Source organism: Haemaphysalis longicornis, unplaced genomic scaffold (genome assembly GCF_048455015.1).
Source record: "Haemaphysalis longicornis isolate Haplotype H1 unplaced genomic scaffold, Haemaphysalis longicornis Haplotype H1 scaffold_8, whole genome shotgun sequence".
Lineage (NCBI taxonomy): Eukaryota > Metazoa > Arthropoda > Arachnida > Ixodida > Ixodidae > Haemaphysalis > Haemaphysalis longicornis.
In genome coordinates, this window is record NW_027526445.1 from 118,157,530 (window position 1) to 118,229,618 (window position 72,089).

General features: G+C 50.3%; 8 non-coding genes across 8 annotated transcripts; all 8 read right to left on the minus strand.

The window, feature by feature from the left end:
• Window positions 1-29,130: 29,130 nt before the first annotated feature.
• On the minus strand, window positions 29,131-29,202 carry Trnat-ugu (transfer RNA threonine (anticodon UGU)). The gene has a single exon. It is a non-coding gene; the product is annotated as a tRNA-Thr (tRNA).
• Window positions 29,203-29,611: 409 nt separating this feature from the next.
• Window positions 29,612-29,683, minus strand: Trnat-ugu (transfer RNA threonine (anticodon UGU)). Its single transcript has one exon. It is a non-coding gene; the product is annotated as a tRNA-Thr (tRNA).
• A 409-nt stretch (window positions 29,684-30,092) lies between these two features.
• Window positions 30,093-30,164, minus strand: Trnat-ugu (transfer RNA threonine (anticodon UGU)). The gene has a single exon. It is a non-coding gene; the product is annotated as a tRNA-Thr (tRNA).
• Window positions 30,165-30,573: 409 nt separating this feature from the next.
• Trnat-ugu (transfer RNA threonine (anticodon UGU)) lies at window positions 30,574-30,645 on the minus strand. Its single transcript has one exon. It is a non-coding gene; the product is annotated as a tRNA-Thr (tRNA).
• Window positions 30,646-31,054: 409 nt separating this feature from the next.
• Trnat-ugu (transfer RNA threonine (anticodon UGU)) lies at window positions 31,055-31,126 on the minus strand. Its single transcript has one exon. It is a non-coding gene; the product is annotated as a tRNA-Thr (tRNA).
• Window positions 31,127-31,535: 409 nt separating this feature from the next.
• Trnat-ugu (transfer RNA threonine (anticodon UGU)) lies at window positions 31,536-31,607 on the minus strand. Its single transcript has one exon. It is a non-coding gene; the product is annotated as a tRNA-Thr (tRNA).
• A 714-nt stretch (window positions 31,608-32,321) lies between these two features.
• On the minus strand, window positions 32,322-32,394 carry Trnat-ggu (transfer RNA threonine (anticodon GGU)). The gene has a single exon. It is a non-coding gene; the product is annotated as a tRNA-Thr (tRNA).
• Window positions 32,395-32,786: 392 nt separating this feature from the next.
• On the minus strand, window positions 32,787-32,859 carry Trnat-ggu (transfer RNA threonine (anticodon GGU)). Its single transcript has one exon. It is a non-coding gene; the product is annotated as a tRNA-Thr (tRNA).
• Between the last annotated feature and the right edge of the window lie 39,230 nt (window positions 32,860-72,089).

Here is a 72,089-nt window from a genome sequence, read left to right on the forward strand (position 1 = left end):
ATATAAGGGCTTCAAGAAGTAGCGCACAGCATGGGTGGGTACTTGCTATATCAATACTACGAACCGCAAGTGTGTGGAAGCTACCTGTACATGGAGACCCCCCATTGCATCGCACCTATGTTTTCTGCCTGATTTCAAGGATTCCTGCCTTGTTAACTGAATATTTCTTGAACAACAAATACGCAGTAAGATTCCCCCAACAGCTGATGTCCAGCAACAGCACTGTTTACGCTGTGACTCTGATGCCGCCCTGCGATTCTCACCGTGCTTCTTTTACGCTTTACGATCAAATCTTTGGTCGATATTGATTTCGTATTACATCCCGCAACACCTCTTCTCTCTTCTTCCCTTTTAATGAGCTTATATTGTCTGGAAGAGTTGCTGCTTGCACACGAATATGCGGTTTTCATCCCCTGGAAACGAAATGTCGCTTCTGGCGTGTATTACCACGAATGTATTAGAACGGATAGACTTTCGTGTTCTTTTCGTTGCAATCGATGCACTAAAAGTGAAGACCTAATGATAACGGAGAAGGAAATGTGTGCTTCAGCTGAAGTACATAATGCAGCAGCAAATATTTATTCAACAAACGTCTCTGTTCTGTTCAGGGCCAAAAATACTATATGCATGGTCCAGTTCTCGGCACAGGCTCCTTCGTCACCATAAACTGCATTGTGACCGACACCACCAAGCCGTAAGCAATTTCTGTTCAATCATTCAGCACCATAAGTAATGTAACGAAGTATAGGAGAATTCCCGGACATAGTTTTGTTAAAGTGAGTTCATACTTGCTACAAAATATACAGCGTTATACAAAACGCCACAAAAGACGTAAATCGTGCTCTCAAAGAGAGAGCGGGAGAGAGAAAAATAACTTTTTTTACATAAAGTAACAAGGCGCGTTACCCGCAGCCTTGATGGCTGCGATCAGTTCAGTTGATCCAGTAACGAGCTGTTTCTGGAGCTTGTGGTCCGGGCGGCCCTATGCCTCCCTGCTCTTGTCAGGAGAATTAAAGGTAGAGAATATATCCTCTGCAAAACCCCACATTTGTTGTTGGTCCGAGGGCCTTTTGCGGGGAAAATTCGGATACGTAGAGGGAGCTATGGATATTAATTTATTAGAGCTTCGTCAAGCTGCTGTACTTGCAGTATGACGGAGCTCCCACCCCCTCGACACGATGAGCAGAGACGAGGCAGGGAAAGAAAATACAAACTACAAAATGCAAGCAAACCAGAAACAAGCAAGCAATAACAACAAAAAATTAAAGCGAAATAAAATATTTGTTTAGACCGATTACTAAAATCGGTGTAATCATGCTGTATTGTAAAAAGCATAAAAACATATTACAGAGCGCACCGTAAGACGTAGCGCGAATGGATAGATTGTCGAATTCACATTTGTTTAGTGCTATAGGCAAAGTGTACGATAGAGTCTGGAGACCGTAACTTGTGCGAGCAGGTATTATGTGCCACTGTTCATGGCGTCGTGCCTAATGGGCAATTAAGTTCTCGTGTAAGCTAGCCTGTGAGACAGAAAAGTACCACTGTTTTGCATTTGAGTTTTCTGTGGTTGCCGAAGGTGAAATTCGTAAAGGTGATTGATATTAATAACGCGGTATTTAGAAAACACGGGACTGGAAATGCCCACCAGCAGCACAAAGCCTCCATGGTGGTGCATAATAAAAGTGCAAAAATACAACCAAAATAAGTAATGAAGTAATTTGAGTACTTGAGCAGTTCAGTGTATTAACAATTGCTTGCCGTTTTGTTGCGTGTCTCAGTGACAAAATGCCGCGACCGTGAGAAGCGTGAAATCTGTTTTGCGATTCCGAAATTAGTCGCCGTAAAACAAAGTGGTCGGGCGAACTAAGAGGCCGCTCGCTTTCCTTGTTTGCTCTCACTTTACTTAATTACGCTCTTGCAGCATAAATTCCCAGTTCGCACTTAATAGCCTAGAACGAGGGTCAGCAACGGCCGAGTTCCATGCAGCCGACACGGCGGAAGACTGGACAGCAAATCGGGTGGGAGGAGGAAGCGGGCTTTGAATGCAAGGAGAAAAAATTCAGCGAATTTCTAATAATATTTGACAATAATCTGGCGAAGTGTGAAGATGGGGGGGGGGGGGGGGGCAATTCAACTGGAGGACGCCAGTTCTCTGTTCTTGTCTCGCTGTCTAACTCCATTTGAAGTAAAAAATAACTGGCGTGTCGGCGTTCAGATTCGACGACCCCTGCACTAGAAAACCAACACAGTTAGTTATGATCGTATGTAAATATTCGGGGCCCCGCGCCGTGTATGCCGCTGTGTTATGTGATGTTATAGAAGTACACATCTCTGCAGGCAGCGGGCGTGTGATTTGGTGCATGTTTTGCGTCTTTTAATAGCGCTTAATTTGTTTATTTGGCGCTATATCCCACCTACTCGCTAGTATACATGTACCCTGCCGTTCGTAAATCGTGTGGCGTAAAACGTTACGCAAGAATCATTTAGTTTGCGAAAATACGAAACAAAATTTCCACTCGTTTCCAAGACGGTGCCAGGCCAGCAGTGTCAGCTGAGTCGGCTGCGCAATTCTTGCGTTCACTTGCATGCTCCCGCTGAAGCAACCTTTTGCAGTACCTCAGGATATAGGATGAGCAGTGTTCCGTGTTTATGCTACTCGTGAACTTTCCTTTGTCGACCGCATGCAAGAAGAAAAAACTGTAACTGTCGTCAAACAGTTAAACCACCCGACCTTGCGATACTGTCCCACGCCGCGACCACCGCGACAGCTCGCTCAAAATAAAGCCGACAAATCGGCTTCTTTTAGCGGATATGATTTTGTTTAGCCTCTGCAACTACTTTAAGGGCTATTTCATACAGTATGCAGTCATTTAAACACGCCACAAAGCGCCACAACGAACTTTCACTCTGGCTTGTAATTGAAAACACATGGATGGCGGCGAGGGTCGTCTGCTTTTGTTCTACCCAGAGGCGCAGCCGCTAGGGGCGCTGCATGTCGCCAAAACTCCAGCGCAGGAGGCCTATTGGCGGTGAGCGCGAACACAGGCGGCGCTGCGAAGCGCGCCTCCGTGACGTCAGCTTAGGGATTCTCGCATTTGTCGTCTGCTTCACTCAGGATCACTTTCCCTGCTGTTTCTTTGCGCTCGGTCAACGTCTGATGCTTGTGCGCACCAGAATTGGCGTGTGGGTAACTTTTTATCATAATAATAGGCTTCAAATCGCATACACTAGCTCATGGTGTCAATTAAAGTATAGTTTTGGATACCGCTACGGGCGAAACATTGCCGGCGCCACCCCATTCCTGGCGAAGCCGGTCCTGTGCGGAGCGCGAAGAGTCGGAGCTAGGCGTCAGCTTCTCATGTAAGCATTCGAACAAAAGGAACAGTCATCTGCTAATAACCAACAACAGCGAAAATGGAAGACCAAAACAAATTCTAGGCCTTCAGGCCTGTCGGCTTTGGCAGAAGGCATCAGGATTCCCGGTAATCAAATGTAAGGTAAAACAGTTTTTGCAACCTTGCCGAACGCTCGAACGCGTTTTGTCACATAACTTTACGTTGTCAAGGCATGAAAGTTTGCCGACATGCACTATAGACTGCAAAAACTGTAGATTGAGTTCCAAATAACCCAGTGTGTATATACGCGCGTGCTGATTCTATACCAGGCATCTAACCAGTATGGAGGTTTATTGAGCAAAACAAGTCACGTCTTCGTTAAATTTATAGTAACACATATATGTTTGTTAAGACCTGGAGGGATGTTCCGGAACATTTTGCACAGCCATATCTTCCCGATATTCGGATATGCGTTATAGGAAAACTGCACTTAAGAGGAGGAGGAGGAGTAAGGGGAGGAGGGGAAAACTTGGTTTAACAATTCAATCGATCTGGTTAGTGGGCCGGGTCCTCAGTCCAGGACAAGACAGTAAAAGTAATTTTCTTTCAATCATAGAACGCCATCCCGAGCAGAATAGGATTTGTTCTTCGCGCCTGGAAGGGTTGAAAAGCAACGTCTCTCGCGCCGCGGGAAACAAAAGCTTCAGGCGCTGCGGGTAGCCGGCGTGCGCAGCAACCTCCGGGCTCGGTTGCTGCTGCTGCCGCGGCTGATTTCTTCTGCGCCGCGCGCCTTCCACCCCGATGTCAGGGCGAGGAATTGAGCGCGCTCCTAGCAAGTGCTAGCGAGCTGACAGCAGCGCAGCGTGACCGCGTCTTGTCGTTGTTAGGTGAATTCGGCGAGATATTCACTGGGCAACCAGGTTGCAGAAGGCTGGTGCAGCACTGCTTAGACACTGGCGATGCTCAACCATGGAAATGCAATCCCCGGCCCGTCAGTTAAGAGGCAGGCAACTGATGAGGCGCTGGAGGAACTGCTGAAAGCAGGCATTATCCGCCGCTCGACGAGCCCTTGGGGATTCCCAGTGGTGCCCGTTCGAAAGAAGGACGGTAGCCGGCGTTTATGCGTCGACTATCGGCGGCTGAATGCGGTCACGATAAAGGGTGCGTACCCCTTCCCGAGCGTTGAAGAAATCGTCACGAATCTCGGTGGCGCAAAATACTTGTCGATTTTGGACGCCAGCAAGGGGCACCTTCAGGTCGAGGTGCGTCCCAGCGATGAATGCAAGACACCTTTCACTTGACATCGGGGGCTGTACGAGTTCGTACGTATGCCCTTCGGTTTGTGCGGAAGTCCGAGCACATTCCAACGCTTGATCGACCGGGTGCTTGGTGAGGCAATGTGGCAGCATGCCCTCGCCTATTTGGACGACATTGTCGTCTACTCCCGCACCTTCGAGGAGCATTTCTGCCCTCTGAGAAACGTCCTGGGAAGGCTCAGGGCGGCTGGCATAACCATCAATCCTGCCAAGGCACAAATATGCAGCGCTCAAGTGAGCCTGCTCGGCTATCGGATCGAACGCGGACAGGTGTCCCCCGATCCCGAGAAACTCCGGGCGATCTTGGAGTTTCCCACGCCGAATGATGTCTCCGGAGTTCGGCGCTTCCTAGGGATGATCGGCTACTACCACCAGTTTATCCCCGCTTGCGTGCGCCTGCAAGCACCCTTAACATAGTTGTTGAGGAAATCCGCCCCTTTGGAGTGGGGAGAGGAGCAGTAGAGCAGCCTACGCCAACTGGCAAAAGCTGATGCAGACACTGCATCGCTGAAACTGCCGGATCTGAACAGGCCATTCGTGATCCAAACGGACGCGAGTGACATCGGCGTAGGGGCAGTGCTCCTCCAGGTGGATGAAGAACAACTGCGACCCGTGGCTTTTGCGAGCCGTGCGCTGACACCGGCAGAGCGAAACTACTCGGTCACCGAGAAGGAGTGTCTGGCCATTATCTACGCACTTCGAAAGTTCGAGATGTACGTAGAGGGGGTCACATTCACGATCGAGACTGATCACATGGCCCTCACATGGCTTTCCCACCTCCGTGAGCCCTGCGGGAGGCTCGCGCAATGGTCCTTGACATTGCAACGCTTCGAGTTCGAAGCTCGCTACCGCAAAGGCGCCATGAATGTGGTATCGGACGCGCTGTCACGGGCGCCGGTGGACGACACCCAACAGGCCGGAGAGGCCGAGGAGGACGCTGAAGGTCAGCGACCCTTCTCGGCGCCGGAAGAGCGCGGAACACGGGAGGACCCAAGTTTCGAAAGCTCAGCGCACGTGCATCTCGTCGGGGGAGGACTTCCGCTCGAGGTTGGGTTCAGTCGGGAAGCGCTAGTCGAGGCTCAGCAGGAGGACTTGTTTTGTCGGGAGGTGATCGCCAGTCGTAGTGAAGAGACGGACCCTTAGGCAAATCGAACACCGGAGAATGACGGGCGCCGGGAAGCTGCTGGTATTGCGGCTGGCGCGGGCTCTAATGCAGCTGGTATTGCTGCGAGCTAGCTGGAAAGTCACCTGCTTGACACCGACGGAGCTCTGATGAAAGACGTGCCCGGCAAAAATGACTCAAGTGAGTGTTTTAAAGCCGTTATCGTGAGCAAGCTCAGGTGTGCTGCATTGCAGCACTACCACGACGCAGACGGCCACGGTAGCGCGCCAAAGACATGGCGGAAGCTTTTTCGGTATGCTACCTGGCTCGGCATGAAGGCACAAGTATGTAGGTACGTACGCACATGCCACGTCTGCCAACAGCGCAAACCGCGAGGCGGTAAGGCGCCGGGCTTCCTTCAGCCTGTCGTGAGCACAAAGCGATGGGAGGTCCTGGCGCGCGATCTGATGGGCCCGCTGCCGCGCAACAAGAGAGGGTACAAGTTTGTAGTCGTGGTGACATGCCACTTCAGTGGGATCGCTGAACTCTATCCGCTGCGCAACGCGTCAGCACAGGATGTCCTGCAAAAGCTGTCCGAGGTGTTCTGTCTCTACGGATTTCCGGAGCGGCTGATTACCGACAATGCCACGTATTTCACATCAAGGTTGTTTCGTGAAGCGTGAGTGGCCATGGGTGTCAGGCAGCAAACAACATCGTGCTATCACCCCCTGTCTAACGTGACGGACCGCTGAAATCGATACGTAAAGCCACTGCTTGTGGCATATGCTTGGCGGCAACAAGACTGGGACGAGCACTTGAGCTCGATCTCCTTCGCTCTGCGCACAAGCATGAATCGGTGCACGGGCTTCACGCCTGCATTCCTGATGTTCGGCAGGGAGGTGAACACACCGATGGACACGGTTCTGGCAAGGAGGTCGACCGCAGGCCCCGCAAAAAGAGCAGATGCGGCTTACGCGCGGCGCTTGCGTGAGCGTTTGGCAGAAGCCATCACGGAGGCGGACCGCAGCCGCGGTAAGACCAGGGTCGACCAAAAGGCGGCCTACGACCGAGCTCATCGAGACGTGGCGTACCAAGTGGGCGACATTGTCTTGAAACGTACGCGCTGAGCGATGCCAGCGTGGGGTTCGCGGCCGGTCTCGCACCCAAGTGGGTAGGACTACTCGTAGTCGCCGAGAAGATCTCGCGGCAGAATTACAAGCTGAAAGACCCCAGGTCTGGTCGAATCAGCGGCCCCATTCACGTGAGCGAGCTGAAGGAGTAATTTCCAAGGAGAGAAACTGCCGACGCTCCCACTTCAGAGTTGCGAGGTATCGAGCTCGAGGGAGGTGCGGAAGGAAGGTTCCCGACGCACCGCTACAACACCCGCAACCGGCGAGTTCGCTGACCGGGTCACCGCCCTCCAGCCAGAGGAGGCTCCTCGAGGCGCGCCAAGGGAACGCACACCCTACGCCGTGAGGTCCGGCAATGGGTAGCGCGGGGTGACTCCAGAGGGCGCCAGCTGGCAGGAAGCCACTGCCGACGCTCCCACTTCGGGCTCGCGAAGTCGCGAGATGAAGGGGGTTGCGGAAGGAAGGTTCCCGACGCACCGCCACAACACCCGCGATCGGCGAGGTCGCTGACCGGGGGGGCCACCGTCTATGGAGGGTTCAAGCCCGCACGCCCAGGGTACGCGTGGCCCCCAACCACGACGCTAGCACCCCAGGCCTGCTGCGAGCCAGCCGCCACCCCGGGGAGAACGAGAGCCCAGCTGTATGCCAAAACAACACCCCGCCGCCCGTGAGCTGCGCGGCGGGCCGGCTCCCGCGGTCAGCTGATCGCGCCCCCTCCTCCACGTTGGCAGAGGCGGTCGTCCGAGGGGCGCCGAGCGAAAGCCATCGTTGGTGCTTGGCTAACTAGCCACCTGGGAGGCAGCACTACAAACGCGGCCTCCAGCCCGGGTCCGGTCATCACAGGTCGTCACTGCTGAACCCGTGAGCAGCGAAAGCCGCCGGCGGTGCGGCAGGCAAGCGCACCGTCGGCGCGGGGCGAACCACTGCGGGATGTGCCCGCCCGGGAGCAGCTTGCTACCCGGGCTCTGTCCTCAACCGGCCCCCCGGCGGGGCCTGCGGACCTTGGGCCGGCCGACAGTGCACGCGGCCAGCCTTGTGTGCGGACTGACGAAATGAGGTCAAACGTCAACCGGTGGATTGTGGTGAACTATGTGGTGATTGTGGCGAACTATCGGTGGCAGTGCGGTGCAACGAGGACGTTGGCGCAGTTGCGCATGTTCTGGATTGTACTTTCTTGGACTTGCTCGAGAGGTGTGCCAGTCAGTGAAACAAACGGGGAGGTCATCGTTCGCCGGAGCCCTCGAGGTCGAGCGGCTTTGGTCAAAGGGGGGAGGCATGTGGGGATTGCGGTGCTCCGCCATCTTTCCTATCTCTCTCGGCCCGCCGTGGAGGCGAGAGGGGTAGTACCTTTCTCTTCGCGGCTGCGCGCTTCCCCCTCCGGGAGGACGCCCGTGTGAGCGGGGGGGGCGCGGCCGAACCCCTCACGTGACAGGTTTTGCCCCGAAGTTCCGGCGGCCTGGTCCGGGGCGGACGACGGAGGGAGAGTTTTTGTATACGAACCATCAACGGGAGCGGCCGTAAGTGCGACTTGCTCCTTTTGGCCTTCCTTTGTCCGCCCTCGCGCCTGTTTCTCCCGTCCTGTCTAAGGTGGTCTTGAGGGGTAGAGCGACGCGCCCGACCTCCCCTTATTGCAGTGCAATAAATTTCGGAGTGGGCGAATTCTGTGTCCTGTGTTTCTTTCTGTTCGCTGCCGCAACGCCAAGTTGGCGGTGCGTGGCGGTGTTCAGCGGAGCTAGCCTTGCGGCCGAATCTCAAGAATCGAGTTAGGCCGCCGTAAGAACCCTGGTCCCCACAATATATATATATATATATATATATATATATATATATATATATATACACATATATATATAGTTGGCCCTCCGGTAGTAGACCGAACGTTGTTTATTGGCAGGAGCGGAAGCAAGGAGAGCGCAGGTACAGGCGTACAGACGATGGCCGAACACACGCGCCAAGCACCTTCTGCCGTACTTCTTCTTCCACTGTTACCAGCGTGCGCGCATACCTTCGTGCGTAGATTGGCCACGATCGCATGGCACTCTTTCTTGATGTGGCGCACACCCGGATAAGCTGATGGCGTTACAAGAGCTGTTCGTTATCCTTGCTACAATCGCCCCCGGTAAAAAGGAGCCATCCTGGTGACTTAGGGTGAGGACGACACCAGGGGGTCGTAGTAGGGCTTCAGTCGTTGAACGTGGACTGTTTCACGCCCCCGGCGGCGAAGATCAGAGGAGGGGGTGACTGGTTCCGCAATGTAGTTGACGGGCGAAGTGCGGGCGATGACTTTGTAAGGGCCATGATATTTGGCGACAAGTTTAGAGGAGAGACCTGGTGTTGGGCAGGGCACCCAAAGCCAGACATGTGAGCCGGGTTCAAATGTCGGAGGGGTGGTGAAATCGTCACGGCGATGCTTCTGGCGCTGTTGGTCTGCAGTTGTAAAGGAACGGGCGAGTTGGCGACACTCTTCGGCTTGCTGCGCTAGTTGCGAAACCGGTTTAAATTCTGTGGCGTCGGGGTTGTAAGGCAGAATGGTGTCCAGTGTACAGGTCGGCTCGCGTCCATAAAGTAAAAAAAACGTAGAAAATCCTGTCGTTGTCTGCGTAGCCGTGTTGTATGCATACGTTATGAACGGAAGTACGAGGTCCCAATTGGAGTGATCCGACGACACGTACATTGATAGCATATCTCCCAGGGTGCGGTTGAAGCGCTCTGTGAGCCCATTGGTTTGCGGGTGGTACGAGGAGCTCGTGCGGTGAACAACGTGGCATTCGGGGAGTAGAGCTTTCACAACGTCCGATAGGAAAACGCGGCCACGATCACTCAGAAGTTCCCGAGGCGCTCCGTGACGAAGTACAAAGTTACGCAAAAGAAAACTGGCGACTTCACGAGCCGTGGATGCCGGCAAGGCAGCTGTTTCGGCGTACCTTGTGAGGTGGTCGACCGCTAAAATTATCCACCGGTTACCGGCAGCCGTTAAAGGCAGGGGCCCGTACAGATCGATTCCAACGCGATCAAAGGGTTTCGAGGGGGACGGTAGTGGTTGCAACGGGGCTGTAGAGCGAATAGGCGGTGATTTGCGACGCTGACACTCCGGACATGAGCGCACGTACTTGCGCACGTAGGTATACAAGCCCCTCCAATAGTAACGTAGGCGTAGTCGCTCGTACGTTTTGAGGACGCCAGCGTGCGCGCAACTCGGGTCGGCATGAAAGGCGGAGCAGATGTCGGCACGCAGATGGCGTGGGATAACCAAAAGCCACTTGCGACCGTCCGAGTTGTAATTCCGACGATAAAGGAGCTCTTCACGCAGTTGGTAGTGAGAGGCTTGTCGCCGCAGTGCTCTGGGTGCGCTGGTAGCTGAAGGACCAGACAGGACGCCGATGATGGAAGCTATCCATGGGTCCTTACGCTGCTCGGCAGTCATGTTGGTGACACTGAGCGACGACAAGCTACAGTCCGCTGTGGCAAGGTGAGACACGTAAGCCGGGATTAGAGAGCGGGAGAGTGCGTCAGCATCCGAATGCTTACGGCCGGAATGGTAAACCACGCGGATATCATATTCTTGCAGGCGAAGAGCCCACCGCCCAAGACAACCTGAAGGATCCTTCAGGGAGGCGAGCCAACAAAGCGTGTGGTGATCGGTCACCACGTCAAATGGGCGGCCATACAAGTACGGGCGGAACTTCCCAAGCGCCCATATTATGGCCAAACATTCCTTCTCTGTGAAGGAGTAATTTGTTTCTGCTTTTGTCAGTGCCCGACTTGCGTACGCAACAACATACTCCTCACAGCCGGATTTCCGCTGAGCGAGCACGGCACCGAGGGCAATCCCACTCGCATCAGTGTGCACTTCCGTGGGGACCGACGGGTCGAAATGCCGTAATATAGGCGGGGATGTCAACAAACGACGCAGTGTCGCAAACGCCTCGTCGCAGGATGGTGACCAAGCAGAAATGCCGCTGTCGTTACCGAGGAGCTTGGTAAGAGGCGAAATGATGGTCGCGAAGTTGCGAACAAACCGTCGAAAATAACAACAGAGGCCAATGAAGCTCCGAAGCGCCTTCAGTGTGGTCGGCTTCGGGAACTCTGCAACGGCTCGAAGCTTTGTTGCGTCGGGGCTGATGCCGTCTTTAGAAACGACATGACCCAGGATGGTAAGCTTGCGTGCGGCGAAGCGGCATTTTTTGAGGTTTAGCTGCAGCCCAGCGTTCGCAAGGCAAGTCAGGACTTGTTCTAGGCGAATCAGATGTGTCTCAAAATCGGGGGAGAAAACGACTACATCGTCCAGGTAACAGAGGCACGTCTTCCACTTGAGGCCACGGAGGAGACTGTCCATCATTCTTTCGAACGTGGCGGGGTCGTTGCAAAGCCCAAACGGCATAACGTTAAATTCGTAAAGGCCTTCTGGGGTTACAAATGCCGTCTTTGCGCGATCAGCCTCGGCCATGGGAACTTGCCAGTACCCGGAGCGTAAGTCGAGTGACGAGAAACATTCTGCTCCCTGCAGACAGTCCAGCGCATCGTCGATACGCGGAAGAGGGTACACATCTTTTCTTGTGGTGGTATTCAAGCGGCGATAATCAACGCAAAACCGAATAGAGCCGTCTTTCTTCTTAACCAGAACCACTGGTGAAGCCCACGGACTCTTCGAGGGGCGAATAACACCTCGTTGAAGCATATCTGTGACGTGGTCTTCAATGGTTCGCCGCTCTGTCGGAGACGCACGATATGGGCGCTGTCGAAGTGGAGCATGTGATCCTGTGTCGACTGAGTGCGTAACAGTAGACGTGCGGCCCAGCGAGGTTTGCGTGCAATCAAAGGAAGAACGAAACTTCGAAAGCAATGAAGTAATACGTTCTCGCTGGGTTGCATACAGATTGGCGTCGATGCAGTGGGCAAAGGCATCGGATGGCAATAGCCCGGGCGAACATGGAGAAGCACTCAGTTCACTGATCTCAACATGAGAGAGATCACCTGGTACGTCAACAACTAGACGAGAATCTACAAGCTCTGCGAAGCCAAGTGTTTCTCCCTGTAGAAGAGCGCACGGGGTCGCTGACGGATTGGTCACCAACATAGTGGTGGCGCCATCACGCACAGCCAAAACGGCAGAAGGTAGTGGAAGGCATTTGCGGCGAAAGAAAATGACAGAAGGCGTAAACAAAACAGTGGCGTCGGGGACAGAGGTACAGCACAGGGGCGCGATGACGGAGGAGCTGGGCGGAACGTCGGTGTCTTCAGCGACGAGTAATTTTGTAGCGGCATTACAGGAACCGTCGAAAAGAACAGAAGAAAGCTCGACTTCAGCACGGGAACAAATAATGATAGCGTTATTGTGGGAAAGAAAGTCCCAACCGAGGATGATGTCGTGAGAGCAAGCTGGCAGCACGATGAATTCAATGGTGTAGGAATTGTTCTGGATGACGACACGAACTGTGCAAGCGGCTAGCGGCTTAATGGGCTGTGAACTGGCGGTGCGTAACGAGAGTCCAGAAAGGGGCGTCATTACTTTTCGAATAGAACGGCAGAGGTCGGCGTGGATTACCGAAACATAAGGTCCCTGAAAGAACTAAGGTAGCGCCAACTGCTCCCTCCTTCTCCGCTGCCCTCCTCTTTTTTCTCTCCCCTCACCCGCGGCGCCGCCGTCCCTTTAACTCCGCGGCGGGGCCGCCATATTTGTTGGCCACTTGAGAGCAGACGCCCTCGCTACGCTTCAGGGCGCTCGCTGCAGTTTGCTCTTGTTTTCGCGCCGAAATCGCTCTTTGGTAGCATTTATAGGATTTCTAGAGCCCCGTTTTACCAACAGGCACTGAGTGATAGTGTTTTGTTTTATATTTTTGCCTACAAGGGGATATTTGCGGGGCGGATGCCGCTGGCGCATACGCACAGCGCGGTTTTTGTTTACGTGTGCGGCATTCTGTAACACCTCAGGATAGCTCGTGAATGCGAAAGGATCGAGCGTGGACATTTCAAACTGCTCTGTTACGGTAGTTCCGTTCTTGCATTCGCGTGACTGTGGTCGTGCAATCACTGCACAGAGGTCTTGCGCACGGTTCGCGGCAGTATACAGTGCGCTTCATTCGCAAATGCCGTAGTTCGAGCGCTGCGCTGGCGTCCTTGCACTCGCCTTTCTTGCGATAATTGTGTATCCTCAGCGGCGTTCACTCTGCGCCCGCTTTTACTAACGACCTACAGCCTACCTTAATTACGCGCAGTTTAGAGTGCTTTGCCGTTTTTGTAGAAATGTTTCCTTCACCTTCATGTCGTTATAGGCTGCTGTGAGTAGACTAAAAACATACACATGCTGTTGTGCGTGTGTGCACGTACAGCAACGTGAAAAGCCCCTGCTTCCCCGACTTCGCAGCCGGATACACTAAACTACACTCGCGGCCGTACGTTCATGTGCGAACCTAGTGAAAAACGCAGACTTGTAATTCTGGGAATACGCGCCAGAGAAGACTGCGATCAATCGATCGGGTAAACTGAAATTACAGTCCCTCTAGGTACAAATTATGTAACTAGTTACTGCAGTTAATCATTCTATACGTTTTTCCACCGGGCGCGGTCGTTTACAGCCGTTATTAATGGAGGCGCCTGGACAGAATTGTTTTGTGCTGGGATATATTCTGGCAGATTTGTACATTGCACTAACACAGGGATACACCCGAAAGCAATTCGAAAGAGGACCAATGTCACGATGATTATCAAGAGAAAACAATAAATCACAAAAATGAATTGGTGTCAGCAAATAGATATTTTATTGGAACAAACGTCCGTAATGACGTCGTGCAGGTGGCTCGTGCTGCTGACGTGGCTTCCCGTGAGAAAAAAATGTTGGGAGTGGCATTTGGGTTTAGTTTTTTTAACGCCAAGCTTCTCCAATATCCATTGCTCAAATTGATCCGTGAAATAATCCTATTGAGAAGGGAAAAGAAATGTCGCCACCGAGTTTGAGATGCGCCACAAACACTCCGCAAATATAGGCAATAATGCATTGCAGAAGGGAGTTAGTGACTGTTCTACCGTAGCATGGTCAAATTCGTGTTCGCGCATCTGCTCAGTGCCGCGTCCGCTCAACTCGCTACACTAAACCCGTTTAGCAAGCGCTTTGCTGGACAAAAATACGTCTGCTGAAAATAATATAGTCGCCCAGTGTGTTTTGGTTCAAATCGCAATGACTGGATACGCTGCGCCATTGACTACTAAGATGAAGTAAGCGCGCACACTGCAAATGTACGGCATCACGTGTAATGCAAACGTAAGTCGTAATTAACGTTCCTCTGTGCATACACGGAAGAAAGGGCGTACAGCCGTTACGGTGCGAATATGCATTTGAAGTGCTCATTCAAACGTGCGCGAATTTAATAAAGCGATAACAGAAATTGCGCATCAAACGTACGTCAACGGCGCGGTCACTATATTAGCTGACCTTAAATTGTTTTACCTAGCCGCAATTTTTTTTTTCTCGCAACAGCCTCAATTTGCGCCGCACCGACCAAGCCCATATTACGCAGCAAATCACTTCGATGTCATAACAACGGGATTATAATACCACCCGGGTAGCTAACACACAAAACATGACTTCACGCCAAAAAGAGCGTACACGCACTCGGAACGCACACGATACATGGTCAGACGCAAGCTGCCGTCGGCCAAAACAAGCATGAATTCAGGTGAACAATTCTCGCGTCACGAAACCCTTACGACAACTGACTGAACATGCTACGCCGCTGATATTGATGCTGGAAGTTAAGCGCGCACATGACAAATACACGGCCTCTTATCCAAACCAAAGCTTACGACGGGACGAACTCGGCGCTGCGCGCAATGCCTACTCAGAACAAAGCGTGGACGACGGTCGCGAAGGGAATACGCATTTCTTCGTAAGTGACCGCTCAAGCTCGCGCAGAATTTAACAGAGCAAGAACAAGCATTCAGAAACTTACCTCGCAAAAGAGTGATGGTAGCGTCGGCCTGAAGTATGCCCGTTCAAATCTATGCAACCAAACTTTTCTCCTTTCTGCGTCGCGTTTCCCGGACGGAATAACGAAGTCTTGTGCCCTGCCTGACGATATTCGCGCTGCCTAAGGCACAACACATCGACACCGAGAAGCAACCTAAAACGACACCGGTGCGACATTTTTTCGAAGCGAGCAGCTAATTCCGGTACTGAAGCACGGTGGCGACGGTGGCTCGGAAGCCAGCAATGGCGTCGCAGCGGCGGCGTTGCGCAATGTCCCAGCCGGCGAGCATCGGCGAGGCGACCCGGCGGCGGAGCAAAAAAAACAAAACCACGTGACTTTTCCCTTGGCCAATGGCGCGCGGCGTTCGCCGGCGAAAAAGAAAATGGCAAAAAACGAAGTAAGAGAGGAGCGCGGGCGAGGGCGAAAGGCGGCGAGATCTAAAGATGGCGCTACCTTAGTAATTTTAGGGACCTTACCGAAACAGCGGCTCCAGTTCGATGAGAGCAATGGTAGGTACACCTTCCACAATTACGTCGATAACATTTTTAGGCGAGAAATGAGGACTTCTAGGATTCGATGGCGACGCAGTTCTTGCCTCCGGAACTGCGGCTTTTAGTTTTCCTCTTCGGAATCAGTAGGGCGGCGACGCATGGGGGACACCGAACGGTGACGTGGAGAAGCTGAACGGCGGCCAGCGAAAGTTGGACGGTCAGTCGGCTCAGGGGGCAAATTGTACGGCGCTGGTTGAGCGGCATACGGCGAAAAGTAAGGGGCGGCGTAAAAAGGCGCCTGGGGATAGCTGGCGACGGGCGGCAATATGCGGCGGCGACAGTAGCGAGCGACATGCCCTGGCGTGCCACATGCAAAACAAATCGGACGATTGTCCTGCGTGCGCCACGCACCCGTTAGCTGGGGACTGCTCACCGGGCTTATCGGCGGTCGTGCTGGTAATGAAGCTGGAGCACACGGGCGCTGATGGAAAGGAGGCGGCAGGAAAGGAAGCGGCAGGTGGGCATACGACAGGTCGGCGAGAGAACGAAGCAGGCTGGTGCGATAGCCGTCCTGCTACCGAGGCGTAAGTCAGGGGCGCAGCTACGGGCAGGTTATCCTGAGCCGATGGTAGTGCCTCAGCGACCTCTTCCTTGATGACATTCTGAAGCGAAGGCGCCAGGGTGGAAGGCGGGTCTGAGATGTAGGGCAGGAGGGAGACTTGGCGGGCCACCTCTTCCCGAATGAAATGTTTGATTCGCGCAAACAGCGCAGGGTCTCCTTCATATACTGCCTCCACACTTGATACGGGCTGCTCCCGAACACAAGCCTGCCGTGTGAGGGCTCGCTGCTTGCGCAGCTCGTCGAAACTCTGGCAAAGGCGGACGACGTCAACGACAGTTCGGGGGTCCTTGGATAGTAACATCTGGAAGGCGTCGTCATCGACTCCCTTCAAGATGTGTCGGACCTTCTCTGTTTCTGCCATGGAGGGGTCGACGCGTTTGCACAGGTCGATGACATCCTCTATATAGCTAGTGAACGTCTCCCCAGCCTGCTGTCCTCGCACACGTAAGCGCTGCTCGGCTTGAAGCTTCCTCACCGAAGGGCGCCCGAAGACGTCCATGAAGTTACAGCGGAAGGAGGACCACGTCTTGTTGCGGGATTCGTTATTATTCCACCACGTTTCCGCGAGGCCGGTGAGAGAGAAGGGGAGACATTGATCAATTTGTTCTTGTCAACCCGTCGGTTGTGGTTACTCACACGTTCGAACATGGAAAGCCAGTCCTCAGCATCATTTCCGTCGGTGCTGTTGAACTTGGGTGAATCCCGCTCGCGCAGTGCGCCCGAGCAGATGACGGTTGGTGCCGCCGACGAAGGCTGCTGGACGGATTCGTGGTTCATCGTGGACAGCGTTCGGTCGCGTAGCTCCAGGATGGGACCGAAACACCTGACCTCCACCACTTGTAAGGGATATAGTTGGCCCTCCGGTAGTAGACCGAACGTTGTTTATTGGCAGGAGCAGAAGCAAGGGATGCGCAGGTACAAGCGTACAGACGATGGCCGAACACACGCGCCAAGCACCTTCTGCCGTACATCTTCTTCCACTGCTACCAGCGTGCGCGCATACCGTCGTGCGTAGATTGGCCACGATCGCATGGCACTCTTTCTCGATGTGGCGCACACCCGGATAAGCTGATGGCGTTATAAGCTGCTCGTTATCCTTGCTACATATATATATATATATATATATATATATATATATATATATATATATATATATATATATATATATATATATATATATATATATATGTATATATATATACACACAAAAATGGTTTCGACCACGGTAAAAAAAAGAGAACAGATTTAATAATGTTTCGGCCGAGGGACCGGCCTTCGTCAGATCATCTGACGAAGGCCGGTCCCTCGGCCGAAACATTATTAAATCTGTTCTCTTTTTTTTTTTACCGTGGTCGAAACCATTTTTGTGTATATTCTACCGGCGTCCAGGAAAACTTTGTTGCTATATATATATATATATATATATCGCGGGAGTCGAACCCACATCTCCGCATAACGCGTGCGGTGCACTGACCAATTATGCTACCTCGCAGCGGCTCCTCTCTCGACCCAACCGCGGGGGTTTATATCTACAAGTGCTCTGAGGACGGTCAACTAGCGCCGCCCCTCGACCACCGCGGGAGACGTAGAACGTCTTTTTTCCCAGCGGCCGCCACGTAAGACGTGGTCGGAGGTCGGGGTTAGCAATTGGCATATCCTAACTGCTGGAGCCAGATCCCTCGTAATGCATGTAGCCGAACAGAAAGATACGGGACGAGGGACTCGGTAAGGACACATATCAAGGTTGCAGTCGTCATTGTCAGGGGAAAAACGGCGGATTTTTTCTCGACCTATATTTTCGCTTATTTATCACTGTATCAAAGAAACATGACAAACACGCGTCATTCGGCACTATTAAATATTTCGGTAACAGCCGAATAGCACAGGCAATGACGACTGCAGCCTTGATATGTTACCTTACCGAGTCCCTCGTCCCGTATCTTTCGGTTCTGCTACATCTATATATATATATTGCCACAGTCAAGTCATTAGAAGGCAACTCTGAGGCACTCAAGAAGCGCAGGGCGGTGCCGTCAATCCCTCGTTCGCGCGAGATTGGGTGTGCACGGGAACACCCCGGCTAAAGGAGGACGAGGACTTTTCTCTCTCGTGCGGGCTTCCCTCAGCAAGCAGAGACGCCATTAGTCTGCTCTAGGGTTTTTGGTCTCTTTCTTATTAGACTATACCCCTTACTGTTGACCAGTTGCTACGTTTACGCTACATTTTTGGTGGAGGAAGCGGGTACCAGCCGCGAATCTCGCATGCACAGCGAGGACACCGCCTCTGAAGACCGGGCGCGTGAAACAGAGCTGACGCCCGTTCATCAACGCACCAGTCGTCGGATTCGAGGTGCATCGCCTGAGTACTGACTTCTGCCCGCGACATCCAGGGCAGCAGCGGCACACTCTACGGTCCCAACAATGGCAAGCGACAACCTTACGCCATGTCAGTGCGTGTTCCAACAGCCGCGAAAGGCTCCAAGTTTTCATGGAGACGCCTTCGAAGACGCGGAGGATTGGCTTGAGCTGTATGAGCGGGTCGCGAGATTTAATGGATGGGATCAAGCCTGGAAGCTGCATGACGTGCACTTCACCTTGGAAGACGGTGCGAGGACGTGGTGCGAAAATCACGAAGCAGATTTTACAAGCTGGGAAGAATTCCGGCGCAGATTTCTGAAGACCTTTGCCCGGGGTGACCGCAAAGAAAAGGCTGAAGCCGCTTTGCGCTCCAAAAACCAGGGCCCCAATGAAAGCGTTTCGATGTACTACGAGGAGATGTCCCGTCTTTTCCGACGTGCAGACCCGAGCATGGCTGAGGATAAAAAGCTTCGTCACCTTATGCGAGGTGTGAAACAGGAGCTTTTCGCTGGGCTTGTGCGCAATCCCCCACGTACCGTGACTGAGTTCCTTACGGAAGCGGCGACGATGGAAAGGACGCTAGAACAGCGTGCCAGACAATAAGACCGCCACCCTGCTTGCGCGTCGGTGGACGTGTTTGCTTCGGCCTCGGGGACCAGTCGTGACACGTTGCGGGAGCTCATCCGCTCAGTGATTAGGGAGGAGCTTCACCTCCTACAACTGCCTCAGGCCTCACCGACGTACGCATCTCTGACCCAACTCGTGAAAGAGGAGGTTAAACAAGCGGTTCAACCACCGGTGAACCTCGACATGCCGCCGCCCTCACGCATCTCGGAGAGCGCGATGACATACTCCACGGTTCTGCAAGAAGGCCCTACGTACGCTGCTTCGAACGTCGCCGTTGCTACTACCGACGCGTACGCCCCGTCGTCTGCTGGTGTCTTTATTCGTCGCCAGCCTGGAAACTGCCCAGCCCCTCCTGCTGGACGGAGCGCCGTACGCAAGACGGACGTGTGGCGTGCGCCGGGCGGGCTACCACTGTGTTTCCATTGCGGGGAGGCTGGTCATCTGTACAGGTCGTGCCCCTACCACCGTGCTGGCCTTCGAGGTTTCCCTCCAAACGCGCCCTGTCCTCGCAACGGGGAAAGACCTGCCGAAATCCAACAGTATCTGTTCGCGCAGCGCGCTCCCTCTCGCCCGGAAACCACGCCAGCATCGTTCCGACGTTACAGGTCGCCGAGCCCTCGTCTCTCCTATAGCTCGCCTGGGCGGCGCTCGCCCAGCCCCAATCGGGAAAACTGAAACCAGCGACCTCTGGAGCTGGGGCCGCTGAAAAGACCGTCAGCGAAGATCCTCCATCGTGTTTACGACGACGTACATCGGAACGGACGCATCTAGAACGTTATGGGAAAAGAGCCACATGTGACCTTGCCGTTAGTATCGACGACTACGACGTGACTGCGCTGGTGGACACAGGTGCGGATTACTCGGTAATTAGTAGCAATCTGGCAAGAGAGCTGAGGAAGGTACTGACGCAGTGGACTGGGCCTCACATTCGCACGGCAGGCGGTCACCTGGTTACCCCTACAGGCCAATGCACGGTTAGGGTTACTATACGGGGGTACACCTACGTGGGCGATTTCATCGTACTCCCAGAATGCTCGAGGGACGTCATACTGGGTATGAACTTCCTGCAAACGAACGGCGCCATCATCGACCTACAGACATCGACCGTTACATTCTCCACCGAACGAGCCGTCGCCAGAAACGATTCCGAAGCAGGGCGATTCTGTGCCCTCCGCGTAGTGGACGACAGCGTGGTGGTACCGCCACGAAGCAGCGTAATGATCCTTCTTAAGGGGGACGTGGCTGAAAGTTGCGAACGGCTAGTGGAAGGCAACATGAATTAGCTTTTAGAACGAAAAATTTGTGTCGCAAGGAGCCTTATCCGCCTGCATAACGGCTGTGCGAATGTGGTGCTGACAAACTTCGGGAACGAGCTTCAACACGTCCCAAAAGGCACCGCCATCGCCTCCTCGCATGAATTCGTTCAAGCGGCACAAGTTTGCACTGTGGGAGAAGGTGGGAATGAAGCATCGGCTCCGAAAGACTTTGCCGGGTCAATCCACATCAGCCCTGACCTGTCGGCAGAGCAGCAACGGCAGCTGACTGCCCTCCTGGAGGATTTCCGCGAATGTTTCTCTACTTCATCGAAAGTTCGACAAACGCCTGTGGCCAAACATTGCATCATCGTCGACGAAACGACCAAGCCAGTCTACCAGCATCCCTACCGCGTGTCCTATAAGGAAAGAGAAGCCATCCGGACCCAAGTAACGGAAATGTTACGAGACGACGTGATTCAACCGTCGACAAGTCCGTGGGCATCCCCTGTTGTGCTGGTCCAAAAGAAAGACGAAACCTTACTATTTTGCGTCGATTACAGGAAGCTAAATCGTGTAACAAAACGGACGTATACCCTCTTCCACGAATAGACGACGCCTTAGACCGACTGCGTAATGCAAAGTACTTCTCCTCTCTGGATCTCTAAAGTGGGTACTGGCAGATTGAGGTTGACGAGCGAGACCGAGAGAAGACTGCGTTTGTCACACCCGATGGGCTTTATGAGTTTAAAATACTTCCGTTTGGTCTCTGCTCGGCACCCGCGACGTTCCAGCGAATGATGGACACTGTCTTGTCAGGTTTAAAGTGGCAGACGTGTCTGGTTTACCTGGACGATGTCGTCGTGTTTTCTTTGATGACCACCTACAACGACTTCGACTAGTTCTCGACGCTATAAAGTCAGCTGGTCTGACTATAAAACCCGAAAAGTGCAACTTCGGCTACAAACAGCTGCGGTTCCTAAGACATGTCATCAGTTCAGACGGTGTCGCACCAGACCCTGAGAAGACGGCAGCCGTAGCAGCCTTCCCCCGACCAGCCGATAAAAAAGCTGTTAGGCGCTTCCTAGGCCTCTGCGCCTATTACAGACGCTTTGCAGAGAATGTTTTTGACCTGGCGGAACCATTGACGCGACTGACAAAAGACGACGTACCTTTCGCATGGCAAGAAGAGCAAGAAGTCGCCTTCAATCACCTGCGGGACCGGCTACAAAAAGCGCCAGTACTAGCTCATTTTGACGAACACGCACATACGGAGATCCACACCGATGCCAGTAGCGTCGGTCTTGGCGCACTCCTCGTTCAGTGGCAGGACGGAGCCGAGCGAGTTCTAGCCTATGCCAGCCGCACTCTATCAAAGGCGGAGATGAATTACTCCACCACTGAAAAAGAGAGTGTTGCCGTCGTCTGGGCCATCAACAAGTTCCGGCCGTACCTTTATGGCAGGCGGTTTAATGTTGTCAGCGACCACCATTCCTTGTGTTGGCTGGCAAACCTAAAAGACCCATCTGGACGCCTCGCCAGATGGAGTCTCCGCCTACAAGAGTACGACATGATGGTCGTTTACAGGTCCGGGCGGAAGCATAGCGATGCTGATTGCTTGTCACGGGCACCTGTCGAGTCGGCAAGCCCAGACACCGACGAAGACTTCCCCTTTCTCGGAGTCGCTACTCCTGCTGAAATGGCCCAACTACAACGAGAGGACCCTGAATTGCTTCTTGTCATCCAGTATTTGGAAGGTCTCAATGCCCAAATTCCGCACGCCTTTGCCCGCAACATCTCGTCCTTTAGCCTCCGGCACGGAGTGTTGTACAAGCGGAATTTCAGAAATAGCTCGGACGCGTTTTTACTCGTTGTACCAACAGCGATGCGCCAGGAAATTCTATACGCCTGCCACGACGAAACGTCGGCGGGGCACCTGGGTGTCAGCCGTACACTGGCGAGGATACGCCAGAAATACTATTGGCCGAAGCTATTGCGAACAGTTCAGCACTACGTCAAGAGCTGCCGCGACTGCCAGAGGAGGAAGGTTCCGCCTTTGAAACCAGCAGGGCTTCTTCAGCCAATACAACCACCGATGTCCCCTTTCCAGCAAGTAGGCATGGATCTCTTGGGCCCATTTCCTACCTCCACGAAGGGGAACAGGTGGATCGTGGTGGCGACCGACTACCTCACGCGGTACGCGGAGACAGCATCTGTCCCAAGGGCAACTGCGGCTGAGGTAGCTCAGTTCTTCGTCCACAACATCGTTTTACGGCATGGAGCTCCCCAAATTGTTATAACGGACAGGGGCACTGCTTTCACAGCTGACCTCATGCAGTCCGTCATGGTACTAACTCACACATCTCACAGGCAAACAACTGCTTACCATCCGCAGACGAATGGCTTGACTGAGCGACTTAACAGGACCCTCACCGACATGCTCTCAATGTATGTCGACGTCGAGCATAAAACGTGGGTGAGATCTTGCCATACGCAACTTTCACGTACAACACCGCAGTTCAGGAGACCACAGCCATGACTCCATTTCAGCTGGTTTATGGTCGCACTGCCACTACGACACTTGATAGCATGCTTCCGGTCCATGAGGATGAAGACGGCGACGCCGACTATTTCGTGGAAAGAGCCGAGGAAGCACGCCAGCCCGCACGGGAGCGAATTCAACGTCAGCAAAGTTCCGATGCTGCTCGCTACAACGAGCACAGGCGGGCCGTGTTCTACGAACCAGGGGACGCGGTTTGGGTTTGGACACCAGTTCCACAGCATGGACGTTCTGAGAAACTGCTTCGTTGGTACTTCGGGCCATATAAAGTTATTCGCCGCCTTAGCGACGTCAACTATGAAGTAGAACCTTATGGAAGGGCACCCTGCTCCCGTCGCGTCAGGCTAACTCCAGAGGTTGTGCACGTGGTCCGAATGAAACCGTACTACGACAGAGACTAGCCATGTCTTCTACAGTGCTGATGGACTGAAGGTTTTCCCTGCCGAATCCCTGTGATGGTTACCCTTCGGCAATGAAGCACTCCATTATCTCGTTCCGGGGCCGTCATCTATTACTTCTTGGTGACCCGCACATTCGAGCATCGAGGCGATGCTTCTTCCGGAGAGGGGGGCAATGCCACAGTCAAGTCATTAGAAGGCAACTCTGAGGCACTCAAGAAACGCAGGGCGGTGCCGTCAATCCCTCGTTCGCGCGAGATTGGGTGTGCACGGGAACACCCCAGCTAAAGGAGGAAGAGGACTTTTCTCTCGCGCGCGGGCTTCCCTCAGCAAGCAGAGACGCCATTAGTCTGCTCTAGGGTTTTTGGTCTCTTTCTTATTAAACTATACCCCCCCTCTCCGGAAGAAGCATCGTCTCGATGCTCGAAGTGCGGGTCACCAAGAAGTAATAGATGACGGCCCCGGAACGAGATAATGGAGTGCTTCATTGCCGAAGGGTAACCATCACAGGGATTCGGCAGGGAAAACAAGACGGACAAGACCAGTTGCTACGTTTACGCTACAATATATATATATATATATAACACAGAAATATTTCCTATTCTGATTCGCTACATATATATATATATATATATATATATATATATATATATATATATATATATATATATATATATATATAAAACAGTGCAGGGCTTGGAAGCTGAATAGTATATTAGAGCCACCCCGAAAAACATAACAATATTTAATACGACGTTTCGGCTGGGAACCAGCCTTTTTCAAGCCTTTTTCAAAAGGCTGGTTCCCAGCCGAAACGTCGTATTAAATATTGTTATGTTTTTCGTGGTGACTCTAATTTAATATATATATATATATATATATATATATATTTGCCAGTGCTATTCGGCTGTTTCCCAGATATTTAATAGTGCCGAATGACGTGTGTTTGTCGTGTTTCTTTAATACAGTGCTAAATAGGCGAAAATATAAGTCTAGAAAAAATCCGCCGTTTTTCCGGGAGCGGGAGTCGATCCCACATCTCCGCATAACGCGTGCGGTGCGTTAACCAATTACGCTAACGCACCGCACGCGTTATGCGGAGATGTGGGTTCGACTCCCGCTCCCGGAAAAACGGCTGATTTTTTCTCGACTTATATTTTCGCCTATTTAGCACTGTATTAAAGAAACATGACAAACACACGTCATTCGGCACTATTAAATATCTGGGAAACAGCCGAATAGCACTGGAAATGACGACTGCAACCTTGATATGTGTCCTTACTGAGTCCCTCGTCCCGTATCTTTCTGTTCTGCTACATGCATTACGAGGACTCTGGCTCCAGCAGTTCGGATATGCCAATTGCTAACCCTGACCTCCGACCACGTCTTACGTGGCGGCCGCTGGGAAAAAAGACGTTCTACGTCTCCCGCGATAGTCGAGGGGTGGCGCTAGTTGACCGGCCTCAGAGCACTTGTAAATATAAACCCCCCCCGGTAAAAGTCGAGAGGGGAGCCGCTGCGGAGTAGCGTAATTGGTTAACGCACCGCACGCGTTATGCGGAGATGTGGGTTCGACTCCCGCTCCCGGAAAAACGGCGGATTTTTTCTCGACTTATATTTTCGCCTATTTAGCACTGTATTAAAGAAACATTACAAACTCACGTCATTCGGCACTATTAAATATCTGGGAAACAGCCGAATAGCACTGGCAATGACGACTGCAACCTTGATATGTGTCCTTACTGAGTCCCTTGTCCCGTATCTTTCTGTTCTGCTATATATGTATATATATATATATATATATATATATATACATATGTCCGCGCGCGTAGCCGGGGCTTTGAAGTGGAAGCCAAATCCCTACTCGGCTAGACGCTGGTACGTAAGGGGCAGAAAGTGGCACCGCAGCCACTGTCAGAAAATTAAAGAGATATCTGCTTGATTGCCTGCTTGGGTGATTCTGGACTGTCTGTTCCAGTTGGACCTGGCGTATACCGTATAAATACAGTTGGTGTCTTCGTTTCTTATGTACTATATGTTTTTTGTGCAGTTGTGCTTTTCCGCGGGGTGGTTTAAAATGCAGTGATAACGACTAAACATTATATGACTGATCATCTCAAGGACAGTGTGTGAGGTGTACTGAAAAGAGACATTTTTCTTTGAAAAATGCTTATGTGGGTGGACATGTCATGGCAAGAAATCGCTGCGACGAAAAGGACCACCACGACAAGACAAAAACGTGCGCAGCAGACGACGACGACGAAGACGCCAGTATGTGCTCTGCGGAGTACGTTCTAAACAACCAGAGGCCACCATCATCATCACTGCCTCGCGGAGTCATTCGCACCCTACTCGTGAGCCGGCCAATCGCAAGGAGCCAGCGAGGAAAACCGAAGAAGCGATCCCGAGAACACACATTTTGGGCACTTCATTACAGTACTTAGTCCACTCCCGTAATTCCCGGGCTTTGACTTTTCCCCGTTTGCTTGAGCTATTTACCGTGTTCTATAGCGTTTGTCCACCGTTTCTCAGTGTTTGTTAGTTCCTAACTGTTCTTTAGTTTCTCTCTGTTTGTTCTATGTATTTGTTTGGGTTTAGGGTTACATAAACAGAAATTCTCGTTTCCACAGTTTGTTATGTTTTTTTATTTTTGTCCCCCAAACGTGAGAATAAATATATATATTGTGGGAACGCAACCTTAGCGCGTTCCCTTTCGTTCGGCTTCGCCACGCCGCTTGCTCCTCGCGGGAACTTGCTCGGCGAGACATCGGGTGAGGGGGATCTACCTCCTCGCCGAACGAGTGTCTTGGGGGCCGGCGAGCACGCGCGGGAGGCAAGCTGCGTGGAGGGGTCGGAGTTCGGGAAGCGAGGCGTCAGGACGCTCCTGGCGACCTCCTTCCTTCGAGGATCGGGCAAAAAGGAGGACGGCAATGGCTGCCATCGGTGTCTCAGCGAGGCAAACGCGAGCGCGCTGAGCCGGCACTCCGGCGATGATTGTTGTCGCGGTGAGTCGAACCTCTCGATTACTTTAAATTGCCCGGGCGAGGAACTAGATCCTCGCCGTCAACCAGATAGCCTGCATGCTATTTGGATGTTTATAATTCAGTAATAAATGTCAATGAGCGAAAACCCTTGTCGCTTCCATTGTTCCGGTGAGCCACGGCCCGCCACGGCTGGCGCGGCACAGCGCGCTGCCCCGGGGTGGGGGATAGCTTGCTAGCGGGGCGAAACGAGAAGACAAAGTTTGATTAGTCTCTCTCGTCGCCGGTTTTGCTATTGCAGGGAAAAGTAAACCAATCTACTTTAACCCCTCTATGACCCCACATCTGGCGCATCAACGTGTGGCTGGCTCTAGGAACATGGAACATGTCTTTGTTCGGTGTGAGAAAAGTTCTTTGTCCGAACCTGAGAAGTGTTACTGCTAGCGTGAATCAGATCGCTAGCGGAGGCAGGCGTACTTTCTTGAGAGCGGAGTGAACGTTGCTACATCGTGCTAGAACATGTGAGCGCCGAGTTTTCTCAGTGCGCCGTTTAGGCGGGACGTTTCTACCGCGGCAAATTGAGGCACTGACATTTTGACGTCCAGCACTCATGACGCGCTAGGGCATAATGTCCGCGCTGTAATTGCAAGCCCGAAGTGAGCGAGTACGGAAGCTGCGCTGTTTGGCCCGATTTTATTTTTCTTTGCTGTCTCTTTTATCGACTCCGGGAGTCGGGGCTCTTTGAGCCGTGTGGCCAGGGGCCACATGGGCGCCGCCGCTCATTAAGCTGTTTGTGTTGCAGCGAGCGGGTAGGGCCGACGACAAAGCCGATATCTCCTTCACGGCTGTGCGAATGGGGCAGTAGAGCAAGCCTCTGGGTTGCCGGTCGTTGCCAAAGATGCGTATTGCCCGAAGGCTTTTCAGAGCCGGCACCGCGTGGGAGAGGGCACGACCGATGGGGACGTAGCTCGGGAGCAGACGGACGGGAAACGGCCCCTCTTCTCCACTGAATGGCGGGGTGCGTGTCGTCGGAATGCTTGTTTTAAGTGGTTCTCCACGTAGCAGGGGAAGATCTCCTTCGCCTCAAGAAAGTAAGTTTTTTTGTGCGCTGTCGGAAACCGTCTTTTGTCAGCCGCAATTGTTTAGCGTTGTGCCACGTGCCCGATGCTGAGGAATAGCATTTCTTCCTTGCCTGACTTCATGGCTTGCGGGAATGCACAGGGATGCTGGAATGCACAGGAATGCTTGCGGGAATGCGGTAATCATGCCGATGTGATACGCAATACGAGTTGAGTCACCCAGGCTTGCTTGCTACGCGATGTCTGTGATGCAACCTTCTGCTCCGGGTCGGCGAGCGTTCGAGAGCTGGGGACCACTGGCGGCTGCCCTGCCGTGGCAGCTACTTGGAGGCGGCCTAGACGCGGCGCCGTGGGAGCTCCCTACGGCTGGTGTCGTCCTCCATGGAGGGCGTGTTGGTGCAGGCGGCGCTGGCGTGTGCGTCATCGCTTGGCGTCACTTCGGTGCTATGCCGCACTTTGCGGTCGCGAGGCTCCTGGACTTGCTGATACGTCCTCGGTGCGTCCGGGCTGACAGCAGCAGCTGCATGGACGTCACCTATCAGCGCAGTCGCTACACTTGCTCGGGCTGGCTTCAGCACTACGCTTCGAGACGCTGGCCTGCTGTCTTCGGCCAGAGCCGTACGGGTCCTGCTGATCACCACCACCGACTGAGAAGGGCGCCAGTGCGAGTGACAATTGCACAAACTGGCTTACGCTGCGCTACGTCGAACCCTGGGCTGATAACTCGGCAGACCGGGGTGCATTGGTGTTGCTTGTGCCTTCTCGGTGGGACGAAATGCAGTCAGCCCCTGACACCGCTGTAGACAACAAGACTGCATATGTGCATGACATGCGTGTTCGAATAACCTCGGTGTTACCTGTGACACCTGAGCGTTACATTGTTAGATCGTGCATGGCCGTTAGATTGTGCATGCGGCTGACGATGCCTGTTTGATGACGGCGAGTGTGAGGACAGCTACTGAGCGGGGCGCTTCATGCTTTGTTGAATGGGATGAACATTGCGTTTACATGTCCCCGTGTGCTATTATTTCCACCGTACGGAAACGTTTATGGTTGGAGGGATGTGGGAACGCGACCTTAGCGCGTTCCCTTTGGTTCGGCTTCGCCCCGCCGCTTGCTAGTCGCGGGAACTTACTCGGCGAGACGTCGGCGAGGGGGATCTACCTCGTCGCCGAACGAGTGTCTTTGGGGCCGGCGAGCACCCGCGGGAGGCACGCTGCGCGGGGGAGTCGGAGCTCGGGAAGCGAGGCGTCAGGACGCGCCTCGTGATCTACTTCCTTCGAGGGTCGGGCAAAAAGGAGGGCGACAATGGCTGCCATCGGTGTCCCAGCGAGGCAAACGCGAGCGCGCTGAGGCGGCGCCCCGGCGATGACTGTTGTCGCGGTGAGTCGTACCTCTCGATTCCCTTAAATTGCCCGGGCGAGGAACTAGATCCTCGCCGTCAACCAGCTAGCCTGCATGCTCTTTGGATGTTTGTTATTCAGTAATAAATGTCAATGAGCGAAAACACTTGTCGCTTCCTTTGTTCCGGTGAGCCACGGCCCGCCGCGGCTGGCGCTGCCAGCGCGCAGTCGCGGGGTGGGAGATAGCTTGCTATCGGGGCGAAACAAGAAGACAAAGACTGATTAGTCTCTCTCGTCGCCGGTTTTGCAATTGCAGCAAAAAGTGAACCAATCTACTTTAACCCCAATAAAACCCCACAATTAATATATATATATATATATATATATATATATATATATATATATAGTAAGGAAATGAGGGGCTCGTTGAGGAAATACAGAAAGATAGGTCAGCAGTCTACAACACCAAAGGAGGCATAGGGGTGTGGTTAGGCTCTTTTCTTTTTCACTACGGTTAATGAAGTACACATTTTTTTTATATACAGAAGAAAGAAAGAAAGAAAAACACGCGCCCAGAGTGGGGACCGAACCCACGCCTTTCGATTACATGTCGAATGCCTTACCAATTCGGCTATCTGGGCGACTGTGTTCTTCTTCACTTTCTGGGCTATTTATATTTACTAGAATTGTATCTGACGCTTGAGGGTGGTAGCCAGCGCCACTCTGACTACACGGGGAGAAGGGGACCTTCTTTTCAACCCCCGGGGCGTGACTCAAACGTCTACAGCCTGTCATGAGCGGGTAACTGGCGGGAAGCCCTCTTATGCTACCTAGGCATCAAGGCTGCCAGAACCGAGACCCTCGCTAGGCTTTCGCAGAATAATATAGTAAGGAAATGAGGGGCTCGTTGAGGAAATACAGAAAGATAGGTCAGCAGTCTACAACACCAAAGGAGGCATAGGGGTGTGGTTAGGCTCTTTTCTTTTTCACTACGGTTAATGAAGTACACATTTTTTTTATATACAGAAGAAAGAAAGAAAGAAAAACACGCGCCCAGAGTGGGGACCGAACCCACGCCTTTCGATTACATGTCGAATGCCTTACCAATTCGGCTATCTGGGCGACTGTGTTCTTCTTCACTTTCTGGGCTATTTATATTTACTAGAATTGTATCTGACGCTTGAGGGTGGTAGCCAGCGCCACTCTGACTACACGGGGAGAAGGGGACCTTCTTTTCAACCCCCGGGGCGTGACTCAAACGTCTACAGCCTGTCATGAGCGGGTAACTGGCGGGAAGCCCTCTTATGCTACCTAGGCATCAAGGCTGCCAGAACCGAGACCCTCGCTAGGCTTTCGCAGAATAATATAGTAAGGAAATGAGGGGCTCGTTGAGGAAATACAGAAAGATAGGTCAGCAGTCTACAACACCAAAGGAGGCATAGGGGTGTGGTTAGGCTCTTTTCTTTTTCACTACGGTTAATGAAGTACACATTTTTTTTATATACAGAAGAAAGAAAGAAAGAAAAACACGCGCCCAGAGTGGGGACCGAACCCACGCCTTTCGATTACATGTCGAATGCCTTACCAATTCGGCTATCTGGGCGACTGTGTTCTTCTTCACTTTCTGGGCTATTTATATTTACTAGAATTGTATCTGACGCTTGAGGGTGGTAGCCAGCGCCACTCTGACTACACGGGGAGAAGGGGACCTTCTTTTCAACCCCCGGGGCGTGACTCAAACGTCTACAGCCTGTCATGAGCGGGTAACTGGCGGGAAGCCCTCTTATGCTACCTAGGCATCAAGGCTGCCAGAACCGAGACCCTCGCTAGGCTTTCGCAGAATAATATAGTAAGGAAATGAGGGGCTCGTTGAGGAAATACAGAAAGATAGGTCAGCAGTCTACAACACCAAAGGAGGCATAGGGGTGTGGTTAGGCTCTTTTCTTTTTCACTACGGTTAATGAAGTACACATTTTTTTTATATACAGAAGAAAGAAAGAAAGAAAAACACGCGCCCAGAGTGGGGACCGAACCCACGCCTTTCGATTACATGTCGAATGCCTTACCAATTCGGCTATCTGGGCGACTGTGTTCTTCTTCACTTTCTGGGCTATTTATATTTACTAGAATTGTATCTGACGCTTGAGGGTGGTAGCCAGCGCCACTCTGACTACACGGGGAGAAGGGGACCTTCTTTTCAACCCCCGGGGCGTGACTCAAACGTCTACAGCCTGTCATGAGCGGGTAACTGGCGGGAAGCCCTCTTATGCTACCTAGGCATCAAGGCTGCCAGAACCGAGACCCTCGCTAGGCTTTCGCAGAATAATATAGTAAGGAAATGAGGGGCTCGTTGAGGAAATACAGAAAGATAGGTCAGCAGTCTACAACACCAAAGGAGGCATAGGGGTGTGGTTAGGCTCTTTTCTTTTTCACTACGGTTAATGAAGTACACATTTTTTTTATATACAGAAGAAAGAAAGAAAGAAAAACACGCGCCCAGAGTGGGGACCGAACCCACGCCTTTCGATTACATGTCGAATGCCTTACCAATTCGGCTATCTGGGCGACTGTGTTCTTCTTCACTTTCTGGGCTATTTATATTTACTAGAATTGTATCTGACGCTTGAGGGTGGTAGCCAGCGCCACTCTGACTACACGGGGAGAAGGGGACCTTCTTTTCAACCCCCGGGGCGTGACTCAAACGTCTACAGCCTGTCATGAGCGGGTAACTGGCGGGAAGCCCTCTTATGCTACCTAGGCATCAAGGCTGCCAGAACCGAGACCCTCGCTAGGCTTTCGCAGAATAATATAGTAAGGAAATGAGGGGCTCGTTGAGGAAATACAGAAAGATAGGTCAGCAGTCTACAACACCAAAGGAGGCATAGGGGTGTGGTTAGGCTCTTTTCTTTTTCACTACGGTTAATGAAGTACACATTTTTTTTATATACAGAAGAAAGAAAGAAAGAAAAACACGCGCCCAGAGTGGGGACCGAACCCACGCCTTTCGATTACATGTCGAATGCCTTACCAATTCGGCTATCTGGGCGACTGTGTTCTTCTTCACTTTCTGGGCTATTTATATTTACTAGAATTGTATCTGACGCTTGAGGGTGGTAGCCAGCGCCACTCTGACTACACGGGGAGAAGGGGACCTTCTTTTCAACCCCCGGGGCGTGACTCAAACGTCTACAGCCTGTCATGAGCGGGTAACTGGCGGGAAGCCCTCTTATGCTACCTAGGCATCAAGGCTGCCAGAACCGAGACCCTCGCTAGGCTTTCGCAGAATAATATAGTAAGGAAATGAGGGGCTCGTTGAGGAAATACAGAAAGATAGGTCAGCAGTCTACAACACCAAAGGAGGCATAGGGGTAAGGCATTCGACATGTAATTGGTAAGGCATTCGACATGTAATCGAAAGGCGTGGGTTCGGTCCCCACTCTGGGCGCGTGTTTTTCTTTCTTTCTTTCTTCTGTATATAAAAAAAATGTGTACTTCATTAACCGTAGTGAAAAAGAAAAGAGCCTAACCACACCCCTATGCCTCCTTTGGTGTTGTAGACTGCTGACCTATCTTTCTGTATATATATATATATATATATATATAGCGAATCAGAAAATGGGAAATGAGGGGCTCCGTGAAAATAAGACAGAAAATAAGGGTTGGCAGACAAGAAAACCTCAGAAAGCAAAGGGGAGGTTGTGGTGGGTCATAGAAAGAGATGAAGAATTTTTTTAGTCGAAAAGAAAGTGGTGAAAAAATGCCCGCCGGGTGGGATCCGAACCCACGACCTCCAGAATACCGGTCTGGTGCGATAACCACTACGCTACCGGCGGGGCTATTTCCCCAGCACTTTCTCGGGTATTTATGTTAAGGTATTTTTGTTTCCTGCACTTGGGGGTGGTAGCCAGCGCCACTCGGACTACTCGGGGTGAAGGGGACCTTCTTTTTAACCCCCGGGCCGTGACTCGAGTGTCTACGACATGTCGAGAGTGGTCGACCAGCGTTGAACCCTCTTAAGCTCCCTTTGGCACCAAGACTGCCAGAACAGAGGCCCTCGCTAAGCATGTAGCGAATCAGAAAATGGGAAATGAGGGGCTCCGTGAAAATAAGACCGAAAATAAGGGTTGGCAGTCAAGAAAACCTCAGAAAGCAAAGGGGAGGTTGTGGTGGGTCATAGAAAGAGATGAAGAATTTTTTTAGTCGAAAAGAAAGTGGTGAAAAAATGCCCGCCGGGTGGGATCCGAACCCACGACCTCCAGAATACCGGTCTGGTGCGATAACCACTACGCTACCGGCGGGGCTATTTCCCCAGCACTTTCTCGGGTATTTATGTTAAGGTATTTTTGTTTCCTGCACTTGGGGGTGGTAGCCAACACCACTCGGACTACTCGGACTACTCGGACTACTCGGACTACTCGAGATGAAGAAAAAATTCTTCATCTCTTTCTATGACCCACCACAACCTCCCCTTTGCTTTCTGAGGTTTTCTTGACTGCCAACCCTTATTTTCTGTCCTATATATATATATATATATATATATATATATATATAGAAAATGAGGGTTGGCAGTCAAGAAAACCTCGGAACACAACCTCCCCTTTGCTTTCCGAGGTTTTCTTGACTGCCAACCCTTATTTTCTGTCTTATTTCACGGAGCCCCTCATTTCCCACTTTCTGATTCGCTATACATATATATACATATATATATATATATATATATATATATATATATATATATATATATATATATATATATATATATATATATATGTTGTAAATTGCCTTCAGGGAGACGTCGCCCGCTGATATTCAGTGTCCTTCATGGTTTCTCACTGGCAAACTATGAAGTCAAAGTTTTAGCCTATGCACAGGACCTTGCCTTTTTTGTATGAGCAAGAAAAGTGTTTTGGAGGCAATGACGCCGGCACCGCGGTTTTGCGATGTAAGTGGTGCTAAGGTGAACCTTGAATAATCTTGAGGTTTTTGGAAGGGCTAATTGGATAAATAATGAGGCATGACGTGGGACTCTGAAACAGTACAGTATCTTGGAGTTCCTCTACATCAGATTCGAAACAGTGGACCTAATTGGTATTCTGTGCTTACTGTAGTGAACCGTAAAACGCCGGCATGGATGTGGCGGGAGCTGTCTATAATTGCGCGTGGAGAACAGTGTAATGTATTTCTTGTTGCCAAATTTGTTCATGTGCTGCACGTCCTTAGTTGTGCACAAAATAAGGTAAAAGCATTTCATAGAGCTATTTTCTACCTTGGCTACCTTCGTATGACGGCCCAAGCGGGAGGCCATGCGACGTGATAGCCTTACTCAAGTGAAAAAGGCTGGATCCCAGCCGAAACGTTGTATTAAATATTGTTACGTTTCTCTTGGTGATTCTAATTTACACACACACACACACACATACACACACACACACACACACACACACACACATATATATATATATATATATATAGTATAAGTAAAGAGTCGGATACACAGCAAGAACAATAACAAACAATGTTTAGATAAACTTGCTGAGCTTTCTTACAAATACAACAATAAATGAAACCACGGCTCGTTCCCTGATCCCCTTAAGCCCAGTAGCCGGTAAATTCTATCTTCTCCCAAAGATTCACAAGGTGAACAACCCAGGGCGCCCTTTGTTTCTGGCATTGGCACTGTTACCGAAAACCTCTCGCGCTATGTGGATAATCTCATTTGCGACATTCCGCCCAGCTTTCCCTCCTTAATTAAGGATACCAATGACTTTCTGTCAGACATCTCAAAAATTGAAATTCCTGATAACTGCCTTCTAGTCACCCTTGATGTTGCGTCACTGTATACTAACATCCCCCATGAAGATGGCATCGCCGCTGTATCCCTTGCGTATGAGCAGTCATCGTGCGACAAACCTATCGATTCTTCTGCTCTCCAAACATTCCTTAGGCTTATTCTTGAACTTAACAATTTAGAGTTCGACGGAGTTCATTACGTGCAAGTCAGCGGAACGTCAATGGGAACTCGAATCGGACCTAACTACGCTAATATCTTTATGGCTCACCTCGAATCAAACTTTCTTGACACCCAAAATTTAAAGCCAATGTACTATAAAAGGTATATTGATGACATATTCATGATCTGCCAACACGGTGAGGCGGAGCTCCTCACCTTCATTGAGGCATTCAACCTAGCCCATCCTAGTATTTCCCTTGCTCATTCCTATTCGGAACACAGTGTAAACTTTCTGGACGTCACCGTTACTACCTTCCAAGGTCGGCTTCAAACTAAACTGTATAGAAAACCGACAGATACGCGGCAGTATTTGCACTTCCGAAGCAGCCATGTCAGACACTGCAAGACAGCAATACCTTACAGCCAAGCCCACCGATTTAGGAGAATTTGCTCAAACCAAGCCGACTTTGACTCAAACTGTCGAGAACTCAAGACCGCCCTCCTGAATAAAAAATACCCGGAAAAAGTTATCGACGACGCTATTGTGCGAGCCAACCAATTAGACCGTAACGAAATCTGTAAGAAAAAAGCCCCGAACGGGAACCCGCAAACTAACTTAGTTTTAACCCACTCATCCTCCGCTCCAAGAGTGTCAACCGTGCTAAAAAAACATCACAATATCCTAATGCAAAGTGACCGCTTAAAAAGCATATTCCCCGAACAACCACGCGTTGTCTACCGGCGTAATAAGAATTTACGTGACTTTCTTACTAACTCTCGTATCAACCGACCGGCAACTACTGGCTGCATGCCCTGCCATAAACCCCGATGTAAAGTATTCCCACACATGACCACTACACAGCGCGCCACCAGCACGGCTTCAGACTACTACGTAAATATAAAAGGTAACTTTAACTGTGACTCCGCTAATGTCGTATATCTTCTAGAGTGCACTGTTTGTAGGCAACAATATATCGGTCAAACTGAAACGCCCTTCCGAATACGGTTCAATAATCACCGCTCTCACGCAAAAAGCTGCCCTTATTTGCCCCTGTCAAGACATGTGAACAGTCCCGGGCATGCATTTGAACATCTTAAAGCAACGATTTTAGAATCCGACTTCAAAACGCACCACGACCGCGAGGTTCGGGAATCTTATCTCATTTATAAGTTTGGGTCAGCCACGCTTGGAATTAATGAAAGTTACGGAAAACTAACGTGCTTATCCCTCGATTAAAATTAGCGGCTTCATAATTTTTATAACTATGTTCATTATTCCTACCCTCGAGTGTGCCATCAGAATTCGCAGAAACTCTCCTAATACAGCAGCTTTATTAGCCTAGTGCGGCTCAACAATGCCATTTGTCCTGGGGAGGGAGGCCTCGTTCCCACCACCACTTAAGAATGTTTAACTCGTTGTGATCTATTCATGTTTAACCTTTTGTGACCCTACCTATTTCCTGTTCAATTGCTAGCTTCTGTGAAATGCTCTTTTGTGCCCCCTATCTGTTCTCTTGACCCGCGGGGGGCACACCCATCTTCGCTTCCCCCGAACCAGTCTCCGCAGTCACTGAATACCTTACTGTATACTCTTCCCTTTCTTTTCAAACCGCGGTTGTTCAGTTTCCCCCATTGTCTGAACTTGCAGCTCGCGCGGCATACGTTGACCCGTCATGGTGCAACCTTGAACGCTGCATTGTTAACACGACCCCTTTTTCTCTCTCTCGCTCCCTCCCCCCCCCCCTTTTTATTTTTCTTGTTTGTTTGTTGATGTTGTAACATAGGCGTAGCCTGACTGTATGCACACTCCACATTTCCGAAACATTTTCCGCTCTTTCTCACAGTTTTATGCAAACCTATATAAGAAATGTGTTCAAAATGTTTGCGACAGTAAAATCATGTAACTTTGCTCTGATGAAGGCAAGTCCCGTTGCCGCTACGTAAGTAAACATTGTTTGTTATTGTTCTTGCTGTGTATCCGACTCTTTAGTTATACTATTTCTGCGCGCTTTGTGAGTTTATCTTTCTCTAGATTTATATATATATATATATATATATATATATATATATAGCGAATCAGAAAATGGGAAATGAGGGGCTCCGTGAAAATAAGACAGAAAATAAGGGTTGGCAGTCAAGAAAACCTCGGAAAGCAAAGGGGAGGTTGTGGTGGGTCATAGAAGGAGATGAATTTTTTGAGTCGGAAAGAAAGTGGTGAAAAAATTCCCGCCGGGTGGGATACGAACCCACGACCTCCAGAATACCGGTCTGGTGCGATAACCACTACGCTACTGGCGGGGCTGTTTCCCCAGCACTTTCGCGGGTATTTATGTTAAGGTATTTTTGTTTCCTGCACTTGGGAGTGGTAGCCAGCGTCACTCGGACTACTCGGGGTGAAAGGGACCTTCTTTTTAACCCCCGGGCCGTGACTCGAGTGTCTACGACATTTCGAGAGTGGCCGACCAGCGTTGAACCCTCTTAAGCTCCCTTTGGCACCAAGACTGCCAGAACAGAGGCCCTCGCTAAGCATGTAGCGAATCAGAAAATGGGAAAGGAGGGGAACCGTGAAAATAGGACAGAAAATAAGGGTTGGCAGTCAAGAAAACATCGGAAAGCAAAGGGGAGGTTGTGGTGGGTCATAGAAAGAGATGAAGAATTTTTTGAGTCGAAAAGAAAGTGGTGAAAAAAGTGCCCACCCGGCGGGCATTTTTTCACCACTTTCGTTTCGACTCAAAAAATTCTTCATCTCTTTCTATGACCTCCCCTTTGCTTTCCGAGGTTTTGTTGACTGCCAACCCTAATATATATATATATATATAATTAGAATAGGAAATGAGGGAAATAAGGGTTGGCAGTCAAGAAAACTTCGGAAAGCAAAGGGGAGGTTGTGTAGGTCATTGAAACAGATAAAGAATTTGGAAAGAAAGAAAGTGGAGAAAAAATTGCCCGCCAGGCGGGATCCGAACCCATGACCTCCAGAATACTGGTATGGTGCGATATATATATATTTATATATATATATATATATATATATATATATATATATATATATATATATATATATAAACTGTCACGTAACCACAAGAATCTGAATGAACTTTTAATTTGTGACATCCCAGCCGAGGCGACGACGACGACGAACGAGCGCTACTGGGAACGCATCATCATCAGTGTCTGGCTCTGGCAGCTCGAGTGCTTCGCGGTCAAGAGCGTTCTTCTCCGCTGCTTCTTCTATTAGCGTTTTAGTAAAGCTTACCAACACCCCCAACGCGTATTTGCTGTACGCGACACTGGTGGATGTGTCTGGGTACGACTACCCCATGCAGAGGACCCCTTCGGCCAGCCCGGAACGGCCTCACCCTGTCCACACACCTGTCCATCGGGCTAGTTGTCGCCAACGCGGACTGTCTCTAGAGTGCGGTTACCTTGACTTCACTGCACCTAGACGTCAAGCCCCAGCACCCCAAGTAATGACGCAACCACTTCCCTGCCAGGTAACTCTCCAACAGCCACGTACGCCGCCCATTTTTCACGGTGAGGTGTTTGAGGACGTCGAGGATTGGCTGGAGCAGTTTGAGCGGGTCGCATCGTTCAACCAGTGGGACGCTCGTCAAAAGCTGCGTGAGGTGTATTACTCGCTAGAACATGGTGCAAGGACGTGGTTCGAGAACCGCGAAGCGAGGTTATCTACTTGGGAGGAATTTCGCCAGGAGCTGCTGGAGTCATTCGCCAGCAGCGACCGCCGTGACCACGCTCAGCGCCTTTTGGAGTCTCGCATCCAAAAACCGAACGTGACGGTGGCGATGTTTGCAGAGGACATGGCACGCCTCTTCCGTAAAGCCGACCCTGAAATGTCAGAGCCGAAGAAACTACGGCATCTAATGCATGGCGTGAAGGAACAACTGTTCGCCGGCCTCGTACGAAATCCACCCCGCACAGTGAAGGATTTCATTAAGGAGGCCACAGCCATCGAGCATGCCCTGCGGGACAGATGCCGGCAATATGACCGGGTTACCGGCGGTTCTCCAAGCGCTACTGCTGCAGCGACTGCATCCAGTGACAGGTCCCTGCGTGAGATCGTGAGATCGATAGTTAGAGAGGAACTGCAGCTGCACGGGATAGGCTCTTTACAACCTTCGCATGCTTCTGTCGCCGACATCGTGCGTCAGAAGATCCGGCAAGCCTTGGCCATTCCGGAGAGCCAGCCGCAGCAGCTCCAACGAAGCTATGTGTCGGTTGTACGTCGTCACCCACCTGTACCGCCTATTCCAGCACCTCAACGGGCTCCCCAAACCGATTCCTGGCATCAGGGAGTGCACACCAACCCGCATCCCTGGCCTCGAATGGAAACTTCAGCTGGACGACAGGTACGGAAGTCCGACGTCTGGCGCACAAATGACAACCGGCCGCTGTGTTTTCACTGTGGCGAAGCAAGCCATATCTACCGCCGTTGTCCGTACCGCGAAATTGGGCTTTCCGGATTCGCTCCTACGGCTCCACGCCCTTGCTTTGGACAAAGACCCCCTGCTATCGAGGAATACCTTGCTGCGAGACGAGACCTTTCGCCGAACCGTCGACCACGTTCCCCGTCCCCAGCGAACGACGTCTCCCCCAACCGTCGGAACTTCGGCGGGATACTGCGAGGCAGATCCCCAAGCCCTAGGCGGGGAAACTAAAAGCAGCAACCTCTGGAGGCAGGGTTGCTCGTAGCCTAACTACGCAAGACCTTCAAAACCCCTCGACGTCTCCGACGGAAAAGGATACCACAAGAATGTCTTTCGCCGAAGCTGGAAGCGCTGACCTCGTAATTTGTATAGATGGACATGAAGTGGTGTCTCTTATTGACACCGTGGCAGACTACTCTATAATTAGTCAGACCCCCGCCGATCGGTTAAAAAAAGTGAAGATACCGTGGTGTGGACTTCAGATTCGATCTGCTGGAGGCCATTTAATGACTGCAATAGGGAAGTGCACCGCCAGAATCGCCATTGGTAACGCTGATTTTGTCGGCAGTTTCGTGGTTCTCGCGGAGAGCTGTGTTGTATCCGCCGCGCACCATACGTGGCAGAGAGACGCAGACGCTACCATCATACCCACGGAAAAGAGCCTTTATTCTTTTTACACGATATTTATAACCGGGCTTGCGGTTGCTGATGATGATGGTGGAATTTGGCCACCTTAACATTGTGCGCCACCTGGTGGCATGAACTGAACTACATTACACAACATCCCCTCCTCCCAAAAAGGGGCAGCACACCGTCGCACAACACAATATCCCCTCCTCCAAAAAGGGGTAGCACACCGTCGCACAACACAACATCCCCTCCTCCAAAAAGGGGTAGCACACCGTCGCACAACACAATATCCCCTCCTCCAAAAAGGGGTAGCACACCGTCGCACAACACAACATCCCCTGGGCGCGCACAGTCACTGCATTGTCTCATAAGTCATATTCAGCCAGCCACGCAGGCTTGCGTCTATCTCTGGTGGATCGCCGTGGAGCCGCACTTTCAGCACTTGTCTCAGTCCCTCCCGACACGTTCCTTGGTACACTCATGTCCGTGACAACACTTGGCACACCAGTACTTGCAGTTGAAGTTGGAACTGACGTTCTGTCGGTGCTGGCCGGGGTAATAAGTGGCTGGAACATCTGGGCACTCGGGGGCTGTGCTGCGGTGGAGCCGGGAGTCCCAGGGGACACGCAGGTTGCCTCTGTCGCAGGATTCCAGGCTGCAGTGTATGGAATCAGCCGCTCACGATTCCAAACGCGACGATCGCTCAGCTCGTACGTGTCCTCATTTTGGCGCCGAACCACGGTGAAAGGACGTGAATACGATGGGGAACCCTTTGGCACATGTCCCGGTAGCTTAATCCGAACTGCTTGTCCTGCGCTCAATGACGAATGTTTGGCTGCACGACGACGATCCGTATAGTGCTTGCTTGCAAGCTGTTTCCGAGTTACCCTTTCCTTGACGGCTTGAAGCTCCATGCCACCGACCTCAGGAACACTTCCAGTCGGTCCTGCAGCGAGATCGAGTCTGGTCCTTGGGTGACGGCCGTGTAGGAGAACAGCAGGTTTCTGACCCGTGGTTGCATGCGGGGTGCAGCGGTAGATCCCAAGGTACTCTGTGACAGCCTCCTTCAGTGGGCGGTGTTCCTCCAGACACACCTGAACGTAGTCCTTTAACACACGATTAAACCGTTCCACTTGTCCATTTGACTGTGGATGATAGACTGCCGAGAATGTGTAGTGGATACCTCTATTGCGCAAGAATTCTTCAAACTCGACGGATGTAAATTGTGGCCCATGGTCACTCACTATCTCCTTCGGATAGCCTTCACGGCTAAATATACTCCGCAAAAAGGACATGGTCGTCGCTGAAGTGACGTTGGAGGTGAACCCTACTTCTGGCCACTTGCTGAAATAGTCTACTAAAGTAATGGCAAAACGACAGTCCTGAGGAGCCCTTGCGAAAGGACCAACAATGTCGATGCCTATCTTCTCCCACGGTGCTGAAGGAAATGGTACCGGCTGCATTAGCGGCACAACTGGCTTTGCTGATTTGTCAACAGACTGACAAACGGCACAAGACTTGATCAGCTGTTCGACGTGCTTGTTCATGCCAGGCCACCAGTATTTTTCTCGGAGTCGTTGCTTTGTACGCGTGATGCCTGGGTGAGATTCATGGGCAATATCCAGAAGTCTGCTCACCAATGAAGAAGGTACCACGAACTGTTCCCCTCGGAGCAGCAGGTCATTCATCACTGACAGTTCGTCCCGAACCCTGTAGAAAGGCATTGCTTCTGGAGGCTGCGTCTTGGCTGATGGCCACCTGGACGTTGTCCACTGCATCACTTGGCAAAGTAGAGAATCCTGCGCAGTTGCAGTTACGAATTCCTGGTGAGTTAAGCATGAAGAAACAAAGCAAACAGCATCTTCCGGCTCCGCGCGGGCTCCATACGTCTCCTGCGGTAACCGGGAAAGGGCATCTGCGACAGTATTTTCAGTGCCCTTCTTGTATTCTATTGTGTAGTTGTATGCCAGCAGTCTGGCATGCCATCTGGCAATCCTGAAAGGTTGACGGCCCGCTCCATTTGCACCGAGCAGCGTCACCAGTGCCTGATGGTCTGTACGTAACGTGAAGTGCCTGCCCCAAAGGTACCTTTTCCAGTGTTCACATGCCCACATGCAGGCTAGTGCTTCCAGTTCGCCTACAGAATACTTGGCTTCAGCCGGTGTTAGGCGCCTTGATGCAAAAGCGATTGTATGCAAGTCATCACCCTTCTGTTGCTGGAGTACAGCTCCTATGCCAATGCCAGAAGCATCTGTTGTAACCACTATTTCCAGAGCAGGGTCAAAAAGCTGTAAGCAGTTACTTGCCAAGAGGAGCTTCAGCTGGTCAAAACAGGCTTGCCTTTCCGGCGTCCAAGTGAAACCTACTCCCTTCCGTAGGAGCTGGCGTAGAGGCTCAACTAGTTCAGCATAGTGCGGTATGAATTTTGCATAATACCCAACCATGCCAAGGAAAGAGCGCAATGTTGCTACATTTGTGGGGACTGGAACTGTCTGGATGGCCTCGACATTGCTCACAAGTGGGCGAACCCCTTCTTCGGTCACTCTGTGACCCAAAATGTCAAGCTCCTTCACTCCAAAAATGCACTTTTCATTCAGTTTTAGCCCAGCATGGGCAATGCACTTCAAAACCTGCCGAAGGCAGGCGTCGTGCTCTTCCTTTGTGCACCCAAAAACAACAATGTCGTCAATGTAGCAGAGAGTATTTCTGCAGCCTTGTAAGATTGTAGTCATCATTCTCTGGAAAGCAGCTGGTGCCGAAGCGAGTCCAAAACAGACACGCTTGTACCTGTACAGCCCATGCTCTGTGATGAAAGCAGTCAGGTCCCTGCTGTCTGGGCTAAGAGTCAATTGGTGATAGGCCGAGGCCAAATCCAGTCTCGAAAAGAACTTTGCACCATGCAGCTTGTGTAGCAACTCTTCAGTGTGGGGCAGGGGAAAGGAGTCCACAATGATTGCTTTGTTAGGTTCCCGCAGGTCTACACATATCCTAATTTTCCCGTTCTTTTTCTTCGTTACAACTATTGGGGAGACCCAAGGGGAACTGTCAATTTTCTCAATCACATCTGCCTGTTCTAGCCGATTCAGTTCAGCTTCCACAGATTCCTTCACTGCAAACGGCAAGCGTCGTAGTTTAGCGCTTACAGGAGCAATATCCTTGCGTATCTTGACTTTATGCACGAAGCCCTTTGCAAGACCCAAATTCCCGTCAAACAGGTCAGAGAACTGGGATAGCAGATCAGGAGAGAGCCCTTCCGGTTTACAAGAAGTGTGGAAGCAGCTCAGTGACGTACCATTTATCTGTAGTTGCAGTGTGTTGATGGCGTCGATGCCCAGGAGATTTGTGCCTTGTGGTACCACGTAGAAAATGAGTTGAGCATGCCGGTTCCGATACTGGACTGGAGTGGCGAAGCATCCTTGAATGTTGATTTTTCTGCGTGAAAAATCGAGCAACGTCGCCGATGTTGGCTGGAGTGGTGGTGGAGGCCTCAGTTTGCTGTACGTGTCAGCAGCAAGAATTGAAACTGCAGAACCCGTGTCCACGAGGAAATCGACGAGAGTTTCTTGAACCTGTACTTGTATGCGCACTCCGGTGCTCTGTTCCTTGTTAAGTTGCAGTACGCTGAGAGCTGTTGGATCGCGGTGCTGGACTTCTTGAACAGCGAGGGACTCCTTGCTACGCTTCTCGCTACGACAAACTCTCTCGAAATGGCCTACCTTGCCACAGTTGTTGCATGTCTTGTTCCTTGCTTTGCAATTACTAGAATTGGCTAAGTGTTTCGCAGAGCCGCAGCGAAAACAAGTCCTACTATTTTGTCCCGACGAGGCACGTTCGGCTGGCCCTGGCGACGAACGCTTATCCACTTTTTGCACGTACCCTGCAGGGCTAGCTGATGACAACTCCTTGGAATATTTTGCAGCTTCTTCGATACTTCGAGCAATTGTGAGGGCCCTGTCCAACGTCAATGAGGAGCCTTCCAAAAGTAGCCGCTCCCGAAGTACGGTGTTGCTCGTCTTGGCGACGAGTTGGTCGCGTATGAACTCGTCGGCCCTGTCATTAAAGGCGCAGGAAAGTGAAAGTTCTCTCAGCGAAGAAACGAACATGTCCGCGGTCTCACCCGGCAACTGAACGCGTTGACCAAACCGCTGGCGTTCAATGACAACGTTAGTACTTGCTGCGTAGTAGGCCTCGAGCGTCTGCAGAGCAGTCTTGAATTCGTCCTCGTCCTCCGTAGGTTGCTTCTCTGGTAGCGTGTAGTAAATTCGTTGACCCTCGACCCCCAGGCAATGTAGAAGAAGCGCCTTGCGGCGTGCTGGCAGGTACGCGTCGCTTGCCGACGCTACGAGGTAGTTCTCGAACATTCGACGCCATTGCGTCCACGGTATGGCGGGCTTTCCCGGCGTCGGTAGAAACGGCGGCGGCGGCGTCAGTGCCATTGAAGAAGATTGCAGTATGCCGTACTTGAGTAGTGACGTGGCGTTCCGCCCGCAGCCGAAAAGGGTTACCTCGTCGCCATTATGTTGTATCCGCCGCGCACCATACGTGGCAGAGAGACGCAGACGCTACCATCATACCCACGGAAAAGAGCCTTTATTCTTTTTACACGATATTTATAACCGGGCTTGCGGTTGCTGATGATGATGGTGGAATTTGGCCACCTTAACATTGTGCGCCACCTGGTGGCATGAACTGAACTACATTACACAACAAGCTGCAAGGACCTTATTTTGGGGATGGACTTTTTAAGAGAATACAAGGCTGTGATCGACGTTGGTGAACGCCTAATTACATTCTCGTCGAGCCACCGCCCACCAGAACTCGCAGCATGCCGAGCGCCGTTGCGGGTTATCGACGAGGACGTGAACATACCACCGCGGTCCTGCATGCTAGTTTCAGTTCACTGCGACATGTTTAGCAATGTTGACGGCATAGCAGAGCGAATCGATGAACTTTTGTTCCGTCATGGCATCGCAGTTGCTCGAGGCGTGTTGCATGTAACCGATGGCCGTGCAGCATTGCTGCTTACTAAATGAACGCCAACATGTCGCCAAAGGCACGACAGTTGCCTACTTCGAAGACATAGCTGATGGCGAAGACTGCTTTGCGTTACAAGGCGCCGCACCTGGTGAAACCAGCTCCGATGCCATCATCGATGTCAACTCCGGCTTGCGTCTCAGTGAACAACAAGCCCTCCTCGCGCTGCTGACGACCTTCAAGGACTGTTTCTCTTCGACATCTGGCGTGCGTCAAACTCCGCTTACAAAACATCCCATCATTGTTGATGATAATGTGAGGCCACTTCGTCAAAGCCCCTATCGTGTCTCTGCGAAGGAACGGGACGCAATTCGCAGCCAAGTGGAGCAGATGTTGCGCGACGATGTCATCCAGCCTTCTCGAAGTCCGTGGGCATCACCCGTCGTTCTGGTAAAAAAGAAGGACGGCACATTGCGATTTTGCGTTGATTACAGAAAGCTCAATCAAGTGACAAAGAAGGACGTGTACCCATTGCCCCGGATCGATGACTCCCTCGACAGGCTTCGTCATGCCCGTTACTTTTCGTCGATGGATCTAAAGAGCGGGTACTGGCAGATCGAGGTGGATGAGCGCGACCGCGAGAAAACAGCCTTCATAACGCCAGACGGACTTTATGAATTTAAAGTGCTCCCTTTCGGCTTGTGTTCGGCACCAGCAACATTCCAACGAATGATGGACACTGTTCTTTCCGTTCTCAAGTGGCAGACGTGTCTAGTATACCTTGACGACGTTATCGTCTTCTCGTCAACCTTTGCAGAGCTCTTGAAAAGACTATCCTGTGTACTTCGCGCCGTGAGAGCAGCTGGTCTCACACTTAAAGCGGAAAAGTGTCATTTCGGGTACCCTGAACTACGCTTCTTGGGCCACGTTGTCAGCCACGCCGGCATCAAGCCCGATCCTGACAAAGTATCCGCTATGTCCAACTTCCCGACGCCTGCCGACAAAAAGGCCATACGGCGATTCTTAGGCCTATGCTCCTATTACCGGCGCTTCATCCCAAACTTTTCCCACATCGCGGCTCCGCTAACAAGCCTCACCCGCAATGACATCGCCTTCGTTTGGACCACTGAGCAGCAGGCTGCATTCGAGAACCTGCGGCGTCGCTTACAAGTGCCGCCTGTGCTCGCCCATTTCGATGAAGATGCGGCCCCCACAATCCATACAGGTGCTAGCAACGTTGGCCTTGGGGCAGTGCTGCTTCAGTGGCAAGACGGCGCGGAGAGAGTTGTCGCTTACGCAAGCCGAACACTGTCCGGCGCGGAGTCTAACTATTCAGCTACAGAGAAGGAATGCCTGGCTGTTGTGTGGGCAGTCTTGAAATTCCGGCCGTACCTCTACGGTCGCCCATTTCGAGTTGTTAGCGACCACCACTCCCTTTGTTGGTTGGCCAGTTTGAAAAACCCTACGGGTCGCCTCGCCCGCTGGAGCCTTCGACTTCAGGAATTTGATATGACGGTTGTCTTTAAGTCAGGGAAACAACATTCTGACGCCGATTGCCTGTCTTGAGCTGCAGTCGAATGCCCTGTACCGGAAGATGATGACGACGTGGCGTTTCTTGGTGCCATCGACGCCACAACTTTGTCCGATCAGCAAAGGGAAGACGTTGAGTTGCAGCCACTTCTAGATTTTCTGGAAGGACGAACTCCGCACAAGCCAAGGCTGTTCATACGTGGACTCCAGTCTTTTTCTTTAAGAAACAACATCCTCTACAAGCGAAATTTCGCCCCGAATGGAAAAGATTTTCTTCTCGTTGTTCCCGCGAGCCTTAGACAAGAAATACTACAGGACTGCCACGACGACCCAACCACTGGTCACTTAGGTTATGCACGTATGATGTCCCAAATTAAACAGAGCTACTACTGGCCCAAGCTTCCTTCGACAGTGAAGCAATACATCCGTACCTGCCGTGACTGTCAGCGTCGTAAAACACCGCCGGGACGCCCAGCCGGTTTACTTCAACCTGTGTTGTGTGCCCCCATGGTCGACGAACTCATAGAAGCCCACCTGTCTAACCAGCGACTCCGCCTGAGCCAGACAAATCATGGCCGCGCGGTGCTGGATAAGATAGGGTGGCGCAAGGAAAGAGCAACAATCAAGAGGTTCATCCCAACTGAATGGATGACGACAATCACCGCCAAGCCCTTACCGCGGAACATGACGCCGGGGAAAAATGATGGCAGGAGAGAAGCCAGGGCTCAGGCGGTTATTGCCAAAATGCAGCGGATTGAGGGAGTCCTATACGCGGATGCGTCCCTCGTCAAGGGCAGCAGCAAAGCAGCAGCGGTGGTAACCGACGGGGAACGGTTGATAAACAGCGCTGCAGTCAACACCAGAGAGTCAGCGACAGCAGAGGAAGTGGCCATAGCCCTGGCGCTCGTCCAACCGGGTGCCAGGGTGGTGGTCACCGACTCCAAAAGAGCATACGGCGGCTACAGGAAAGGGGTGATCTCCTCAGAGGCAGCCGCGATATTAACGAAGAACAGGGCGCCGGAGCGAGCCGTAGAGCTCGTATGGGTGCCTGCCCACACACAGGTAGCCGGCAACGTCATACCCGACTATCATGCCCGAGCGATGACCCTCCGGGCAGGGCAGGACACCGACACCACCAACCCGGTGCTCACGTACGGAGAGATTACCTCCGATTATAGGGAGGATCGGCGCACCTTCCCCGAGCCGCACCGCACCCTGAGCAGGGAACAACAAACAATCATCAGGCGCATTCAGGCGGGTTCACTTACACACCCAGTCCTGATGAAAAAATTCTACCCAGAAACCGAAGAGGACACTTGTCCATTTTGCAGAAATAGCATAGGCACTCTCGCACACATCCTGACGGAGTGCAATTCACTCAAGTCCCCTATCCCCCCCACCCCCCCTCCACCCTCCACTACCCCACCCCATGAGCGATGGGAGACCTTACGGTCCAGCCCCGCCCTGCCGATCCAGCTCGCGCTGGCGACCAGGGGCCAGGAGCTGCTGGCCGTATATGGGTCCCGAAACCAGGGAACCACCCCGTCCGACGTCTGAGAAGACGCCGTCATTTTATTTGAGCTCAATAAATGTTTTCTACTACTACTACTACTACTTCAACCTGTCCAAATACCGGAAACCCCGTTTCAACAAATCGGCATGGACTTCTTAGGCCCCTTTCCTACGTCTCATGCCGGCAACAAGTGGATACTTGTCGCCACCGACTACCTTACACGATACGCCGAAACGAAAGCTCTCCAGCGTTGCACAGCTCTCGACGTGGCCCACTTTTTCATCGAAAACATTGTTTTGCGCTATGGAGCTCCGACAATTGTGATTACAGACAGGGGTACCGCATTCAACGCAGATTTGGTGCGCGCCGTCATGAACCTCACAGGTACATCCCACCGAAAATCGACAGCTTACCATCCGCAGACAAACGGACTGACAGAACGGTTAAACAAAACACTTGCAGACATGCTGAGCATGTACGTCGACGAGCAACACAAGAGTTGGGACCAAGTTCTACCATACGTAACTTTTGCCTACAATACCGCCAGGCAAGAAACCACGCGCATGACGCCATTCGCTCTTGTGTACGGTCGGGAGGCAACCACAATGTTAGATGCCATGCTCCCTCACGACGGTGGGGGTGACGACACGACTGCGCAGGAGTTCGCCCAGAGCGCGGAAGAGGCGCGTCAGCTCGCAAGACATCGAATCAGGCAACAACAGCTGCATGATGCTACTACTTACAATGCTCGCCACAGGCACGCCGCTTTCCAGCCTGGTGACAACGTGTGGGTATGGAGCCCTATCAGACGAAGAGGGCTATGCGAGAAGCTCATGAAGCGCTACTTCGGGCCCTACAGAGTACTGCAGCAACTAAGCGACGTCACGTATGCAGTTACACCGGTGGACAGCGTTTCCACAATGCGCCGTCGTCGTCGGCCCGAGGTCGTCCACATAGTCCGCATGAAACCATTCTTCGCGAGGACGTGAAGGGTCGCAAATGAAGTTCCGCTCCATTCTGCCTTAGCATCGGGACGATGCTTCCTTTGGAGGGGAGGTAAACTGTCACGTACCCACAAGCATCTGAATGAACTTTTAATTTGTGACATCCCAGCCGAGGCGACGACGACGACGAACGAGCGCTACCGGGAACGCATCATCATCAGTGTCTGGCTCTGGCAGCTCGAGTGCTTCGCGGTCAAGAGCGTTCTTCTCCGCTGCTTCTTCTATTAGCGTTTTAGTAAAGCTTACCAACACCCCCAACGCGTATTTGCTGTACGCGACAATATATATATATATATATATATATATATATATATATATATATATATATATATATATATATATATATATATATATATATATATATATATAGTAAGGGATATAGTTGACCCTCCAGTAGTAGACGGAACGTCATTTATTGGCAGGAGCAGAACCAAGGCGAGCGCAGTTACCAGCGTACAGACGATGGCCAAACTCGCGCGCCGAGCAACTTCTGCCGCACTTGTTCTTCCAGTGCTACCAGCGTGCGCGCATACCGTCATGCATAAATCGGCGACGATCGCATGGCACTTTTTCTTGATATGAAGCATAAGCTGATGGCGTTGCAAGAGCTGCTCATTATTCTTGCTACAATCTCCCGGGACGGGACAATCCCCGCGATGGCCCACCACCACAGATGACGACGATAGAAGAGCTGTGTGCGCGGCGCTGCCTGGCCGGTATCGGTTATGGCTTGATGGATACAGTTCTTCACCCTTTTGTAAATACATTGCTTCATCGCTACATGGTTCGTGTAATCTGCCGCCACGTTACAGTTGATGGAGTGTCATGGTTTGTCATCCCCATCCTGTCCCCAACATCGCATCGCATCGGCGTGGCCGCAGCCGCCAAGGGCAACGAAGCCGCGCCGAACCGCCCCAGCCCAATCGACACCAGAACAAGACTATGTCCCCCGCTCCGTGTTCCCCACCGCGAAAGACCCGAATGAAGATCAGACGAAACGATCCGTGCCGAGACAAGCCGAAGATGCGTTCCCCCGGCTTTCCGTCCGATGTAGCTCGAGTACCTTTGGTGCTTCGCCGCGGTTGAAGCCATTGCTGGGCCAGGCATCATCAACGCCGTCATCGTCATCCATGGCGGCAAGTGATTCGTCACTGCATTTTTCATCTCGACACTCATTTGCCTTCAATCGCGAATTTGCCTCGACGTCGACCGGGGAGGCGATGTCACGGGAAGGGACAATCCCCGTTACGCGTTAGTTCACCAAGGAGGATGACGGCGAAGAAGAGCTGTGTGCGCGCTGCAGCCAGGCCGGTCTCGGTTATGGCTTGATGAAAATAATTTTTTACCATTGGTTAAATACATCGCTTCATCGCTACATGGTTCGTGTCAGCTTCTGCAACGTTACAATATATATATACATATATATGTATATATATATATATATATATATATATATATATATATATATATATATATATATATATATATATATATATATATATGTATATATATATAATATATATATATATATATATATATATATATATATATATATATATATATATATATATATATATATATATATATATATATATATATATATATAAAGGGTGATCACAGTTAATTCGACAGGTTTTTTTTTTAAATAGGGGGTTTGATTTACGCGGCGCCGATCTGGTGACTGTTCTACTGGCGGCACACGATAATTAACTGTCGAAGTCTGCTCTGTGATTTTGTATGGACCAAGAAAACGGTGAAGGAATTTCTCGCACAAGACAAAGTACACAAACAGGGGTACATAGCAATACTTCATCACCCAATCAAAATTAAACAGCAATGTGCGACGTCGTAGCGAGTTTAACGTGCTTGCTGTTGACTTTCTGGTCAACTACGCATGCGTTGGCGGCAGTGGGCGAGCTCTGAACCATACTGCTCTTGAGACAGCGCTTTAGGGCCGACAGGAGCATAAAAGAAACTTGACTAGAAGGTAAGATAGGGAGAGCTGCCCAAGACTAGGAAGAATGGTGATTTTCCAGTCGTCTTTTGCGTTGCATTATTGTATGGGAAAGTCACAAAGGGCAAGATATACCAGTTGCGATGATCATGGCTGATTTACATTGAGAGTATGTCCACGAGAGTTTGGTGGAATCTCTCAGTTAAACTATTCGTCGGTGGATTGTAGGTGGCGTTGTTTTGTGCCCCGTGTTGGAGGTACGCAGAACTTATTCGGATACAGAGGACAGAAAAACCCTTCCGCGATGGCTCAGGAGGATGCGTGGCGTGCCATGGCACAAAATATTGTTATGCAGTATGAAATTAGCCACTTCAGTAGCTGTTCCAGAGCGAATGGGTGCAGTTTCAGCGTATCGTGTCAGATGGTCGACAGCCGTAACTATCCAAAGATACCCAGATGGCGCTGGATGTAGTGGTTCGAACAAAGTGTTGCCGGTGGTCCGGAAAGGCTTCGACGGACAAGGAAGAGATTAAAGTACTCTGGCAGGAGGAGTCGTTGAGCGCTTGCGGTGATGACAAGAGGCGCACGAGCGAACGCATTTGGCAACAGAAGTGGACATGCACGGCCAAAAGTAGAGACTACCTATTCACTCGTACGTTTTTACCAAGCCAAGGTGGCCAGCTGTAGCCGGATCTGGGTAGGCTTCGAGGATATGGCTCCGGAGTGTACGAGGCACAACGGGGACCCATTTTCTGCCGTTTGCATGGCAATTTCGCCGGTAAAGGGCGCCATGAAATAGTTTGAACTTGCTGAGTTGGCGACGCGCATGGCTGTTTGGAGGTGTCAAACGGCCGTCGAGCTAGTCAATGATGGGGCTGCAATATTCATCTGCGCGTTGCAGCGATGTCAACTCGACGCGTCCCTCAATGCTACAGGAGATAACTGTTGCTCAACGAAGTGTGCTATCGGCGTGTTCACGTGCATCGGACGATGTAGAGGACAATGGGTAGCGAGAGAGAGTGTCGGGCTCTATATGATTCTTTCCTGACTTACACGCCACGGAAAAATCGTACTGCTGGAGGCGGATTACGCAGCGGCCAAGGCGCCCAATCAGGTTTTTCATGGTGGACAACCAGCATAGCGCATGATGGTCTGTCACCACTGTGAAATGACAGCCATGAAGCTAAAACCAAAATTTCTGAACAGCCCAAACGATGGCAAGGCACTCCTGATCTGTGATTGTGTAATTCTTCTCTGCAGGTGTCGACGACCGGCTTGAGTAGGCGACGACCCGCTCCCCAAGTTGATCATTTTGGAGGAGAACACCGCCTATGGCATGGCGACTAGCATCCGTGTGGAGTATAGTGGGCTTTGTTTTGTCGAAGTGGCAGAGCACCGGAACAGTCGTTAGGGCGGCTTTCAGATCGTCAAAAGCGCGTTGACAGTTATCGGACCAAACGTACTGAGCGCCGGAGTGTAGGAGATGGTTCAGTAGGGACGCAGTCGGGGCGAAATTCCGGACAAAGCGGCGGAAACACGAGATCACCCCAGAAAGCTACGGAGGTATTTTTCGGAGGGGGCGTGGAAAGGTGACAACCGCAGCGATGCTCTCAGAATATGGTCTTATGCCATCTTGACTAACCAGATGGCCAAGCCACTTGATGGTTTTGGTTGCAAAGTGACATTTTTTTTAGTTGAGTGAAAGTACGGCGTTAGAAATTCATGTGAGTACCTAGTCCCCACAATTCCGATGGTCCAGAGGGTTAAGATGTTCTGTAAATGTCGACGAGAAGACAACGACGTCGTCCAGGTAGCACAAACAGGTCTTCCTTTTCAGTGCTCTGAGCATCGAATCCATCATGCGTTCAAATGTTGATGCGTTGCACACCCAAACGTCATGACAATAAATTCATATAGGCCGTCAGGAGTAGCGAACGCTGTTTTTTCTTTGTCAGACTCATGCATAGGGATCTGCCAATATCCAGAACGCAAGTCGAGGCTCGAAAAGTATTCGGCTCGTTGTAGGCTGTACAGGGCGTCGTCGATGCGAGGCATGAGATATACATCCTTCCTGATAATCTTGTTGAGGGAGCGATAGTCAACTCAAACGCGTACGGTGCCATCCTTCTTCTCTACCAGCACGACTGCGGACGACCAAGGGCTACATGAAGGCCGAATAACATTGCGTGTCAGCATGTCAGCTCCATTTTCCTCGATCACTTGCCTTTCGGATGAGGCGACGCGATACGGGCGACGGCGACCTTGCGTGGCCGTGGTTGTCTGGGAACGAATGGTGGAGGAGGACTCAAACGATGCACGGTACTTACATAAAGGCTCCAGGACTGATAATTTCTGTGATTCCGTCAGGTCCGGGCTGACGATGACTGGGAAGAGAAGACTTCGAGGAAGTAGTCGTTGAAGCAAGGCATGTAAGGGGACAAGAACGTGAAGGCGGAATGGTCACCTCGACATCGGAGACAAATGCAACTGTGGATACTTGAGGAAGCAGAACGTCTTCTGTAGCAGTGTTTTGCACAGGTATAAGAGCTGGCCCTTCGGAAAAACGAACCAGACTCGCGGTAACAGCAAGTCTACGGGAATGAAGGCGGCTGCAGGGGATGACTAGAACATCACCGTCATGTATAATGCTAGAAGAAACTGAAAGGATGTGCTCTCAACGGGAGGGTACGGCGTGATCGGTCATCAGTACCAAAGAAATTTGCTCTGTAGGGGAAACAGTTGATTGATTGGTAGCTGTTTGGTGGCTTGTTGTTGGTGCCGCACTCTCTGACCACGTTTAATTATCACTCGGAATGCGTGAAGTGACATTTCCCATGTCACAAAGGGGGCAATGGGCAGCTGAACATTTTGAAATACGGTTCCTCGCACCTCCTTTCCAGCATCGCCCCACAAGAACTTATTTTATGATTTTGCGTTCATCACAATAATATCGGTGCCTCAGCCAATAAAGCAATCATACTGAAGCTTTCTTCTTAAAACACATTTCAATTGTAAAAAACTCTAAACCGGGTCTCCGCAGTGGCAGTTCACTACAGTCCCACTGCGCCATCTCTGCCTGGGGCTAGCGCTGAATGTAAGGTTGTGTGGTTGTTGTTGTCGCCGCCAAATTTCCCTTTTGGCACATGCCAAACATCGGCGGCTTTCAGCTCAGCATTTCTGTCCACATAAGGGGAGTTCAACATCCTCTACAGTCTTCGCGACATGAAGAAATAACTCAAGGTAAATAGATAAAGTCGGAGGCACAACGTCAGAAAACAGAACGCAGCAGTCAAGTGTGCGTTGAAGGACAGCACAAACCAACCTAAACACACTGAGTCATCAGCCCTGTGTAAACGTAATAGTTAAGCCTCCGTTACTTGCATACAAAACAAATAATTGATTCCTGGTCGCGTGCGAGTTATTCTGCAGCAATCCATGCTCGTAAAACCATATATAACTAAAAAAGACAAAGATACGGCGTTATTTGTACAAAACATTTTTCATTTCAGGCTAAGTGTCTGGATTGAGGTTTCAAATGTTGGAGGCCCAGTCGAAGCCCAGTTCCCACTCACCGGTGTGCAAAAGAATGATGAAGTGGTCATCTACATCCGCAGCACTCTCGGAAGCTGGCTTGTGACAACAAGTTTCGACAGCGCGACAAGGAGCATCGACCAAAGTTCTTACAAGAGGGAGCACTTCATCCGCCCATCGCTTTCAGACAACGCTTCGATTGTGTACCAGTACTGCGTAAGTATTTGGCACAAGGCCGTTGTTACAATCCACCGCGTGGATATCGAGATCCATTTTGCTACGATGCGTTTCCACGCGCACTTTGGCAAAGGGCGCGTGGAAAGTATCTCCAGCAATGCCGTATACAACATTCTTACAAATTTTCGTCGCATTGGTCAAGCAAAAGATGCGGATGCGAAATTATGCAGGGAAGAAACATAATTTGCTCGGCATGGTTATATCATTAGCACGGCGCTATAGAGAAATTCAGCGTGGACTAAACGTTTCGTGGATTGGTATCTCACGATACGACACTGATTTGAGAAGATTTGGAGTTCTGGCATCAAAACGTGCAACAGAAAGTTCTATAGCGAAGTTGTTTCTCATTTTTGTATTATAGGCGAGTCTCACGTTATGAGCAGAAGCCAATGCCTTCATTGCTGCAGAGCGCGCAGGAGACTGTGTACAGGTTGCTTCTACTGAAGGGAGCATCGCTTACAAGGCCGTAAATTTATTTGCACAACGGGCTCGTCGCTGTGTTTTCTTACACGCCCATAAAACTGCTATTTCTAACCACGCATCACTAATTTATGAACAGTGTTTGACAGTGTAGCTATCTGGGGTTTGAAATACGTTGTGCGCCAGAAAATATTCTTGTGCCCTTGGTGAGCCTTGACGTCAATATGATGCGTGGCTAGTTTCCTTCTGTTTTACCATCTGGTTGCATTCGTTGACGCTAAAGCACAATCACCAAGCACCACCGCTCTTTGAAGCACCAGAAGTACATCACGGAAGGGGTTCGTGTGCGCCCGTTGTTTCTTTTGCGTAATTTCCATGCGTGCTTGCTTGCATGCAGGCGGCTGCGGCCGATGAAGGTGTTCGTCAGGGTGCGCCACGGCCTTTTCGGACCGTGACACACCCTGCCAGCTGCGCACTCTGCCAGCTAAACACACAAAACAATGGCGCGGCACAGTTAGCGTTCTCAATGCCAACGCAGGGACGATGCCTGAGAAGAGACCCCTATCTCCAATGAAATGGCAAAAGGGCTCAGGAGCTGCGATTTAGTGTGAACAATTAAGACAAACCCCGCCGCTTGGATTGCTTTTGTAAGGCTCAGGATCCAACTGCGTATTGCGCGCCCTAGAAACACATACTTTGATTAGTAGCATACGTGCGACCAGAGTTTGGGAATCACAATTAATCCCTCAGAAAGACACAAATACGAATGATAAACTTTCCTAATCGCTAAAATGTAGAACCAGCCGTGCAATGGTAGTGGAGGTGACCATGCGATGGTGAAAGGCACCTACTTGGGCTATTATTTATTTATTTATTTCAGCTTACAGTCAATCCAATTATGGGAGTAATGTAGGAGTGGAGTCAGATTGCAAAAACAAACAATATACAAACTAAAAATACATGTTGCAAGTACTTGGAATGTCAAGCATATAACACGGACATAGTGCAAAATTCGACGCAATGAAAGGCAATCGTGCTGAATATAAACATTGGTCGAATTGCTGGGGCAAATGACAAGCATAATAAAAACAAATACAAAAAGTAATTGCACAGACACAGGGTTAAAACTTGCTACATCGTCAACTCAAGAAATCACTGCTACATAAAAGTCAGCACAGATTCACTCGCTCGAATAACAAATCTGTCAACTGTCGGCTATGTCAACACAGTGGGGTGCAGTGATTTCCAGGCGCGTATGGCTCGTGGAAAAAAAAGAGTGACCAAAACACATTGTTCGTGAAAGAATAGTCATCAAGTGTGGGGCAACTCTTGTTTCATGTTTGGCGCTTGGCCTTAACATAACTATCCGGATTTATTTTGAGAGTTGTGTAACATCAGATACAAAAATCTCAGACTATGAAGCTTTGCGCGGCTCTCCAGGGTGGGCAGATTCGCTCTTTTCAAAAGAGCAGTGAATCGGCACACCTTCAACGATTATAGAAAAAAACGAACTGCCTTAGGTGGTACATTTTCAAGCGCGCCTACATGTTTGTTTGTGAAAGGGAACCACGGCACGTTCGCATATTCGAGGATTCCACGGATAAGCATGGTATACGCTAGAAGTTTCGTGTGGGGGGTCGAATGACGAAGGGTTCGCTTACGAAAAAATAACTCGCTGAGAGCCTTCTTTGTAATATGTTTGACATGCGCAGCCAATTTAGGTCGGACGTAATCAAGGTGCCCAGTTATTTGCCGGCAGCGATGTTGCGAAGTGGTATATTTCCCAGCAAATACGAAACATTTGCCTTCGTTTTTTTTCTTTGTTAATGACATAGCGACAGTTTTAAGAGTATTTATTTCAATTGCCACTCCCGACACAAGGTTTCTAAATCTGTTGGAGACTAATATAGTTTTAACTGATCCTGGTAGCTGTCTATTCTCTGGTAGAGGATACAATAATCTGTGAATAATCTGATTTTTACTTCGGCTACATCAGAGACGTCATTAAAAAAGAAGAAACAACATGGGGGCTAAAGCAGAACCTTGGGGCGCTGCTGATAACACTGGAAAGGTTTCAGACACATGTGCAACATATTGAACAAATTGGTAGTGGTCGGTCCAATAGCTTTCGATCCACTTGGTCATAGGTCGGTTTCCCAGAATACTGGTAAGCTTTTGGATTAGTATGATATGGGAAACATGGTCAAAGGAAGATCTAGAAAGATTACGTGAACCAGCGATTGATCGTTAATGCCATTGGCAAGGTATTGCAAGGTCTCAACCAGCTGTGTTACAGTAGATAGGCCGCGACGAAAACCGGGTTGAATGGAGGGGAAAACTGCATTTTCTTCCACGTATTCTGTAAGTGACTTTAGAATTGTTTGTTTGGCTACCCTCGTTTCGTGCTATAGTCATGGTAATTTCCTTACTATAGCATGCAGGCCGTACAGATAAGAAAATATTTGGTGACGATTTGATTTAAGAACACTCAGAAGAGCCTCTGGCGTCTCTTTACGAGCAGTTATTCCTGCCTTATCAGCATGGCCGCGGATTTCTTTCCTACGCTAACCTGGGGGCCTCACCTTTACCGCCTCTGCTTCCGTTATATGACAGGTGATAGGACCCAGCGCTTTGTCTCAATGCGGAAGGATCCTGCGACGGGGCGCTATAAATCATTAGGTAGCCCTTGCAAAAATCCGCACGACTATGTGTACATGCCATCGGGTATGAGGAATATCCAAAAGTGACATGCCTTCCTCGACACTTTTAATGCACTGGGGAAAGTGGGGCCTCTCCTGAATTCTCTTTACTCTCCTAAGAGGCAATGCACAAGCTTCGGCGTCCTGATGGAGTGTTTCGCCGCAGATTAAGAATTTAGAGTTAGAGTTAGACCGAAAGTACTTCGGCCACCGCGAGCACCTGCCAACAGCGACAGCTGCCTACAATTAATTAAGCAATCACCGAAACTAGCAGAAAAAAAACATGCGCGCACAATTGAACGTCTTTCGATATGAATCGCCAATCCGACTGCCACCTGCTAGTGGTCCCCCCTGCCAGCTGGCTGGGCAAAGGCGGTTTCGGCTGCCTAGCTTTGGTCAGTTGCCAACGGCAGCGGTGGGTGGGTGCCAGGTCCCACCCGGGGATGCAAAACCCAAAGGGAGTGGCAGCGACTCCCTGGAACTGTATGGGCCAGTTCCTTGCCCCAGAGCCGATGCTGGACGCGGAGGCAGGCCCAGACAGCCTGGGTGGCTACCGAGGTTGGCTCTGGGAACTTGGCAAAAAGCGGTGAAAAAGGTTCGTTTATAAAAGGACCGCCGCAGTCACCCCACGCGGGCACGACTGCTCGCTGCCGACACGAAGGTTCCTGGACAACAGGATCCAGGGCCTTCGATAGGTGCTCATGATGACCAGTGTCTCTGGCCTTTAGTAGCGACCAGTCTAGGAGGCGCGCACTTGCTAGGACCGAGGAAAGAGGGATTGGCTCACTTCTTAGGGAAGCTCCTCGTCCTCAGTATCGGGATTAGGGCTGGTCGTACTCTATAAGGATTACTCCTTCCACCTGATGACAGCTGCCCGTATGGGGAGGGTTCCCTGGTGGGTGAGTGGTTGGCATAGGAGCACATTAGAGGTCCACCGAAACCCTATAAGTCACATAGGCTTTCCTATGGAGATAGGTGATTCAGGTGCACATAGGGATCGACAGATGCGTACAGGGTACAGTTACCCCGGCTGTTGGACAGTTAGCTTTAACCAGTATCTGAAACCGTCGAGACGAGGGGGATTAGTACCTATGTAGGCTGGGCAGGTGTCTCTTGAGTACTCGGGGGACCTGGTGGGTGTTAGCCGGGGGGCTGGTTGTGAAAGGGGTCCGGAGACTAGGTGTTGTCACTCCGTCGCGGGTTCTCCCTGTTCTTCGATGTCGGAGCTCAGATAGTTGGAACCTATAGTGGGGTCCACTGAATTCCAATTGGAACCATCTGACGCCCATCCTGAGTTTTCAGGCCTATTTTAGGAGTCAGACATCTGAGGATTAGAACAAAAACCTCGCTGTCCCCATTCCCACCCACTTTCCCATAACCCATTCCTTATTACCACCATCCGCATCCCTCAACCCAACCTTTCCTGCTACCGTCCCAGGGGAGATCAGGGGAGTCTCCCCGGGCCCGCTCTCCTGGCTGTGGTGTCGCTGTGTAGCATTTTTCCCTTTTATTTTCCACTTCGGTGGGTATTTCCTTCTCTTCAAAACTCTAGTTGACTTCGGTCCAGTTTGTTTAATTTTAATTGGCGTCACCCGTGATACGTAATTGGTACGGGTTGGGCTTTTATTTTATATTATAGCCCTTTAGATTTATGCCTCTCCGACATCACGTGGAGCGCCAAGATTAGCAGACACCGCGCCAACATGAGGAGACGAAAAACCTGGCCACCCGTGTGATTGGATCATCATCAGAGAGGCCAATGTTTTTGTCTTCCCGCAACAAAGCTCTCGGAATCTTGCTCTAAACATCACGGCTGAAACTGAATTCATTTTACACTGGTAATTGTGTTCCGGAGTCTCCTTCTCCAAAACCTGCAAAACTGTGTCGCTTATTGGAAAAGTTATGTTAATTGGGTACCACTAAAATTTTGGAGAGGAAAATTTTAGTAACCATAAAATGACATTTGCAATGCAGAACATCTGTTGAGCTGTTTTGCATGCTGCTTCTGCAGAGTCACAAGCGGTCTGGCTTGACGCCAGTGGCTCATTAAATAGCTCGTACGAGGAAGCGTTGATATTCACTACAATGGGTCTCTTGTGGTCTCTGTGTAAATGTTTTATTTTAGTGACCACAGCTTACTAATATTTATTTATTTATTTACAAGTACCATACAGGCCCTTGGTTAGGGCTTTGAGTAAAGGGGGCTGACAAAGACATGTACAACAAGTCAATTGGCGGAAGGTGGCAAAAAGTAAACGGGAAACATAAGTCACAAAGAAACAAGAACTATGTATAAATTGGCATCATACAACATCACCGAACAATTCAAAGATGCAGTTCATGGCATACAGCGGTTAGGAAAGTGTACAGTAGGTGTAACTTACATTGGCACAGATTGTGGCATAATAAACAGTGAAATCATGACAGCCCTTACAGGAAGTGTGAACAGTTCTGAGGTAGGTCTGAACAAACAAAAATAAAGCACAAAAAATAAGTGGTTCGATTGGCTTTACAAAAGAATTTTGGCAGGGCACTGTAAATGCCATATACATACAAAAATGAAGCAGTGGACCTAAATTTATCAACTGAAATGTAAGAGTAATTTATTGCGGAAGGAAACTGGGTCAGTGTCAGATACTAAGTTATCAGGAAGATCATTCCTCAACATGATGGCAATAATATTGCGTTAGCAATATAATACTTTTTAATTGTGCATATAATTACAAAATTAGCAGCGTGGGCATTTTGTGGAGGGGCCTTTGTGTTATATGTTTCTTGTGCACACAATCTCGCTGAAGAGATTTTCGGACACATGCGCACCTGCCAAACGCAAAGAACCTGTGGCCACAGACAGTCGATGCAATAATTTTTCCCACTGAGCACGGGCGGAATTAGTAACATTTTATAGAGCACGAAGCTAGGTGAATAATGTAATGTGTTCTAGACAACATGAAGGCGGGTCCGTGCTTTAAAGCGAGTATGAGGCAAGCGGGGATCGTGCCTGAATTGAATTTGGATGGAAAGTGGCTATCGCAAGCATTCAGTGTGGCATCAAACCGAATAAAGGCAGTATTTTCTCTGCTCACATTTGCCAGCAAAGCTCTCAGAGATATACAAAGGCGTATGGAGGGTGTAAAAATTTAGATTTTATTCAAGTTTATAAAAAGAGTATATTATAAGTTCCGTTCTCCGGAGACACACCATCACCTTCACCCGTGTTTCATAGTCCCGTCGGAAACTTAGTAAAGGGCTTATTAAAAACAAAATTACAATACCTGAATGCCCCAATATCTATAATTTTATCTTGATTATTGCCTTTAAGCACATTGGATGTTTTTAGTCAATGGAATTGAGAGTAGAATAGAAATGTTGTTTTCTGAATGTTGAAATAAAAGGCCGTAGGTCAAAACTTTACCCTGTCAAACAATTCCTCAACGGTGAAGCAATATCCCTTTTACCGACGTCTCTTTCAGAAAATTCTCCTCCACAACCAATCCGAAAATTCATATACCGAAATGCGCCCATTTTCTTGTCATCTGTTATGCGTGCAAAGAAATTTAAGGAATTTAAAGACTACTTTAAAAATTGCTTTCAAATTGTCTCTTTTAGCGTGTGTTATGATTACGTCAACGCGAGAAAGCAGCCCCAGTGGCGTCGTATTGTATGCCGCACTCAGGAATACGATAGCTCCAGTTTTCACGCACCAGGCCAATGCAAATTTTATATGCAAATATTACACGTAGTACCTAGGTTGCGCGGCATAGAACACTTCCGAACGTAAAGGAAGTGGCCTCTTCGAATAAAGGATGTGATTGCCAGTATCTTTTTATCTAGAAATAAACTTAGCTCTTTTACTTTTTGTGTACCTATCCTGGAAGCCTGTGATAGATATACAGAAATAGCAGAAAAATGCTCGAAATATTTACTCATCATAAACCGCACTATTACTTCAAAAAAAAAAGTCCAGTTATTCGGGATAGTCAAAACAGGGAACTCGCTGACTACAGGCCGAGAGAAGCCTTTCGTTTGGTGTTTCAAACGGCAGCAAAATTAAACAGCGCAGTTTGTTATACATTGCTACTTTCATCGGTGAATGCTAATAATCAAGTGAACTAAGGTATGCGTTTCTGTTTTCTCTGCTCATTTCCAGGAACAAGGTGCCCAATTAAGTTATGCTCAACTCGAACGTTATTGACAAAACTTATCGTGATTTCGTGGCTTATCGTGGGTTTCTTGCTCATCGCCAATAAACGACTGCTTATCCTCATGAACAAAACTTGTTTTTTGGTTCTTTGAAACTACTTCTGAATAAAAGAACGTTGACAACAGGAGAAGCTGAAAGTACGGAGGCAAAGAGGAATAACCAATGGCAGCGTAACCAATCGGCCGTAACTACTAAGTTCTGTAAAATATCGGTGAGTGGTCTGGGGAGCAAAATAAGAAAGCTTCTGGGAGATTTTGTGGAAAACAAGTTGAACCGTGCACTGGCCGTCACAGCAGTTCCCAGTCAACCACTTTATTTCTTGCTTGCTTGCTAGCTTGATTGATTGATTTTTTCATAATTGCTTGATTGTTTTCTTAATTGCCTGATTGATTGATTGCCTGATTGATTGATTGATTGATTGATTGATTGATTGATTGATTGATTGATTGATTGATTGATTGATTGATTGATTGATTGATTGATTGATTGATTGATTGATTGATTGATTGATTGATTGATTGATACTGCTAGCTATCTAATGCACCTATACTAAAGCGCATCTACGTTGTACTACTATGAAAATTTTGCGCTGATTTTGGGTGCGAGCTGCAATTAGAAGTTGCGCTTTGCAAATGGTTCTGCACTTTAGTAATAACCCCTACTCTTCTTTCTCTCTACGAGCGTAATATTGTTCGGTTACTTAACTATATAGCCCTGTAGTTCACTTTATCTGCGTTATTTTAAAGTGTAGAACTTGCGGGAACTCGTTATTTACCGTATATTAGTTGTCATAAGGACATTTCAGTACAAGACGGCAATATTTATGCCCTCCTTTCCGCAGCCACACATTTCTCAAAAATTTCGGGTAATGTACCACAAAAGAAAAGTAAGGACTTTAGAGTTATTATAAATATACCTGTTGTTCTTCAAAACTTACTCTGTTCTGTACACCTTTAACAAAGTCCTACATACCGCTTTTGCTTTGGTATTGGTACCTTTCTCGATTCCCTATCTCAGGCAATTTGGATGGTCGGATTTTTGCCATATGTTGTTCCAACCAATAGCACCTAATCTTTATATCCCTGTTTTTAATACCGCAGGGAGTTAATATTTTTCAAAACGGTATGCCATAAAGCCTATAAATGAAGGGTTGGCCGCGATAAATTATTAAATCTAGGACGAACAAACTTTTTAATAGTCATGTGACCATAGACCAGCAAGGTGGTGCTCGCCATAGTACGTCCTCGCTATTACTTTCAATCGAAAATCTCCACTCTCCTGCTAGCCCAACTCAACACACCACACTCTTCTAGTATAATAGGCCCGCACCATCGATTACTTTCCTCAAATGTCCACAGTGAGCCGCCACACTTCATGTGAGCCTCGCATTACCAAGCCTGCTGGATGGACAACGGCTGTACAAAAAAATTACTGCCCTTCCACTCTGTGAAGAGGGATGACCTGCAAAGCTTGGACGCTGTCCACGGAGTGCATGAAAGAAAGCGCGTTTATCGTAATTTGCGATGGAGCATGTTTCCTAGCCAATTAGCTGAATGAACCTCTAAAGGATCCAAGCTTTCTTCTGGCAGATAAACAAGGAACTGCCTGTGTTCCTCCCGCGGCGTGGGCATCTTACTGTTAAGTGCGAATGCACTTCTTAAGCGAGCCTGAATCGTCCGCCGCCGTAGTCCGCATAGCAACAGCTGCGGGTGCGCGCGCTCCTCGTCTTCCCTAGCAACGGGGGGAGATGGGCGCGCGCGGCCTGGCCGCTGACATGGCACATACCCACGTCTGGGGATTGGCCAGGAATCGGGCGTGAGAAGGGCTAATGCACCCGCTTAAAGGAGTACTGACACGAAATTTCAAAGCTGAGATCCGCTCTAGCAATCAAGTACAACGACAACACAAATAGGTGTCTGTGAATAAATGCATCTTTCTTTCTTTGTAGTTGTGTGTGTGTGTGTGATCTCTCTTTCGCGAACATTACCGAACCGCGCAAATTCAACTCGTGCATTCGCACTTTCACATTCTTCCCCTCGGGGAAATGCGCGGAATTTTTTGTGTAAGGCCAGGTTGAGACTGTTGGCGCAACTGCCGTAATAACTGCCGTAACTGCCGTAATAAAGAATGACGTCATTTCACGTCTCAGCCAACCAAACTGCGTCACATGCCGTTTTTTACGGCCATAGATCACGATACGGCTTTTGCGTCGGTATTCTGAACATACCCTAACACAAACTCAATCCGCTTTACCAATGAGGACTCCGGACAGGTCACATTGAGGCCGTTTAACGTCAGCGTTTAAAGCTCGTTCAGCCCAACGGTGTGCCATCCATCGGTACGGGCATCAAACCTACAGCTGCGCGTGCACGCCTCGCCTCCTCCCTCCCACTATTCTCAACTACAAACGTGGGCATGCATAAACCGGCAACCGGTCATTTGCGCGTGCTTTGAAGTGACAGATGCCGTCGAAAATATATCCTGAAATCCCTCTGAAGAAGTGACAATGGCCCACACCGGTGTTCCAAGTGACAAGTTACTATTTATCCAGGAAGGATTCTCCGCTACTCGATGAGCCGAACTTGAGGCGGTAATGGCAGCGCGAGCAGCTTTGCGTTGTTTTAGATGCGAAGCATCTCTGGCTCGGGGGATGTCCCGCCGTGGTGCCCCGTCCGCAGCGCCTCTGATGATGATTGTGGCAGCACGCCCCTAGGGATTGGCCAACCAAAGAATCCATCACGAGGTGGCTTAGCGTTCAACCACCGTCGTCATCTTCCCGTAGGGGAAGTGCTGAAGAAGAAGAAGGAGAAACATGACAAAGCTGCGAAGAGGAGGGCGTGTACGTTGCTCTCCCCCGTCCGCAGCGCCTCTGATGATGATTGTGGCAGGATGCCCCTAGGGATTGGCCAACCACAGAATCCATCAGGAGATAGCTTCACGTTCAACCACCGTCGTCATCTTCCCGTAGGGAAAACGCTGAAGAAGCAGAAGGAGAAGACAAAGCTGCGAAGAGGAGGGCGTGTACGTAGCTCTCAGCCGGTGCACCAACGTCAACAACCTTTACCTCACCAGCGCCTACGGAGTCTACTGATTCTACCACAGAGACGACAACATCGACGGACAAGTTTCGGCGCCTCGAGAACCACCACCTACTCACCGTAACACAACAGTACTTGAGTGCCTTTGCCACCGGTGTGGACCCGGACGCGGAATTCCCTCTGGCGCTACTAAACACCAGATCGCTCAACATAACAGCAACACAATGGAACCACACGGAACCCCTATGATGCTTCGCATCCTCATCAGGGTTCCCCACGGGAAAATGGTGTAATTTTTAAATGCAAAGCATTTCAGTAACTCACGATGTCACCCGCGTTGACGTCCATCGTAGTCCGCACCGTCGTTGTCCGCACCCCTCCCCCTAACCTATATAAAAAAAATACTATCCGGCGCCTGGTTTCGATCCCTCGACCCTGCGGGCGGAACGCAATGTACATGGTGCTCTACCCACTGCGCCACAAAGCTGACACAGAATGGGAGGCTATGAACGCGCCTTATATCCTTGACTCATTCAAACTACGTCACGAAGCGGCTGATACAACGCATTCACTACCACCAACTCCCCAAACACTAAACGTTAACGCAATACACCCACCCCCTATGCGACGCATTTACTCGAGTCCCCCTCACGGGGAGATGGGCCCAATTTTTCTTGCGCATATCCTCAGTTGTGTTCGGGCCAACGCTTCAATTCTTGCTATTCTTCCTCCAAACGAACGGTATGCATCTGTCCCCAAACAATTTAAAACCTGGAAGCGTTCGAGCTCTATTCTCGCGTACAAACATGTGGCTGCCCGTTGTCCTTCCCCCTCGTATGATCTTACTGTGTGTGTAACATGTCTGTGTAACACATCAGCCCACTCCTGAACCACTCAATTAAGGAGGACACCAGACTAACTGCATTGAGCCATGTAATTTCTATATCTAAATCTCCCACCAACACAACCGGATTTCATCGGTAGCGGCATGAAGCGTGGCGGTGCGTGCAGGTATCATTTTTTTACCCGCAAACCGTACACGCATAAACCGGCAACCGGTGATGGCGCATACTTAGGCGTGAAAGACACCGGCGATAATGTCGCTCGGAAGGCCTTCCGAGCTGGAAAAGCAATATGGGCTCAACCCAGCGTTCCAACTGGCGGAGGTTCTCTTCTACAAGGAGGAGTTCGCAGCTACTCGGCGAAGTGGATGTGAGCGGAAACGGCAACGGCGGGTTTCGGTCGTTTAAGGGGCAGCCCTTTGGCAGCTGTTACCTGGGCTTCGCCGGAGCGGCGTCTATTTATGGCCGCGTAACCGAGTGAGGGAATGCAGCAGCGACAAAAGAAAGAAAACGGGCCCGCCGCGGTGGCTCAGTGGCTAAGGCGTTGCGCTGCTGAGCACGAGGTCGCGGGCTCGATTCCCGGCCACGGCGGACGCTTTCCTGATGGAGGCGAAAAGCAAAAACGCCCGTGTTTACGAGATTTCGGCGCACGTTAAAAATCCCCAGGTAGTAAAAATTAATCCGGAGCCCTCCACTACGGTGCGCCTCATCGTCTGCGTTGCGTCGGCGCGTTAAACCCTATAAACAATCAATCAGAAAGAAAACGGAGAGGAGCTTCTAGCGAAGCGTGTAGTGGAGTAGAAGACGTGCGGCTACGGTGTCATCTCTATCACTTCCTTTCTCTCACACATGTCTCATGCGTCGCCACCAAGGAGCGCTATCCCCCTGGCACTTTTCCCAGCGCTGTTCCATTCTCCGCTAATTCAAACCACGTGACGTTTGCGCGGGAGGTTCGAACACAAAATGAAACAACATGCTCGCTGCTTGTGCGGGGATAATCCGAAACACGTGATATTTTGCGCTGGAGGTTCAAACGCGATTTGCAACACGCTGGCCGGCGGCGACGGCGTACTGCGAGGCGTACCTCATTTGCACTATCCCCTTAAGACGTTTATTCTATTTATTTCTTGCGTTATTACTAATATCCTCTTTATGTGAGCGTACACAACCTCGTCTATCCAGAGAAACAATAAACGCCAGGATAGAGACGACGTGATGAGTTGTCCCACAAACCTCTGCGCTGCCTCACTCTATTTTCAGCTAAGAAGGAAGGAAGGAAGTAAACTTTATTTTCCTGAGCACCCTTAGTCCAGGGCGCCGTCTTGGGAAGCCGTGGCCATGTCTTCCTCCGCTCTGGACGTCAGCAGGAGCTGTGTCGCAGCGCTGGGGTCAGCCAGACTTGCCTCCCAGGATGCTAGAGTTGGATTCGGGATGGGGGACAACTTTGGATGTCGATCACAGGCCCATATTGTGTGGAATATGTTTGGGTAACCTCCGCAGAACGAGCAAGTAGGGGTGCCGGGTAAATTTCGAAAGCGATGTGTGAGATGTTCAGTGGGTAATGTGCTTGTCTGAATCTGTCGGAGGAGGACGGACTGCCGCCTTGTGAGTGTACGATGGGGGGAGGGATGTACCTTGCGCTGCGCGCGAAAAGACTCGAGGTATTCGCGCGGGCTAAAAGACGGCTGTGCATCAGTTAAGGACGGCTGTGTACCGCTTAAAGAGATCATTCGATCTCGCACATGAATACCTGAGTACCGCCATGACAATGCAGCAACACAAGACAGCCTGTAGTTGCGGCGATGACGGAAGAAGTGGCAAACTAGATCCCTCAACGAACTATTACACTTTATTGAGGAAAGATATCAACAGGCGCGCGAAGCACAAAAGTTCGAGGCCGAACTTTCTTTCACAGACTCTAAACAGAGCAGAAAAGCGGAATTGTTGGAATACAAGTAATGTGGAATGTGTAGTGCAAAGCGGCCTAACGAAGACGTTTCTTTGAAGAAAATGAGCAACAATCCAAGTTGTCACCTTTTTACTACTTAATTTTTGCTTGAGTTCCCTACCATCTTCATAGTTTCATTGCTTTACCTCTCTCTCGCGCGCGTGCTATGAAGTGAAGCAAGAGAAAACCAAAGACGCGCTCCGCGTGGTATGTTTCAATTACCACACGAGAACCGTCACCATTTTCCTGGAACGGGGTCACTCACCACAGATTCCCATGCTTAGCGTCGAATAAGAAGCGACAAACCACAACGGGTAATGTGACAACGGGAAGAACAAGGAAGCTACGTGTGCAATTGGATGGGTACACACATCGGTCCGGCTTTCCGACCACGCTGCGTAGCAGCGGTCAGCTACGGAAAGCACCCACACCTACCACTAGCAGGTTAGAACATTATTCAGGCATCGAGATTGGATGACTCTGCGCCCACGAAGGCCGTGTTTGTTGCAACAGCGGGAGTATGGAGCACAGTGTACTTAGCTGACCTGAAAGCGTCACCTGGTCCAAACAACGCCACCATGCTGCGACTGGCCCCTACCTGCGAAAACTTCCTATTCCTTAAAACAAATTGAACGTCTATGTACACCTGTGTTATCTTAGGATAGGTAGCGTTGGTATATTGTGGGCACATTTTATAGCAAAGAGTTTTGTGGATACCGATGAAAGGTGTGAAACGAGCACTAAAACCTGCAAATAACTATTGCTGCCGAGGCAATGGTGTATTTTAAAGCCAAACAACAACAGCTGTACTGGCACGATGTCAGCATTCATAGACAGTGAAACAAAATCTGCAGACGCTAATACCTTTACCATAAAAATGTATGGTCGTCTCAAACCAAAGGGGTCTGAGTATCATGCCTTCATACCTAAAACGAAAAGCCTTTCTACTTCATGGATGCACTACATCGCCCCTGCAGAGCCACAGCACGGTAGATAGGCCACGTTTTGGCAGGCAGCTGCACACCTGGCAATTCCTGAGTGAGGTGTACAGGGGGTGCTCATTTTTAAATTGATTTGGGTGTTTGCCGTCACATAAATGCATTTGAACACCTTCCCGACCCATTAACCTGAACCTTATGGCATGAAAATTGTTCCTTCTCAACCATTGGGCAACATACTGTGCGGCGTGCTTGCCCTACCAGGATTTTGCAATGGTCATTCTAAGCCCTCTCTGCACTTGTTGGTACGCAATAAAAGCTGAAGCCGCACCTTCTTGCATCTTTTGGCCCATTTAATAAATGTTTGTCTTTCAGTACTTGTTGTACAGGAAGACGAACATGGGTTATAAAACACACCTTTTTGTAAAGCTCCTCTTTTGTGGGTGGGTGGTTTTTCTTTGTTTTATTATCGTACCCCCTCTCTCCCTTGCCTGTCCTCTCTTCCCCAACGCCCACACCAGCAGGCGTTCCAGAGTCCACCTCTAGCTGCGACAAACTAACCTGTTGATGGACTTTCCTTTTCATATTCCGATCAATGAATAAATTCATTCATTCATTAACAGTGCACTGCCAGGATTAAAGCAAATCATGGTAGCATACCTAAAGCAATTGCCAAGTAGCAATTAACAACATTACACAAATCTTGCTTTCAAGTCGATGCAAGCCAAATAATAAGGGGAAAGCTGTATTACAGGAATTTCACTAGACTGGATTTGTTACAAAAACGAGCGACGCTATAGATATGTTGAAACTGCCAATTTTGCCTGTAAGATACAAAGGTGCCATCCTAGTACATTCACGTTCTTATAAGGGTGGAAACGTAGGCTAGTAGGTACGCCATAACTAGAAAACCGCGTGAACAGATGAATACACAAGGGAAAAAAGACACAAACACTGCTCCCTTCTGAATATATATTTTACACGCAGTATAAATGCCAACATTATACACAACTAAGAACAGTTGAAAGCTATACAATGATAATTTTAAGAGGATAAGCTATACAATGATAATTTTAAGAGGATACAAAAAATAAACGCCATGATACCAAGCACTGTGGCGAAGCTACGACTCTAGACGCACATCACGTCCGAGACATCATATGTGGGTCTGGTTGCCCTTTTGTGACCACACCTCTAGGAAATATAGTTGCCCCTTCGTGACCGCACACCTATGAAATCCAGTTCCTTAGTCAAAAGCGAAATGGTTGCCATGATCATGCACATTTTACCTAAAGTGCACTGTCTAACACCTCCACTAAGTTATGTGTAGTTTGTGTTTGCCATATCTGGAGATGACGAACCTCTGATCAAAACATGGTGAGCACCCGCAGTTCCACCCGCGTATGCCAACTCAAACTAACCAGTGTATGACCATTAACTTTTTTTTGACACGTAGCCATGCTCCCTTCGCCTTATGTTGTTGTTTTGTAGCATGTTGTCGGCTCAAGCAGTAGGGTGTGTGTGCGCGCGCTTTCTTCTGCTGTGAGTGAACTTTTGTCGGTGGCGTCACCCGTTCGCCGCGGTGATCCTTTATGCTTCTGCCGCCCTGATGAATGTGACGTGTGTGCGCGCTTCCAAGCGTGCTTCCGATGGTTGCTTCCGCCTTCACCTGCCCCGTTTTCGCGTTGAAGACGTGCTTGTATGAGTGCGTGCGTGCGTGTGCGTGCCAGCTTCATCCAACCGAACGGTTCACCCTGCTGGTGGGGCACGTTTGTGGAGTGCGCCCGATGTCTTGTGGTGTGTCGGCTGGCTCGCTGCGGCCGGGGACGCCGACAACCGAGCGCAGATCGTCTCCGGGAGTGTGGGCACCGTGAATGGCCGAGGTGACCTTGGGCTGCCTTCGACTCAGCCTAGCCCTCATCCTTTATTGCGTGGGGCTGAAGATCGGGCCGCTCCTCTCTCTGGCTGCTGCCCGGTTCATCAGCGCCGATCCCGACTCCTGGCTTCCAGCAGGTGCACGCGCTGCGTTGGCTTCCTGTTGGGTCGTGGGCACACGCGCTGCTTCCTTCCCATCCATCCCTCGGAGAGACACGGCTCGACGCAATGGTGGAATCACTCCTGCATGTCCGCCCATTATTTGCGCGCCTCGAGGAATCTGCGCTGAGGGACTCGATGCTGCTGTGGCTCCCCGATGTGACGCCCACGAACGGTGACTGCAGCAAAAACTTTTCACCTCTTTATGCATCCCAAGTGCCGATCAATGCGGGAGCCAACATGAAGATTATTTCTACCCTGTATAGTCTGTTTATTCTTTCCATCCTGGTGTATGTAGCATAACACCATTACTGGTATGTAATGTATTAAGTGTACAGGGGGAATTAAAACAAATGCGAACAACGGAGCGCACCGCCTCCGACGCATGCCGCGCCGTCTGGCTGCACTGTCAGTAAACTGCGCGCATGCGAAGTTCTTTAAGAACGTTTGAGAGTGTGGCCTACTGTTAGGGTAAATGCTTGATAAAGAAGCGACGCCGGTAATTTATTTTGAGGCGCCCTTCTATGCTCTGTCACCACTGAACATCCTGTTATCTACTGAATTCGGAAGCCAAGCGCGCGGCAGGCTGATTGCAGCTAGCACGATGCCGTTCAACGATCATCCCGCTCAGTGGCGACGCAGCCTGAAAAGGCACCTCAAAATAAACGACCGGGGTTGCTTCTTGATCGAGAATTTCGCATAAATGTAGGCGACAATCTCACACGCTCTCGAAGAAGTGCGCATGCGCGCAGTTTACTGACTTTGCAGCCCGACGGTGCAGCATGCGTCAGAGGCTGTGCGCTCCGTTGTTCGTATTTCTTTTAATCCCCCTGTACCTAGTGAATTATAATTAACCGTAGGTTGTGTAATAGAAGTAATAGCTGTGTTCGTTTTGTACGATGTACGCAGTGCAACCTTAGTGGAGCTACTCTGTGTAGCATAACATCAGTTCCCTCACTAAGTAAGTAGAGTGTTGTTTATAGTGTACAGTTTTGTATCGGACCTTGTTCATAGTGAACAATTTCAAGTGTGTGTAGCGCGCGTTGTGAATGCAGTGTTTCTTTAAGGGCTGGAGCAGAGGCTGGTGGGCACTAGCTCTGTTTTACTTACATTAAGATTGTTATTTTTGGAGGAGTACCTGATGCCCGGCTTTCCAACCGTCAGGGGGGCATTTAGGGAGCGAGGGATGTGGGGGCCAAGCTCCAAGCGGGGCGAGAAGGCGCTAGCAATGTCATCCTTCTTGGTGGGGTGAGGGAAATCGTCGCGCGCCTTCTTCCTCTCCCTATGGGGCGACGGGGGAGGCGCGCTGGCGACTCCCCGGGAGACCGCCCTTGGGACGCGCTGCGATCGCACGCCTGCGGAAGCAGGGAGCGCGACGCCAGGGGGTGCATGCAAATGCGATTCTCGGTACGTTCGCCGACCTCACGAAAGTGAGAAAACGGCTACCGCTCAAGCCGAAGCGAGCGAGCAGCGTGCGAGCACGAACTAACTGACGGATCCCTTCACACTGTATTAAACCTCGACGGATTTAGTGACCACCTACTGCTACAGGTATCAAATAAACTTCCAGCGCCGTTTTCCGGTGTTGAAACAAAACAAATTCGTAACTACAACAAAGCAAACCAAACTAAAATAAA